The sequence below is a fragment of the Rousettus aegyptiacus genome, unplaced genomic scaffold (assembly GCF_014176215.1).
Source record: "Rousettus aegyptiacus isolate mRouAeg1 unplaced genomic scaffold, mRouAeg1.p scaffold_m13_p_7, whole genome shotgun sequence".
Classification (NCBI taxonomy): Eukaryota; Metazoa; Chordata; class Mammalia; order Chiroptera; family Pteropodidae; genus Rousettus; species Rousettus aegyptiacus.
Window position 1 is genome coordinate 45,299,750 of NW_023416310.1, and position 72,089 is coordinate 45,371,838.

The 72,089-nt window shown below is 35.6% G+C and overlaps 2 protein-coding genes across 23 annotated transcripts in view; both read right to left on the reverse strand.

The window, feature by feature from the left end:
* Window positions 1–7,452: 7,452 nt before the first annotated feature.
* CUNH2orf42 (chromosome unknown C2orf42 homolog) lies at window positions 7,453–34,590 on the reverse strand. 3 transcript variants are annotated; one of them, XM_016161390.2, is made up of 10 exons: window positions 34,514–34,590; window positions 25,363–25,641; window positions 24,151–24,986; window positions 22,610–22,720; window positions 20,815–20,919; window positions 19,254–19,358; window positions 16,809–16,916; window positions 15,453–15,553; window positions 13,913–14,075; window positions 7,453–8,127 (listed from the first exon to the last, which is right to left on the reverse strand). In XM_016161390.2, exons 3-10 carry the CDS (start codon window positions 24,971–24,973, stop codon window positions 7,919–7,921), a joined length of 1,725 nt encoding a protein of 574 aa, XP_016016876.2. In that variant the 5' UTR covers window positions 24,974–24,986; window positions 25,363–25,641; window positions 34,514–34,590; the 3' UTR covers window positions 7,453–7,918. The 3 variants fall into 3 exon arrangements, with proteins under 3 accessions (XP_016016876.2, XP_016016874.2, XP_016016875.2); XM_016161388.2 differs by having other exon boundaries at window positions 34,461–34,564; XM_016161389.2 differs by lacking the exon at window positions 34,514–34,590 and having other exon boundaries at window positions 25,363–29,832.
* A 9,563-nt stretch (window positions 34,591–44,153) lies between these two features.
* TIA1 (TIA1 cytotoxic granule associated RNA binding protein) overlaps window positions 44,154–72,089 on the reverse strand; it is a 29,628-nt gene continuing 1,692 nt past the window's right edge. The window contains exons 2-15 of one of the 20 annotated variants that reach the window (XR_004951823.1): window positions 65,910–66,012; window positions 62,462–62,560; window positions 61,898–61,952; window positions 61,693–61,725; window positions 60,974–61,092; window positions 60,388–60,475; window positions 58,056–58,159; window positions 57,131–57,206; window positions 50,997–51,105; window positions 50,536–50,631; window positions 50,340–50,424; window positions 49,884–50,007; window positions 48,916–49,061; window positions 44,154–47,993 (exon numbers count right to left, since the gene is read on the reverse strand). Coding sequence is in view for 11 of the 20 variants with exons in the window: in XM_016161377.2 (XP_016016863.1) it covers window positions 47,867–47,993; window positions 48,916–49,061; window positions 49,884–50,007; window positions 50,340–50,424; window positions 50,536–50,631; window positions 50,997–51,105; window positions 57,131–57,206; window positions 60,388–60,475; window positions 61,693–61,725; window positions 61,898–61,952; window positions 62,462–62,560; window positions 65,910–66,012 (1,141 nt within the window). In the remaining 9 variants the exon portion in view is untranslated. The other 19 variants (XR_004951822.1, XR_004951827.1, XR_004951820.1 and 16 more) reach the window with 19 other exon arrangements.

Sequence of the window (72,089 nt, forward strand, 5' to 3'; positions counted from 1 at the left end):
CCACAGGTCTTCACTAGGCAGTGCTTTTCTTGCTGAATTTAAACAAGGACCCAGATCTGAGCCTCACACTTTCAGGCTGGCCCACTGTGAGGGGACTCATCTTGCAAACACCTATTAACCAAGTTCACACAGAGGCTGATGGGTACACACACCAAATGCCAATGTACTGATTCATACCAGGCAATAATGGACATTCTAATGGACTAGAGTGATCAAACTGGCCTGACTGGTTGATCTTTTCTTCATGGGCTAAAGACTGCTTGGTAAATATGGACTTAAAACAAAAGTAACCAACCTAAAATCATGTGTCTCATTTATGGCAGGGTCCCTTTTCCCTGCTCCAGGAGCAGTCTGACCAAGGATATTATGGTGCTCAAGTCCTCTTAGTCAAGACCTGCCCTTCCTTAGGTAGGTGCCAGGGTTTACTTCTATATTTGCAAGGATGGTCAAACACCTTCTGCTCAGGTCCACAACCTGCTATATTATAACACAACTGATTAGAGAATCCAAATTACAATCACTTTCCAGCTTTCCTTTCTGAGATTGCTCCTAGAATCTGATCAGTGCTTAGGGTGTCCAAAACTTTTAGGCAACAAATTTATACATAATTTCTAGGTTTACTTTCATGTATAGCTAATCATCCATCACATGTGGGCTTTCTTGGTCTTAAGGCAAACTGATTCCCTGTCACTTAGGTACACAGTCTATAATGACAAAACAGCTTATATATATATATATTTTTTATTTTTGTTTAAAAAAATTTTTCCCCTTAAAAATTTTTTAAAATTTTCTATTTTGTAATGACAAAACAAGATACTTCTCCAATTAGACTATAAGCGCCTGAAGGCCCATGCCTTGTAGGTTTCAATAAATACGTTAGCATGAGTCAGGACTGGAAGGAATGCTTTGGCAGCAAGGAAGAAGGAAAAAAACTCACTCTCCATGGAAAGTGGCCTTGAGTCAACTTGGCTCATCTGTTCTCCTGATCTGAAACGCAAAAGCTACTTGCCTTGTTCAAAACCAAGGAATATTTCTACCTATAAAGCCCCAGGCTTTGAGGAACTACTCCAAACTACCTGGGCCCTTATTAGTTTGCCCTATCCTGGGAATTCCTCTCTTTTGTTCTAGCTAAATTCAAGATAAAAAAAAATAAAAATGATGAAGGAACTTCTGCCTTTGTTGCCTTTCTCTTGTCTCTTTCAGTCCCACATACAACTAAGCAGTGAATATTGGCTGCCAGTCTCACCACATAATACAGAGAATACAGCTTTCTCTGAGGTACATTGAATCCAGATGACACAGGCACATTTTTGCCTTCCGCACTGCTGAGGGCAAATAAGCAATGGTTTGTAGAAGCAGGTGTGAGAGGTGGCTTCTGCCAGATAGTGCTAAAAAAAGGGCCAGATCTAATACACAGGAGTCTTTCCTTTAACCCATCCATGACCAAGGCAAAATGTGTGTGTGGTGGGAGGTGGGGAGGGAGGGGGAGGTTGTCCCTTCTCTGTCTTTGGCATCTTCTCAAGCCACAAATGGTCACTTAAATGGCTGCCTTAAATGGTCACTTAACCTGATTTTGTTAAAAATGTCAGGAGTGGCCAAGAGTGGGGATATTGAGAGGAAGCCCACAGTATAATATGCCTTCACTCATCCCTCTAGGATGGTCCTAAACCTCTCATACCCTTGCGAAGGGATGATTAGATATTGCCTCTTCCTTGCCATATCCCCACAAAAGAACCTTAGTATGGTCTCCAAGAGCACTGGCTCTACCATATCCTTGTGTGTGAGACCCAGTTATTTAACCGGCTGAACCAGTTTCCTCCTCTATATAAAGAAATCATTCCACCTAGCTCACAGGACCGGTGTGAGAATCAAAACAGATAACCTGAGTAAAAAACCTAACACTGTCCCTGACACAGGCCAAATAGGCACTTCAAGATACATTAGTTTTCTTCCTTCCAGGAGAGCCTTGTAATGTTTACTGTTAGACCAATCTCATTTAAGCTACTGGAGGCTAGCTTGTCCCAGGGCTCAGGCCATCCCAGGAAAGATGACTTGGCCATAGCAATGTAATATGAAGAGAAAGATTCTGGTAAGGGGCAGTAAGAAGATAAAGATAACTGAAATGTCCCCCAAGGCAGAGTGTGCCCTAGACAGGGATCTCAGCAGGAAATTCTTTGGTCTCTTAGTTAAGTAGTTTCACAGGTGCTAGGGCTCAAGAGAAAATTTCAGTAACTACATTTCCGTAAATTCTGAGCAGGTCCAGGTTCAATTCATCAGGTCGTGGATGAGCCTTTTATCACCTTTTCTTCCAAAGCCATTAGACAGGTTGTGAAGTTGGTACTAACAAAAGGTAACCCGCTATTAAAAACCAGTATGCAGAACCAAACAAAGCCTTTTGTTCTAAGAACCACCCAGGATTTAATACCCTTGCAAACTGACTCTAAAAACTGGCAGGAGGAAAAGTAATTTTTATATTTTGACTGACCGCCTATCATGTGCTAAGTACAGACTAGGAAGTCCGTGAAGTGAATGGTACTATTTCTATTTTAAAAGAGAAAACACCGAAACACAATGACTTGCTCAAGGAAAACAGTAAGTGCCGCGCCAGGAGTCAAATCCAGGTCTCCTTCCACAACCTCTTTCTCCACGAGGCACTAAGAGCCTGGGTGAGGATTAACCAATACTAGGGTGGCGCGGGAGGAGGGCAACGTGAGCCGTGGCGGGGAGGGGCCTGGGCCTACGAGCGCAGCGACTCCTACGCTGCAGAGCCGCGCGGTCTGGAGCTCGAGGGGGTGGGGGAGTGCGGCCCCGCCCCACGTACCCTGGACTACCAGTTGGTTGGGTTCTAGACTTGGTCCCTGCTGTAGGAGAGCACCTAGCTCGGCCCTAAAGCGGGTCTGAGGCACCTGGGGCAGGCCTGGGGACAGCGGCGTGCTAACCGCCTTAGGAGAGCCTGGGGCACGGCCGCCGACGCCCCTCCCCGCCGAGACCCGCCTCGTCAGCACCTTTCCCGCAGCTCGGCCTGGAGGCCTGGCTCGGCCCCACAGTGGGTCACGAGGCGGGCGCCGGGATGGGCGCGGCCCGGTCAGCCCCGACCGGGCCCAGCGCTCGGCGCCACCCCTCCCCCTCCTCCTTTCTGTCCCCATCCTCCTCGCGCGCGCCACGTCCCTGGCCCCACCCCCACGAGGCACGCGGGGAACCCCGGTGACGTCACCGCCCTTCAGCACTCGCCTTCGCGCGCTCTCCAGAAAAGACGCGAAGGTGGTGACGTGTCTGAGGGGCCAGTGCGGCTGCGCAGAAGGCCTCGGCACCAGAACGTCCTGCGGCGCCGCCTGGTGGAAGAGCAGTCAAACCGGCCGGAAATGGAAGGACGCGCTAGAGAACGTCATCTCGCAGAGGCCAGGGGCGACGGCCTCATGACCGGTCTCCACCGCAGCGTCCCTGCGTCTTTTTCAGTGGAGTATGGAAGCTTAATTTGTATGTCCTTTTTTTTCGTGGTCGTAATCTTGCCTTTCTTTAAACTTTGATCAAAGTAAATGGTTAATTTTAGAAAATCACGAAAAAGATGAAAACGAATGCCAGCACCCCGTCCTTTTATATTTACTTACAGCCTTGTCTCTTACATTAACAAAATTGTGATCTTGTTGTGTAACAGTGGTATTAGGTACAAAAATCTTCAAGGAGGGATAAAGCACCATTCAAGGCTAAGTTAGGAAAACAGTAGGAGAGAAAGTGCAAACAATAGGCGGAAGGGTATGGATAATATTTAATGAGCGTTTTTCACAGTGTCTTATTTACTAGGCACATCATAAAGGTGAAGAAATGGGCTCAGAGCGTTAAATAACTTGCCCAAGTTTGCACCTTTAATAAGCGGGTGGCAGAGTGTGGATTTAAAATCTGAACCTTAAGGTGGTGGGTGTGGGAGGACAATGGAAAAAGTGCTGGGAGAAGGCAGAAAAACCACAGGAAATGAATATGATTACAGACCCACTTTCTACTTCTGGAACTGTCGAGTTGGAACTAAATCCAAGGAGCAAAGCTAGTGAAGCAGCTAGCCCTCATTTGGAGCAACTTATGGGAGTGTGCTATAAAGCAGCTCATACACACTGCCTTGAAATACCCAGCTATGTGCTAGCTCGTGCCCTAACTACATGCAAGGACCACTATATGATGAATGTCACTGACCTACAGCACTGTCCTCCCCCATTAGTGGCAGTGAAAGGTGAGAGTTACCATACCAGGTCAGGCATTATGAGGTTTTGCTACTCAAAGTGCAGTCCGTAGTTCAGCAGCAGCTCTACAGTTCAGCATTTTCTGCATTCAGCTTGATGATACAAATCAAGAATCTTAGACCCATTTTAGAATTTCTGAATCAGAATATGCATTCTAACTAGATCCCTGGGTGATTCCTGTGCACCTTAAAAGCACTGTTGTAAAACAAATCTTCCCGCTTCCTTGGTGAGGCAATGTGAAGGGAGCTTGCAGATAGGGAGCAAGATCTGTGAGGTTTAGTAAGAGAATCAAATAAGGAGTATCAGAAAATACCACAAGATGCAAAGGAAGAAAACCAGGAAATCAGAATCTGGGAGGTAAGAAAAAGGAAAAAATAATAGATTGAAGTTAGCCAGGTAAGCAGGTCCATTTTGGGAAAATTCACACACAAAAATAAACAAAAGGCTGTTCTCTTTGGCTGACTTCTATGCTGTGATTTCTGCTTGAGAGGGTCCTCAAAGGGCTAGAGGTCAGCTCCTACCCATTCCCTCACTTTCAGCACATATACAGTGGCGTTTCCCTGGGTTCTAGTGGAAGACAAGTTCTGGGCTCTGACATGGGAGAACCAGGCACTGACAGAACACTGCCTCCTGAATGACACACAGGCTATACTCTAAGAGGCTGGGGGGCTGGTGTACATGTATATGTATGCGCATGTGGGCTGATGGGAAGGGCACGTTATTGACAGATCAGATATAACAGAAATCAGTGAAAAAGGGGGGAGGATTTGACTAGGAATTACTGGGCCCAGACAGCCACAGGACTGATGACATCTGGTACCCTGAGAGACCCAGGTAGCAGGCCTACAGACCTTTGCTTGGGTGTTTCCTGGAGTCAGATTTTCTGGAGGTCTCTGAGTGGCCTATCACTCCTCTAAATACTAGCAAGCTGTTGAGATGACAGCAGCCTGGTAGAGGCAAGGATGTGATAGGTTAAAACCAAAATGTTCCGGGTAGAGAAGTAGCTAATTGTTCTCATGATGCCCACAATGTTAGGGGTCCAGGCATGTTGCCTGGAGGAGTTAAGGGAGCATCCCTCTCAGACATGTTAATACACTCAGTTTGAGGATGATCTGTCTGCACAGTAGACAGGCAGCTAGCTGTGCAGGCATGGGGGGTTTTGAGGTGTTCACTCTAGAATACAAATGGCGGCTACAGCATGGAAAGGCAGCAGCTGGGCAGCCCATAGAAATGACTAATGGAAGAGGTGTCCAAATGGATAGTACAAACATGTATGGATGAGTACACAGGTAAGTACAGGTGTTGAAGAGCCACGTTCTGGTGGGAGCATCTAGCACCACTCAAGTAGAGTATGGGGTGAATGAGGTCAATGCTAATGGTATTTCAGAGGTGTCTGGACACTGGGAGCAGATGCATAGGTCCTACTGGTACTCCTGGTAGAGTATCAGGTTAGAAGAGTCAATGTAACTTTGAACTCCATTCCAGATTTTGACTGGCTTATGGTGGGCTGGGGTGGTCTTGGCTGAAGACTGTAGCACTTGAATAGAGACCTCTTTGGGTGAATCATTTGCCTCACAATATACTTTATTGCCTCCATGGTTCTCCTGGGGCAGTCAAGAACTGCTAAACCCAGGCATTTGCCTGTCACTCACCAGTTTGTCTTGGTCAAAAAGCTATATGACCAATGTCCTCAAAGGTATCAGGTTGAAAGATTTCTCAGAATGGGCAACCACTCTGTTTTCTTGAGTGTTCTTGCTTTTTCAGACAGGCTCTCTGCCTCATCTATTTTAATTTCTCTTCTCCATACCGATCCGAACCTTTTCTCTCCTTAAAGCCCGGTGAAGGTTGGAGTTTTCTATGGACTTCTCTGGATTCTCAAGGATACCCCGTGCTGTTTGAAGCACTTGGGAGCTCTCCACACAACCTAGCCCCTGATTTGTACATGCTAGACAACAGTTAATTTGCCTCCCTATCCCCCTATTTTGGAGGCACAGCTCCCCCCTTTACAAAAAAATGCTCAATTCCCTCCATTCCCACACACATTACGTCAATTTCCTTTATTGGGAGTTTTTGCCCTTTGGGTCAGGGAAAGTAGAGCAGTTAGTCCTGCTCTAGTGTGAAAGCCATACTTTCAGACATGTTAGGAACCAGGAGAAGCAGAGATAGGTCAGATGGAGCCTGCCGTTATTATACCCTACTCTACCCAAGTTGGTTGTCCAGCCCAATTTTGTGTTCATGAACCAGTCATTCACTCCCATGTCTGCCTCAGCTGGTGAGAGTTGAGTTTTGTTACTTGCAATAAATAGAAAACCAAGAGACTACTTCATATGGATTTTTCTTGTCTTCCCAAGGTCAATGAATTATATGGAATTTATATCAAAGCAAAGTGATCAAGTGTAAAGAAAGTACACTTTGGAGTAAAATGAAACATTATTTTTGACCGGCCAGAGGAGACGAGAATGAGGGTGAAATTGAGCCAAAGCGAAGTTATGAAACAGGCTTTATTGGGGTCTGCGGGCGAGGTTCACTGGTCCCGAGGAAAGGGGCCAGGGAAGTCGCACCTATCTGGAGAATAGGCGCGGTTTTTAAAGGTTTTGATCCAAGATGTCGGTGGGGTTACAGGGCGGGGACGTTTCCGTTTGGCTGGCTGATCTCGCTGCCCAGGAAGCCTCCACTGTAACTTTGGTCGTGAGCCCTGGACCATCTTAGATATTGAGCCACCTTCCCACTGGCGTAATGGCGCCCGTGAACAATGGTGCCAACCGAACAATTTTTAATGCTGTTTCCTGCAAGATGCTTAACCTCAGAGAGGCTGTTTCTTTAACTTTATAAATGAAGGGGTAATGCTTAAAGTCAAAGAATAATAAGTACTAAATGAGGAAAATGAATAAGTAGGTTTGTAAATAAAATGAATAGGTATGTAAATAAAAGTACTTGGCACATAGGAGGCATATAGGAAATATTCCCTTCTTCCCTCCTTGAAAACAGGCTTCCACATCTGTGTCAATGAATTCGTAAGTAGGAATTGAATTTTACCGTATGTTAAACTTTTTGAAGAATAAAGAAGGCAATAAATATCAAGTGAATAAGCAATTATAAGCATTAGTTTCACTTGTAATTATTCCCTTGACACCTGGACTTCTTTTTCCTATTTCACTATCACCTAAATCCAAACAGAAAGTTTATAATTTTATAATCAGGCCAACATGAGATATAATTGGGAGAAACTAGTGACACTGTGCTTTATTTGATAACAATAAAAGGCATGACTGGAACTCTGCCAGGACGGTCCTTAACATTCTGCCCTAACCAGGGGTATTATTAATCTTCCAACATTGTTAGTGTAAGGCAGAGTACTGCTGACAACTTAGAGCATTAGAAGAAGGTTGAAACAAACTCTAATGGGAGTCCTTTAAGAAGGAAAATGAGCTGGTTTTCTTTTTGTTCCTTTAAAAACTCTAGCCAGAAATACCACCCCGTTTATAATGAAGACTACAAAGCAGCACCAAAAAGGCTATTTATAAGAAGAATTTTTTTTTAACAGAATCTACTTGAATACACTGAGAAATTGCATCTTGGCTAAAAGCAGTTCACTAAGGAACAGAGCCATCTAAGTACCTAACTAGTATTTAAAGTTGTCAAGGGGTGGGAATGTGCAAATTTAGCAGCAAAAGACTTGTTTTGCCTCAAGGGAAAGTGATGGTGGTCAGAGGGGCCAGTTCCAAGGACTGGTCCAGAGGGGGCCGCTGGTCTTGGTACTCTGCCACATGTCCATTCCGGTGATGACCGTACTCAAACTTGATCCTGAGCTCACCAATCTTAGATTGGGGAAGGATATCTGGGATCCACTCGATGATGAAAGGTGTTGGTTCCTTTTGATCAGGAGAAGTGTTGCCTGAAGACCGGAAAAAAAAAAAAAGGCAACACTGATTACTATAATTCCAAAATTTGTGTCTAGACAGATTTTACTTGGTTCAGGAATAAAAAAGAAAAAAGCTAAATAAAATAAAATAATAAAATGAAATGAAATGAAATGAAATGAATGAAATAAAATAAAATAAAATAAAATAAAATAAAATAAAATAAAATAAAATAAAATAAAATAAAATAAAATAAAATAAAATAAAAACAGGAAAAACAAGAAGACCCAAGGGAGGGGAAAAGCTATTATTGCTGTATCTATCCCAAAGATGCTGTCTGGCATCCTCGAACAAAATAAGACCCAGACTTTATGAAAACAGGGCCAAAAGAATCCTAAAGAGAGCCCAGAGTGAGAAGAAAGGACAGATGGATAAGATTAAGAGAGACGAGAAAAAGTCAAGTTTCAGCAAAATCAGAAAGAAATAGAATGAAAATTAATGTGGTTCTAAAATATATTACAAATTCTTAATAACCAAAAGAGTGCGGTACTGGATTCTGTCTAGACAGATTAAAAGAACAAAACAGATCTGAAATGGATACAAATAGAATAAAAATTTACCATAAGGTAAAGGCAGTATTTTCAATTAGTAAAAGAAATAATGTTTCTTGTAATAAATGGTATCCGTCAGCCAGATAACTACCTAGAAGGAAATAAATAGTCAAAAGAACCTTACCTCATACCTTACATTCAAAATAAATTTCAGAGGATCAAAGATTTAAACATGAAAATCTCGAGTTAAAGAACGCTACTGAGAAATATAAAACACTAGCAAAATTTTAAACTATATGGTATCATCTTCAAAACTATGGAGATAATTAAGCACAGAAAACACGGTCCATTTAACAAAATGGAATACAAAAGAAAACAGATAACCAACTATATCAATTATAATAAAGGGGATAAATTATTAAAATTGGAGAAAAATCAAAACCAACCATATAATGTTGATAAGAGATTCAAATAAAAGTGTCACAAAAAAATGTTAAAAGGATGGCAAACATCAGAAAAAATGAAAAACAAAGTATCACTGTTGCAATACTGGACAAAGATTTTTTTAGGACAGAAGTTACTTTTACATTAATAAAGTCTTGCTATATAGACAGACTGTATAAACCCCAAATCCATAAATTGAAAACCTAATCCCCAATGTAATGGCAATTGGAGGTGGGGCCTTTTGGAGGTAGCTGGGTCATGAGGGTGGAGCCCTGAAAAAGATGAGTGCCCTTATAAAAAGAGACCTTAGAGAGATACTTTGTCCTTTCTGTCATGTGAGGACACATGTGAAAAGATTGCCATCTATGAACCAGGAAGCCAGCCCTCGCCAGACATCAAATCAGCCAGTGCCTTAATCTTATACTTCCTAGCCTCCAGAACTAGGAGAAATAAATTTATAGTGTTTAAAGCCATCCGGTTTATGATATTCTGTTAAAGCAGCCTGCATGGACGAAGACAAGTATATAACTTATACCAACAATGTAAAGATTAATGAATAGAAACCTCATTTAAATTGGATGGAGTTGAGGGGCCTGTTGGGAGAGCTCCACCACTCATCTCAATTACCCCAGACAAGAAAAGACATACTTTCCATCTCCATCAGGAAGATGTTTTTCTTCTACCTTGCTATTCCATCAGGAATAAGGATCTTCTCGCTTGGCAACCACTCAGCCAATGAAAGACTGTTAAAACTCATCCAAGGAAAAGCTACTACACTTTGAACTCCCAGTTTCCTCCAGTGGATTGATTCATTATTTACAACAGCCCCTCTGAACTTCTTCTTTCCTCTATAAAAGAACGGTTCCTTCTCTTTGCTCTCTGGACTTGTGCATGGTTCCCCATTAGAGCACATGTCCCAAGCTGCAATGCTTTATTGTTTCCAAATAAACCCATTTTTGCAGGAAAAATATCTGGCTGTTTATTTAAGGTCAATACAACATATGTCAGTAACTTTGATGTGCCAAAAACACTGCATTACAATACTTAAAAACTTTTAGAAATATGACTTTTTTTTTTTTTTAGAAATACAAGACATTTAGAGAAGCATAATTATAGTAGGAAATTATATCACAACCCAGTCTTTGGCAGGTCAAAGAAATAATTAATGAAGATAAAAAAGACTTAAATAATAAAATAATGACTCATTTTAAAGCTATATAGGACTTTACATTAGATAAATAACATCTTTGCTAGCGCAAATTCATATATTAAGTTAGTGAGAAAATTTTTGTAAATTCCTAAAAAATAGATATTGAAAACATCTTCTGACCTCAAAATAATAAAATTAGAAATTGATAACTAAGAATATAAAAATCAAAAGCCTCAACCAACTGAAAATCTTAAATACAAAGGTAGTAGAGATACAAATAAACTAAACTGTAATTATAGACTTTAAATATTAACAATAAGAATCTTTTATATTCTTATGCCACTTTAAGAGCTATAAAAATAAAATAATTCTAAGGAAACATTAGATTTAAAGAGATAGGGGACATTATTACAGACAAAAACAAAATAATTTAAAACAAATTTAGAACAATTGATAAATGTAAAAGCCAGTTCTTTGAAAAAGACCATAAAACGGATAAAATTCTGGTAGAGACCACAACTATAGACTTAGAATAGATTTTAAAAGTTATACGATTACCATCTATACCAAAAATTATTAAAATGTACATTGTCGACCTTAAACAAATAGCCAGATATTTCTCCAGTAAAATGGGTTTGTTTGAGAATAACAAAGAACTACAATTTGGGACAGGTGGTCTAATGGTGAACCACGGCAAGTCCAGAGAAACAAAGAAGAGGAATGCTCTTTTATGGACTCAAAAGGGGCTCTTGTACAGTAAGAGTCCATTGGAGGAGACTGAAAGTTTAAAGCCCAGTGACTTTTTATTGGTTAAGTCATGGCAGTCTCCCACTGGCTGTTACTGATTGGGCAAGGAGGAATCTTCTTCCTCCTGCTGAGGTAGCAAAGTAGTAGTATTTCCTGTGGGAGATACAAGGTAGTCTCTTTGTGTTGGGGTCAGTACTGTGCATTGAGTGACACAGCCTGAGAGTTCTTTCTCTAGCCTAATTCATTTTAAATGAAATTTCTGTTTATCAATTTTCACAAAATAATTTAAATTTTGGATGTAAATAGATGAATTTGGGGGGAAATAACATCAAAATTGATTCATGAAAAGATAGAAACCATGAATTCAAATGGAAATCAGAAGAAACTTAACATATTTTAGAGAATTACCTGCAAGAAGAGGTTAGGTCCAGAGAATAAATTCTTTGAAACATTAATGAAACAAGATATTTCCTAAGCTATTTAATTTGATTCGAAGCTCTCCAAAATTATTTTCTATAAATGCGAAGCCCCCAAAAGATAGCCTCCAAAGAAGAAATTTTAGATAGCTAGCCCTATGAATAATCAAAAATCCTAAATAAAACATTAGCAAATAGAACCTATATGCATATTAAAAAAGATCAAGTAGGATTTATTCCTGAAATACAGGATTATGTCAATATTAGAAATTTACTAATACAATTCATTTTAAGTGGGTCAAAAGACAAACATCAAAAGATGGTAAAAAGGCATTCCTAAAATTTAATATTAATTCCTAATCAAAATGCTTAATAAACTCTTAATAAACTATCCCAAATATGATGTTGTTACAACTATAAAAATATTCATATGTAAACAATAACCAACAGCCTACTATTTAATAGTGAAATATAGAGCAACTTTTCCTAGAAAAATATTCTGTGAAATGCTAATGGTATTCCCCTAAAAAGTCTGCCTTGGTCAAGTAAGTTTGTGAAAACATAAAGAAAGTTCAATAGGTGTTTTTATTTCAGGATCTTTTTAATATGCAAATTTATATAATGAATTTATAAGAGAGAGAAATTATATTCTAAAACACTACTCCCTACTGCCTCCCTACTCAAATTGTAACATTTTCTGGGATCTGAGTGTATCTTAAAACCAGGACAGTTTTCATACAGCAAAGTTTCTTTGCCTACCAAAAAAAGTTATTACTAAATTGCCTGAACATCTTACAATCAACAGTCTTGGTATCAAAGAAATATGATATGATATGTAGCATTTCTCAAACTTATTTGACCACAGAATGCTTTTATCACAGAATACTGACCACAATACTTCCATACAAATCTGGAAAATGCTAAACTGGAGGAGTTTTGTGTAGTCTAAAATGATAATCATGGCTGCTAGCTTTACTATTATTTTTGGTTGCCCTTAAAATGCTAATTTAACAAGAAAAAATGATATAGAAACCTTTGATAGAAAACAAAATTATGATTATTTTTCAAGTGATATAACCGATTTCCCAGAAAAAATAGTAAAACATCTGTTATCACTATTAGGTGTTCATTAAGGGGACCAATTTGATAGTAAGTATACTTAATCAAGAGCTTTTTATAAATGGGTGATAATGGGTTAGAAACATGATAAACATGCTACTCATATGAACAGGAAAAAATATGTGTAGGAATATAGTCACAAGAATTTGATGAAATAATTATAAATTCTGAATTTCTCTAAAAAGAATAAATACACAATTAGAGAAATGAAGGAAGATTGCTAGATAGATCACAAAGCTAAGGAAATTAAAATCACGGCTAGCATTCATTCATTCTTCATTTAACATGTCTTTACTGAGTGACTATTTTTGACCAGGCACTATGCTATCTTGGGGTACAGCGATGAACAAGAGTGTCCTAGTTCACTGTCTTGAAAGAGCCTCAGTGGAAAGAGAGGCTAAAAGTGCAGGTTCCTGAGTCTAAAATTGTCTGGGATTGAAGTCCAGCTCCACCACTTACTAGCTTTTTAACTCAGTTTATTCATCTGTAAATAGGGATCACAGAATCTACTTCTTGGTGGGCTGATGAGCATAAAATAAATTAATGCACTGTAAATCACTTAATACCTGGTACAGAGTAGGTGCTCATTAAGTGCTAATTGTTATAGCTGTCATTATTATTATTATTAAATTATTCTATGGCTACTTCAGTATTTGTATAACACTATAAAATATTTTACTTAATATAACTGTAAAAATATTTTATTAAAAGTAGACAAAGAAAAAGCAATTCATCAAATATTAAAGATTAAAATGAAAAGTTTACTCTCAATATTGAGGACTAAGAGGAGGTGGGGTGTTTAATGGGCTATTCTAACGTTTCAGTTGAGAAAGATGAAAATGTTTTAGAGATGGATGGTGGTAATAGTTGTAAAACAATGTGAAAGTGCTTAATGCCAGAGAACTTAAAAACGTTTAAAAGGGTAAACTTTATATTATGTATGTTTTTTAACAATAAAAAAACGTTTAAAAAATTAAGTTGAAGATAGCATGGAAAGCTCTTCATGATGTATTTTTAAGTGAAAAAAGCAGCTGAAGGATAATCCCATGTTTTAGAAATTCTTCATGCACAGAAGAGTCTTAAAGTTTATATACCAAAATGTTAATGGTGATGTGGTCTATTGTGGGTGAGACTACAGGTGGTTTTTATTTTTCTTCTTTATGAAATCTATATTTCATTCTTGATTTTTCTATAATAAACATGTGTAACTGCTATAATTTTACTTTTAGAGCATTGGCTCAAATGAAACAAAACACCTTATCCCTATGAATACCTTTACAAAATGAATAAATGTGCCTTCTTTGTTTAAAGTCAAGATCCAAAGTCTAGGACAATGTATTGCACATGGTTGATAGAACAAGAAGATGCGCTATTGAAACCACCAATCACTTACCAACTTTGAGAAAAGTTTTTAGTTCCAAGGGTCGAAGCACTGGTTGCTTTTCTATACGACCATAGGTTTCTGCTATGCTCTCTACTTCCACTTTAGGGCATTTAAACAGCTCGTAAGTCCCATCCCGGTTCTGGATAAAACTACGGGTAATTTCCAAGGGCATCTGGACATGGAGACAATACCAAGAAAGGTAAGAAAGGAAAAATTTCAAAGTAGACAAACACTTGGGTAATAATAGATCTTTCACGTATTCATTAGTCCTTATTAAGTACATTCAAATTAATTAAAACTTCCCCTTGTATTTTCAAGAAAATTCTGTCAACAAATCTGCCTTTTCTCCCTTACATCATTCATGGCTTTCCATTTTTCTCTATAACTTTAATTTGAATCCCAGCCAAACCATAATGAACTGAACCCCTAACATGGGTTCTTCATGACTACATGACTGCTACTGGCACAAACCTGCTCTAAAATTGGTTTTATTCCTTCCCATACTGCTTTGCTAGAAGCATTCTTCTCCTTAAAACTCTATTGATAGCACCTACAGCTGACCTCACATCCTGTGTGCTTCACACCATCCTTGGGACTGAGCCAGACAGAACTTGAACTGAATTTTGTCTTTGCCACTAAACAGCAGGGTGAGCTTCTCATAGCCTGTTTCTCATCTGCAAAATACAGTTAATACCATTGCATGAATAAGGTGATATAAGTAAATAACACCCAACAGACAGAAGCTCAATGATTATTAGCTTTCTTCTCTCACTGGACTTTACTTTGGGTTGCTCACTACCTCCCTAAACACCATTTGTTCCAAGCTAGAAGCTACCTGTGTGATATTCTGCATTTAAAGAAGTTCCTCAAATGTCTTTAGTGCTAACATAGTCCTTTTTCTAAGGTTCATATATAAGTTCTACGGCTACCAAACAATTTGTTATTTTTATGAACGTAAATGCCTTGAAATTAAACTTAATGCATCAAATCACAAATACTGAATTTTCTATAATATTTCATTCTTGAAAGAAGGGAAAATCCTCAAATTTTCAGGATCTGCTTTAAAAAATGTTTTAAAAATCTAATATTTCCCTTGCAAAAAATACAAACTAAGTAAGGATCATTACTCTAATGAGAACTAAACTGCAGTTTGGGGAGGAGCATCTGATTGTGCTGGGCCCACTAACTTCACAAATAATAGTATATCATCTCAAATTATTTATATACTTTCTAGCTGCCTGCTGGTTAATCTAGGGCTCACAATAATAGCTAGTAGGGGGTCATTACTTACAACAGAAATTATTCCTGCTTTCTGATCCCAAAAGCAAAGAAAAAGGATACTCTAAGATACTTTTTCAAACTAGAGGGAATACCCATTAAAATTGGAGTCAGCACTATAAAGCCATGAATATTTCTGAACAATCTTAATATAAAAAAAGAATTTTCTTTGGTGCCTATAACTAAAATAACTGATGCAAATATAGTTCCCACACTTGCTTTCTTCTATTCCCCTCTCTGCCCTCCCACTATTATAGAAATAGACTCTTACCTCAGGGGTATCTAAGATTTGTTTAACTTGCAGGATATTAGTGATATGCCAGGTATACTTGGAAAAGGTTCCCAGTGGCAAGGCATCTTTTCGAACAAAAGCTTCAATGTAAAAAGGGAACAATATCAGCCTACCAAAAAATAACATTCTCTTTCACTATTTGTTACTGAGATTTTAGAAAGTTCAGTGCAATGCTACTCTTTCCTTATAGAGTCTCAGCACATTTAAAACATAAATTCTAGAGGTGAATAAATAATAGGGTTTGGCAGAAATGTGACAAATCAAGTGATAAGAATTTCTGCTAAGTCTCTGATGCTTGAGATGCTACTTATTTTTAGTATCTTAGAAACTTGTTTGTTTGGTAAAGCTATTCACACAGGACTCCATTATAAAATAGCTTCTCACAACCTCTCACAATTCTAGATATATCAGAGGTCAAATCATAGTCCTTAAAATAATTACACTGAGCTTAAGCCTGCTAACATGGTTGCCAATCCATTGTCCTGCCTGTAGGATTATCAATGGGTTCTATTAAAACTCTGCAAAACTAGCTAAGGGATGGGTTAAAATTAATGTATTAGGCTTAAAGTTTAAACTGGAAGAATCAGCATTGCCTCAAAAGTCATACAGATAAGCTGTGAGAACAAAGATTTTCATGGCCCTAAACACAGTGATTCACAGCTTGTACTAATCAAAAGTAAAATTAAACCTCAAACAGTGTCACAGTCTCTATTATAACATCAAACAACAACTTACTGAAGAAATAGCACTGATTTCTAGCAATCCTTTCTTCCCCCTTTTCTCTCTTATTTCCTTGTAATACCTAATAAGTATCTTGAGATCTCTAGTAGAAAGATGTTATATAAAGATGTTTATCTAAGATGTTATATAAAACCAAGAAATAAATACCAGAATAATGTTATGATACAGTGTTCTGAGCCTAAGAATTACTCTAAAAATAAAATCTTCCTTAATCAAAAATTTAGAATTATGAAAAATGTTTTAGTTTTAGATATATACTGTAATATACTTCCAAGAAGCCAGCCCAAACAATGATTAGAACTGCAATGCTTTTATTGAAATTGGTTCATATCTAGAAAATATGGTGGGGATCTTCATTGTACTTGTTATTCTCTTATTAAATCTGTGCTTTCTGAATCGTTCCATTAACTTGCACTAAAGTAAGTATGGGGCCTTTAGAGAGTATGACCATTATTCTAAGATCTGATTGGCTAACTTCATTCTCTCAGCACGTGACTAGAAGTCCTAATCCTGAAAATGCCACACCATTTTCCCAAACATAATTCTCTAAAGTCAAGACATATATTGCTATTCCTTATGAAAAAATTCTCATACCTGTGGTGGAGTTGGGAAGCCGTTTTTTTGTACTTCCAATAGATATTCTCTGTTGCAAGGCATCAAAAAAAGACTGAGGAATATGGAATACCAGTGGCTCTGGTTTGCCTTTATGAAATAAGAAGAAACACATTTAAAGAAACTCAATGGACTTTCTGATGTGTAGGGAAAGGTGAAAGAAATGGAATTGAGGGGCAGTAATAACTAAAATACCACTGAGATTTCTTCAGAGGCAAAAAGAAAGCTTTGACTGACCTTTATGCATCAAGCACTGTCATCAGCTCTACCCGATTTCTTGAAATCATAAAAAATATAGCAGATCCTTGTCATCCACCAAGGATAACTTTTCAAATCCCCAATTTTATAAACCCCACCACCCCACAGACCTCTCTCTCTTGAAAGGATATATGAAATGAGATGAGAACAATAAGTCTGAGTTGAGAAGGTAAACTTAATTGACTCCTGCTTACTATCCCCAGGGACTTGCTATATGCATTCATGTCTAAGCAAGGAACTGCATGCTCTCTCTCAGACCGTCAGGACCATGAATGCCAGAGACTGCAACATTAGGACACTATTTAGCTAATAAACATCAGCCTTTCTCTCCAAATATGATCTCAAGGCAGGTAAAATGTGTACAAATACTTAAGGACCTCTTAAAGAAACTTAGAAGACACTACGTTAACAAAAAGTCAACAGAAAGAGTTCTGAGTTTTCCTTAAAAAAAAAACTATGCCCAAAGGGCAACCTAGCTCCACCAGAGGGAAAACATCCAGAACCATGTGGATAAACATACAACTTAAAGACTCTTAAAGAAAGACTCTTAAAGATAGCTCACGTGGCTTTTTGAAACAAAGGTCGAGCTGAGAAAAATTAAAATGAAAGGTTTTCTAGAATTATATAGAGACTTTATATTCTTTCAATTGATTTTGCCTACTTTATTGTGTGCAGAATGGCAAGGATAAAATTGTCACTGCTTTTGAGGCACTAAAATATTAATATCTGGACAGTTTAGAGAAGTCACCATACAAAGGAACTTTAAAATCTTTCATTTTAAAATTAGATTATGGGCTACATACAGAGATCATTACAGCTCTAAAATCAATGCTAACTCACCAGAACTCAGCTGAGCTAGAGCTAAAGTTTACAAATTAATCTTGGAAAGCCCTCATAAAAGAGACTGACTCACAGTCCAGGAAAGAGCTGACAGTGACTTGGACAAAGGTGAAGTAATAGAGATAGAGAAGGCGCACAGTATATAGCTTACAATATTGTCAATGTTCTGTTTTCTGTTTTGTGAGGTGAGGTAGTAGGTATTCACTATATTATTTCAAATAATAACTTTTAAAAAAAACACAGATTCTCTCTTTAACTCTCCTTAGTTTATTTTTCTAAAAAGTTCTGAAGTTTTATTTATTCTGAATTAATATAAATAAAACTAAGCATATATCTCAAGACCTCCTTTCTTATCTGTTTCTTCATCTTAAAGTCATAACTGTTCTAATCCTTCAAAACTTTTCTTTTACTGAGTGTCTGCCATCAGGCTACTATTCAGTTTGAGGTACATTATTTTTTAAATGATATTCACAAATTGCAATATATTCAGCAAAGAACATCAAAATGATATGAGATCTGTAAACATGCCATGAGGAATGTTTGAAGACCTGAGATGTACTGCTCTGAAAAGGGGAGACCTATTGGGCAGGGCAACGGGTGTGAGTGCAATGGCAGGGACTGTAATTTTGGAAACCGGAGCAGACCTATTCCAGCAGACCTATTCTGCTACAGTGCAGAACTAGAACCAACAGAAGTATTATATGCAAACATGTCCACTTAATATGAGTGGACCTTCCTCACAGCTATCACTGTTCAACAATGTTATGATCTACATAAAAAGGCAGTGATCTCCTCATTGCTGGTTGAAGCCTGGAAAACCATCTATCGAGGATGCTTTTAAGGCAATGGGCAAGGACTAGCTGGATGGTTCACCTCTGAAATTGCTGAGGTTCCATGAGGCTATCACAATAACACTCAAATCCAGCTATGTTCTCCAATTTTCCTTAGCATGTCTGTGTGATATTATATAACTATTTTAGTCTTACGTGTTTAGATTTTGTCTAAACTTTCTACCCCCTTGCTTCAATTTTAAGTTTGAGAATTAGAATGATCTTCTGAGGTTTTGGTAGTATGCATGCACACACGCACGCATGCACACATGCACACATCAAGATCAAGCTATCTACTTTTACATGTTATTTGCTGTGTTTTTCCTCTTCCATCTCTCAATTCATTTTGCTTATCCTGCATTTAAATTATGTAACTATTCCTTTCTTTCATTTCTAAGTCAAGCCCAGTTACTTTTCTTATCAAAACAGAGAACTACAGTACAATTACTTTAATTTCTCCTACTTTCAGCAACAGCCCAGTTAGGTGACCAATACTTACCATCAAACTGATAGTGCATGGTCTGATGGATGCGTTCTGTGACACTAGCCAGCCAGTCTTGGAAAGATAAGGTCACTTGTGCCTCATCTATCAGCTGACCACAGGCTGAGAAAAACAAAAAACAACTGTTTAGTAACTTTTATCTTTTCTTACAGTATAAAGAGTTAATTGAAGTTTGAAAAAGCTAAGGAGTGTGCGGAGATTAAAAAAAAAACAAAGCTGAAATTCAAACAAATTAAGTAAAATGGAAGAGTTTAGAATTTTTTTTTTTTTTAAAGAATCCATTTAGAAAAAAAGAAATGAAAAGATCTGTGATACTAACAGGTCCAATAATAGTAGTAACTACAAAAAGTTTGCAGTCTTTCAATACTAAACTGCAAATTGAAGAATGGCTGTTTCAAAGATTAATTGGTCTTATTTCTGATTAATATGTCTGCATGAATAGACTTACCATTCTATTCTACTTCTCCTGAAATTCCCTTTTGTTAAGATACAATGCCTTAACTATTATCCATTTGAAATTGAAATTCTCATAGATCAATGTATATAGTGATAATTTAAATTAAAAGCTATTTTTCTTTCTTCTTTGTGGTAAAGGAATTTTTAAATTTTCTACCTGATACAGTTGATCTGTTTACTTCCTGACCTTCCAAAAACATTTATTACTAGAATATATAAGTTCTTAATTAGTTAATTAAGATTTGGTCTTAAGTTATTTTATGTTTATGTATTGCTCTTCAAAATCAGAGTATGAGGACAAGAACCCATCCATATTACATAGCTAACCATACCATAGCTATTCAATAAATACTACCAAAATTGAACTAAACAAATTTATGTGTGTGTGTGTGGGGGGCATTCAAGTTTTTTATTATGGCAAAATACACATAGCGTATAATCATTAAATTAAAACGAATCTCTTTAAATAGGTAAATGTGAACATGGAGCAAAGTCAAAAGGTAGATGGTATACAGTGAAGAGTCTGACTAAATGATTTTTATACAATGTATGAGGAGAGTTAAAAAAAGGTTGATTCCCAAACGTCCAAGCTTAATTATTCTCAGTAGGAAAGTGAGATATATATATATATATAAATATATGTTATGTTCAAATTAAGTTATTCTGTCTCATAAATTCAGAACAATAGCTATGCTATTGCTTTTAGGTATGTATTCAAACTACACTAACTTTGGAGAACAGACTATATTGGTCTTTCTCAACAAACATTTATCACTGAATAATTACAAAACATGTTTCTTCTTCAACTTTAAATCTCCATACCAACTGCATGTGGGTAATACACAAGAGGAAAAAACCTTCAAAATATCTGCTGCCAAAACATGTTGGTAATTTGTTGTATTTGTCATTTAAAAGCACAATTTTATTTTGAGCATGATTTGAGACCAGTGGGACAGGACAGACCTCAGCCTCAGTGCCTACTAGTGTTCATCTTAGTACTCCTTAGGAGACAATATGCAATGTTTCTTTGGATTTATCACTTAAAAGCTTCTTCAGGATGATTTTCCACCTCTTTAGCCTATTCTGGGGCAGGGAAACTTACCCTGCCTTTTTAATGAAGAAGCAACCACAGGCTTTTTCAGGCCACTTTTCCTTAGATTACTGTTCACTGCATCTTGAGGCAACAGTGAACTGTTCGTCTGTGCACCTAAACCACAAATCATTATAGTGTTTAATAACATGTTTGTAGAATATAAATCAATTCGATATTAATTTCTGAAGAGTCTAAAACATACAAAGACTTTGCTAACTTCTAAGTTAGCTTCAGTATCTAGAAGGAATTAGCATTAGCCTTTATATATAACATTTAAGTTTCTTAAGCTTAACAGAAAATTGCGGGGAGGGGGGGGGGACCGCAAGTGAAAGGAAGGAAAAAATTCACCCATTGCTCCCGCCTCTCAGACAATCATTAATTTTCTGGTGAACTATCTTCCATTTTTTCTATGAATATATTGCTTTGCTGATTTTTTGATTTTTAAGTAGCTGTGATTTTTATCAGGATTGCCAGATTTAATGAAATTTTAAAAATTTTCAAATAAATGAATAATTTTTAACATATATATGTACCAAATGTTGCATGGGAGATACTTATACTCAAAAATTATTCATTATTTGAACAGTTTGTACTTCATCTGGCTACTGAGTGATCTAAATATTTCTCCAAATTCTTTGTAATAATTTTTAACAGTTGCCTTATAGTCTATCAGGCGGCTTTAACATGGTTTTTTTAAACTATCCCCAGTGGCTGGTCCTTAGTTGTTTCTAATTTTTCAGTATTATAAAGAACTATAAAATGAGCATCTCTGGACAAAATGCTTTTCCTGTACCAAAGATTATTTCCTTAAAAAAGGATTATTTATAAGTAGACTACTGTGTCCAAGGGCAGGAACTTTATTTTTTGAATTGCAAGTTTTCCCAGGAAAGACCAACAAGTAAACATTTAACAACAATCTCTGCTCTATATTGCTGCCATAATTACCTCTTAAAAACACAAAAATACTCATGCCACTTTGGTCTCTATCTTTTCCAACTCCTGTGCATGACCATCTGACCCACCTCAAGCAATATTCCCTATGGGCAGGAACATTTTTAAGGTTCTTAGCGGATATTGCAAACTACTTTTAAAAAAGACTATAGCAATTTACACTACACTTGCCATGCCAGAGAGCCTGAATTTCACCTATGCCTCTCATCATTTTTTAAATCTTTGCTAATTTGGTAGCAAAAAATATTTTATTCTAATTTTATATTTATAAAACGTATGCATTTCTCTGTTCACTAGTGAGTTTGGAGTTTGCTCCACATTTGTGGTCCAGGTAATATTTTCTTTTTGTTATACAGCCTAGATCTTTTGACACTACTAGGGTTCTGCAGCATTTTCACGTGATGTATATGAGCCCTTAATTGACACTGGTATTATCTGAATTAAAAAAGAAACTATATATATGATGCCACATGTTGAAAATGCAAGTAACAAACTATATTCCTAAAATAGTGTGGAGAATATAATTAACCATTGTCACAAGTTTTTTAAAACACTCTATGGATAAAAACCTCATAAGACTGTCCTAAGGCAGGTTCAGGTATAAGACTAGGCTAAATGTTTAAGGGCTGAACAAATATATTCAGTAATAAGAATGGAATCTGCCTGGATCTTATATTTGGCCAGTAAAACTAATTTTTACCTTGACTGGACAAAGAATCGTTAATGGGAGGTAAAACTTTAAGGAAAAAAAAAAATATATTTCTTGTAATTGCTGAGATTCAGTGAAACATAAAAAACACAGTAAAACAATCTCTAAAGATAACACCATCAAACAAACCAGACAGCTTCTCACCAGATACTTCATCCTTTCTCCTCTTCTTTGCCTTAGAGGCAGTAGACTCACAAGCTGGTACAGTTGATTCTGAATGGCAACCCAACTGGGGCACAATAATCTCTTTAAGACCTAAAATAGAACCAATTTCTGAATTATTAATTCTAAGAAGTATGGGCCCCTACCTAGAAAAAATTTATTTTATAAAAATCCAAATCACCAAACAATGGAGTGATTGCTGGCATTAAAATAATTTACTTTGAAATGCAAATCAAAAACACAACGAGATACCACCTCACACCTGTTAGAATGTCTATTATCAATAAGAAATAACAAGTGTTGGAGATGACTGGAGAAAAAGAAACCCTTATACACTCCTGGTGGGAATGTAAATTGGTATAGCCACTATGGAAAATACTATATAGGTTCCTCAAAAAATTAAGAATAGAGCTACTTTATGATCCAGCAATCCCTCTTCTGGGTACTTACCCAAAAAACTTGAAAACATTTATTCATAAAGATATACATACCCTATGTTCACTGCAATGTTAACCATGGTATCCAAAATATGGAAGCAACCTAAGTGTCCTTTCAATGAATGACTGCATAAAGAAGATGTAGTACATATATACAATGGAATACACTCAGTCATTAGAAAGATTGAAATATTGACATTTGTGACACCATGGATGGATCTTGAGAGTACCATGCTAAGCAAAATAATTCAGACATAAAAGGACAATAATAATATGAATTCACTCATATGTGGGATATAAAACAGAAACCAAAAAATGAACTAATAAAACAAACCTACAAACTCACAGACACAGACAATAGTCTGAAGGTTACCAGAAGGGAAAGGGGGTTCAGGGAGGATAAAAAGGGTAAAGGGGGTCAAATATATGGTGACGGAGGGAGACCAGACTATGGTGGTGAATTGTACACCTGAAACCTATTAATGTTATTAACCAATGTCACCTAAAATAAATTTTATTTAAAAAGAGACTGTGGACCTATATTAAAAAAAAAAAAAAGAACATTAATGTGATAGGAGGCTCTACAGAGAAATGCAAAACTAAAAAGTTGAGAGCTACTACCAACTAAAGATTATTAAGTGAAAATAAAAAGCATCTATAAGATAAAAATGTTAACACTTCTAAAGGTCTTTTTTTGAGCAAGATACTTGTTTCCCCCAATTTCAAAGATAAGAAACAAGCAAACAAAGCCAAATAAAAGGGATTTTTTGTTGTTGTTTTTTATTAATATAGGGTATCTGCGGAAGAGTAAAAAAAATTAAAAGCAAAGCTAACTTTGCTAGATTCACTGTCTCAATAAAAATGTCTGATTCTTTTGATCATTAATTTCAACCAACCAACCAACCAACCAATCAACCAACCAACCAACCTTTATGCAAGTGCTGACTGGGATTAAAAGAAGGAATGCTTTTCATTTGAATTATCTAGCAACTGCTTCTGAAGGTTGCTAGGACAATCTCCAAATGCCATCAGTGGAACTCTTTCATTGCCATTTTAGAAAAACACTGTGTCAACCATACCACCTACCGCTGGAATCAAAATTTAGGAAGTCTGAGAATTCCTGAGCCAATGTCTCGTCACTGGCAAAGGCACAGATGCAAGCAAAGAAATGAATGCATCTCTGGGCTGCCTCATCCTTGGAGGCATTCGACTTGGGCGATTTCAAAGTCTGGCAGGAGCAGAAGAAACGGCGCTCGGGCAAACTTTTGGCACTGATTTTCTGCACAAAGGATGTATGCAAATACCCCAAACTATGCTTCTGGCTTGCCTTGCATTTCACCACCAAAATGTTTTTAGTAATTCTCTGTACAAGGGGACCTGTGGGTTCTGTAGCCAACTGCCAGATAGTTTGCTTGGTTTCTGGGGAGGCCTGCATTGCATTCAGGACTGAGCTCTTTAGAGTCAGAGGGGTGGCCTCTGCCTGGCAGTTCACTGCCAGCTTGATGTGCTGGCACTGGTTTTCCACAACGCCCTGGGTGGCAGCTTTCAGGCATGAGGGAACATAACACCGTCCAGAGCTCAGCTGAGTGATGATTGTCCCATCCACTGTCTGGATTGTTGTCTCTGAAACACCGAGCTCCACAAAGCATCGGTAATCAGGCCCCCGGTCTCTTTGCCGCACTGAGTAAACTTGCAGATCAGAGCCTGTTATGATTTTGACAGCTTCAATACTAGGCTGCTTCCGTGCACCATAGCGGAATATGGTTCCACATGTCTTGTTCTTACAGCTCAGTCCCCGAGTTCCATTGTACGTGCCGCATCGAGGACACTTTCTGATTCCCCTCAATGTAGCCTTCCCCAAATCAGATAAGAAAGCTGGGACGTTAGTCCTCAGAGAGTTTGGTTCCATTTTTCACAGGCCCCTAGAAAAGGCAATAAGCCCATCAATATGGGTATGTATTCATATACACACAAAGTTAAAATCACTTATGATTTAGTACAGAAAGTGAAATGTAAAGAAGCTATCCACTATTTTCAAATCATACCCTTAAAAAACAGAACATCAATTTAAATCCTCAAAATAAAAGTAAAACATTGCCTTTCATCTCTCTATATTTTGAAATATCCTAACGTAACAACTAAAGTATTTCTTTAGGTTTAATTCTGTTCTATACAACAACCTAGATTAATTAACCTAATCTCTATATGCACAATGTTTAACTTGAGCAAGGACTGGAGAATGTGAACAATTAGTTCTTCCCCTTCCACCATTCTTCACAAAACCCGGCCCAATCCTACCTGTATGAGCTGCCAGAGCATCCAGAAAACAGTGTGACCTAAATTCATAAGACCTAAAAGGTGTTTCATTAGTTTGTGATGATCACAGAGGACAGGTGGAGACATAATCATTTACAGAGTAAATGTTACTGCTTAATCCAAAGCCTTCTGAAGTTTGAACTCCATGGTGTAAGAATGTAGACATTCTATGTCCTCCTTGGCCAGCCAATGGCAAAGCTCCTGCCCAACGTTTCACAATCAAAGAAGATTCCAATTGCCCTAAGCGGAGATTTTGGCAGTCTATAAGTAAAACAAGAAAAAATATTAAAGTTATACAAAAACATAATGATTCTTTCCTCAGAAGAGGAATCTAAGTCTTTCATAAATATTTGAGAAATATTTGACAGAAATTGGCATGGAAATGGTTGTTTTGTACTTACAATTGCAAGAAGGTAAAATAGTGCTAATGTCATTACATACGGAGTTGTCAAGAGAGCTATAGTATATAATTGGTCAAACACTCATTCTCCTAATAGTATTACATTAGTTTTAGAGCACATTATGCTATTCCAAGTGCTTTCACATTATTTCATTTGAACCTCACAATATTAGTATCTTATTTGAGCCAAAAAAAACCCATTCTTCAGATAAAAATTAAAAAGTAACTTGCAAAAAAAAAAAAAAATACCTTGCCTGAGGTCACCCAGCAAAATTAGCAATGCAGTTTCCACTAACCCAATGCCTGCTAAGAGTGTGAATGAAACCCTGCTTTTAATTTTCCAATATTATGAAAAATTTCAAACATATAAAAAAATAAGACTTATACACTGATCTCCATATACTCACCCACTAGATTCTACAAGTAACATTTCATTGTATTTGGTTTATTACATTTCTATCCATCCTTCTCCATCAACCCTGCTTATACTTAGATGTACTTAAAAGTTCAGTTGCAGACATCAGTTCAGCATGCATATTATTAACTAAAGTTCAGTATTTTTTAATACTTTTTTAAAAAGGTAATCTGCTTGTGATTCTGAAATAGGCTGTTAGCATTGATTTTCCCCCTTGACCCCCAAAATTTTTCCTCCACATATTTTATAGTCCACTAATTAACAAACTGAAAAGTACAAAAGTCTAAGAATGAACTAATCCCCCAACTGAATATTTGCTGAGTATCACTGAGTGCATAAAGCTTTGTGAAATATGATCTATAGCAGGGTTTCTCTACCTTAGCACTACTGACATTTAGGGCACGGTAATTCCTGGTTGTAGAAGGGTATCCTATGCATTGCAGGATATTCAGTAGTAGCCTTGGTCTAAATGCCAGTTGCAATCCCCACCCGCCTTCTCCACGAGTTGTAAAAAAACCAAAAATGTCTCTAGATAATAGAGATTATTATGTATTCTCATTCGGCCAAACATGAGTTCTTCGGAGGGAATGTTATTCCAAAGCCAAAAGATGGAGGATTTAGTTTGCCCTTTATCACCAATTATCTCTGTAAATAAGACTTTTAACTTTTGAGCTTCAGGTTGTTTTTCATTTGCAAAATAGAAAAAAATTTATATATACATATGTGAAAGAGCTTAGCTAAAAATTACATTGATAATGATGACTTACCATATCATTAAAGTGGAAAAAAGAACACTTTGCTCATTATGGGAGAAACTGGTTTGCCAATTATGTGTGGTGAAGCCTTAAGGTGCTGTGGTTTTTAGCATTATCATGGGAATTTCACTTTTTCCTCTAATTTTTTTTCTTTTATTTTTTCAGTTATGCTCTGCAGAGGGCAATTTGTTAGTACCTTTCAAAATTGCAAATGCACATTTATTTTTTAAAAATTTTTAATTTTGGAATATTTTAGATTTCCAGAAAAGGTACAAAGATAGTACACAGAGTTCCTGTATCCTCTTTACCTAGTTTCTCAAATGTTCACATCTTAATAACCACGGGAATTTGTCAAAACAAAGGTTTAAACATTGGTACAATACATAACTACAGACTTTATTTGGATTTCAGCAGTTTTTCCACTAATGTCCTTTTTTCTAAAAATAAACTTTTTGTTTTAGAATAATTTCACACTTTCCGAAAAGTTACAAAGATAGAATACATCATGTACTACCATGAGACATTTGTCAAAACTAAGAAGCCAACATTGGCACATTATTATTAACTAAACTCTAGACTTTGTTCTTTTCACTGTTCCAAGATCCAGTTCAAAACACCACATTGCACTTAGTTGTCATGTCTCCTTAGTCTTCTCTGATCTATGAGTTTGTCTTTTCTTGTTTTCCATATCGTGGCAATTGAAGAGTCAGATATTTTATCAAATACTCTTCAATCTGGGCTTATACTTTCTCTGCATATTACTTTTGACCCAGTAATTCCACTAATAAGAATTTATTTACAGATATACTCCCACATGTGAAATGTGGGACTTATAAGGTTACTCACCAAAGCATTTCTGTAACAGGAGAACATCAGAAGTAGCGTAATGTCCTCAAAAAGGAATTAAATTAATTATGGTATATCCATATAATGGAATACCTTTTTAAAAAATAAAATACTTTCACAGCTGTTTAAAAAAAGACTGAGAAAGTGTTTTATGTGTTGATCTTTCAGACCTTTAAGAAATTTTAAGTAGAAAAGGAAGATGCGACACAGCATTTATAATATACTGTCAACTGTGTATAAAAGGCTGGGGGAAACAAATTTGTATTAGCTCGTAAATGAAATACAAATGTTTAAAACTCTCTAAAAGGATAAACTAATAACAGTTACTTTATTGGTGAATATGGGACAAGAGTGGGAGGGAAACTTTTTACTGCATACCCTTATATTTTATTTTTGTGACCTTAAACAAATAGCCAGCTATTTCTCCAGCAAAATGGGTTCATTTGGGAACAATAAAGAATTGCAATTTGGGGCATGTAATCTAATGGCGAACCACATGCAAGTCTAGAGAAATAAAGGACGGGAACACTTTTATAAACCTGGGAGCCACTATTTGTTAAAAAAAGAGTCCATTGGAGGAAAGTTCAAAGTACAGTGACTTTTCATTAGCTGAGTTGTGGCAGTCTCCCATTGGCTGTTACTGGGCCAAGAGGAATCTTCTTTCCTCCTACCGAGGTAGTAAAGTAATATCATTTCTTCTGGGAGATGCAAGGTAGTATCTTCCTGTTGGGTTCAGTAGTATGTTGAGTGACACCTGCAGGAGCGTTCTCCCTTCTAGCTTCCTGACTTCATTTTAAAAGAGGTTTGTTTATTAATTTTCACATGTTGAATCATGTAAATATATAATCTTTTAAAAAATGTAAATTAAAAAATTTAGAGATTAAAATAGTCATCTTACAAAATTATAATATATGACCTCTTTATGCCCTATTCCTAGCACTACCACTATCCCCACATGGCCCCCGCAAAAACCCCTACCACTAAAGTGTAACTACAGTTAACAGGCTGGCATATATCCACCAGATTATTTTCTTTACATTATAAATAAATATACATATAAATGTAGGTTATTTGTTTTTAGAAAAATGGAATTACATTATACATATTGCTCTGAAGTTTTTCTTAACATTTTATCATAGCTTTCTTTCCATGTCACCAGAAAAAGCTCTAAACACCATTTTTAACGACTATACAGTCATCTAGAGAGTGCATATACCATTGTTTAACTAGCTCTACCCTGGGATTTTAGTTCTAGACAATACTGCAATGAATATCCTAAACATTATTCGTAGTACATAGATGAACATATTTCGGAATAGATTCTGAACATTCTTTCTAGTTTCCTTAGAAATGTGTTAGGGTACGGAATAAGATTTTATTGGGAGAAAAAGGTTCTACTTCTAAAAATGTCTGAAAACTGCATCAGTGATTTTAAACGTGAATAAGGCGAGGGGATCCACATAACCTTGACCAATAAACTAATTTACTAAATTTCAAAAATTATATAAAAGGAAAGTTAAGAGCAAACATTATCATTAAAAATATCTTATTCCCCCATCTCACTTTCTATACTCAAATAAATTCCAGGCAGATAAGCACAAAAGTGGAATTGCTAAGATAGTAGAATAAAAAAAGGGGTAGACTTTTAAAAGTATATTTTAAAGATATCAGAATGATGGCCTAAATGACACAAAATCCAGAAAACACAAAATATGGATTAAATTTTTTCCTGATTGTACCAGTGTTTTTTAAAAAAACACTTATTTATCGAAGTGTATTTTACATACCATAAAATTCACCCATTTTAAGTGTACAATTCAATGAGATTTACTAAATTTATAGAGTTGGACATCTATCACTATCATCTAATTTTAGAATCTTTCCATCACCCACAAAAGATCCCTCTTGCTGTTTTCAGTCAATCACTATTCCTACCCCTAGACAATTACTAATCTGCTTTCTGTCTTTATAGATTTATTTTTTGGGGACATTCATTTAGATTGAATCATACAATATGTGGCCTTCTGTGTCTGGCTTTCACTCAATATAATGTTTTCAAAGTTTGACCACATTGTAGTATATATCAGTACTTCATTCCTTTATATTGCTGAATAGTATTCCATTATATGGATATATCATTTTGTTTATCCATTCACCAGCAGACAGATATTTGGATCATTTCCAATTTTTGGCTAGTATGAACACTGCTGTTGAGAACATTAACATACAACTCTTTGTGTAGACAAATGTCTTCATTTCTCTTGAGCAGACACCTACAAATGGAATCACTGGGTCGTGAAAGTTTCTGTTTAACTATTTAGGAAGCTGTGAAACTGGCTGTACTATTTTACATTTACACCACCAACATAAGAGAGTTCCTGTTTCTCTACTTTCTGGCCAACACGATATTATTGTCTTCTCGATTATAGCCATTTGATTAGTGAGTGTGAAGTGGTATCTCATTGTGGTTTTAACTTGTATTTCTCTAATGAATAATGATATTGAGCAACATTTCTCACGTTTATTTAGCCATGTGTCTATCTCTTTGGGGAAAGAATTATTTATATATTTTGCCCATTTTAAAATTAAAACTGATATCTGATGACACAGAAAAATTTTCTACATGAAAAGAGTATCATAAACTAAGTCCAAAGACAAAAACAAACTGAGCAACAAAAGTAATGCAAGATGTACACTAAAAACTATAAAACATCATTGAAAGAAATTAAAGACCTAAAAAATGGAAAGACATCTCATTTTAATGGACCAAAAGACTTAATACTGTTAAGATGGCACTACTCCCCAGATTGATGTACAGATAGAATGTAATCCCTATCAAAATCCCAGATACTTTTTTCTGCAGAAATTAACAAGATGATCCTAAATTTCACATGGAAATGCAAGGAACCTGGAAAAGCCAGAACAATCTTAAAAAGAACAAAGTAGAAATCATACTTCCTGATTTCAAAACTTACTACAAAGCAAATTAAGACAAAGAAGGATAAATACTGTATGATATCACTTCTACATAGAACCTAAAACAGCCAAACTCACAGAAAAAGAATAGAATCATGGTTGCCAGGGGCTGGTGGGTGGGAGAAATGGGGAGATGATGGTCAAAGGATGCAAACTTCCAGCTACAAGATGAATAGGTACTGGGGATCAAATGATACTGTGTTATATACTTGAAAATTGCTGAGAGTGTATCTTATATATTCTCACCACAAAAAAGAAATTGTAATTATGTGACATGGAGGTGTTAGCTAAGGCTATGGTGGTAATCATTCTCCAACATATAAGTGTATCAAATCAACATGTTTGTACACCTTAAAATTATACAATATTATATGTTGATTATATCTCAATAAACCTGGGAAAAATAATGTGGTACTGGCATAAGCAAAGATATACAGATCACTGGAATAGAATTAAGAGTTCAGAAATAATTCCTCACATTTATGATTATTTGATTTTTGACAAGGATGCCAAGATCATTTAATGGGGGAAAATATAGTCCAATTAACAAATGGTGATGAGAGAACTGGGTATACTCTCCAAAAGAATGAAGCTGGAGCCTCACTTCACACTGTATACAAAAATTAACTCAGAATGGATCACAGATATAAATATAAAAGCTAAAACTATAAAACTCTTAGAAGGAAATGTAGGAGCAAACATTCATTATCTTGAATTAAGCAATGGTCTCTTAGATATGACACAAAAAGCCTATGTGACAAAATTAAAAAGAGAAATTTGACTTTATCAAAATTTAAAAATATTTGTGCTTCAAAGGACACCATCAAGAAAGTGAAAAGACAATCCACAGAAGGGGAGAAAATATTTACAAGTCAAATATATGATAAGGGACTTGTATCCAGAATATGTAAAGAATACATTAACAATAAAAAGACAAATAATCAGGGGTGGCTCCATAGTGTAGTGGTTAGCACGCATATGTCTACTTTACATGCAGAAGGTTCTGGGTTCACGCCCAGGTGGAGCCATGAACCATACCCCAGGTGAGCCAGGCCCTCACTCCCACCCTAAGTGCACCAGAGGTGCCAGGCCCCCTGAGTGCACAGTGTGTGGCAGGGGGAAAGGTGCTTGGTCCCAGGGGCACCTGGCCCCGAGTGCATGCTTCAAGTGTGTGGGAGGAGATGCCCCACCTTTACAGATCCAGTTCTTAAGGGGAAACAGCAATATCCATAGGTCAGGGGTGGAAGTGGGAGAGGAGAGGATTAAAAGAGGTGTCGGGCGGGGGTGGGGAGGTACATATAATCCAATTTAAAAATGGGCAAAGGATCCAAATCAATATTTCTCCAAAGATATACAAATTGCCAATAAACACATGAAAAGATGTTCAACATCATGTCATTAGGGAAATGCAAATCAAAAGCACAATGAGATGCCACTTTATAGGCACTAAGATGATTAAAAAAGACAGACAATAATGAGTGTTAACACGGATATAGAAAAACTGGAATTCTCACTTATTGATGATGATATTGTAAAATGGCATAGCCACTCTGGGAAATTGATGGTTCCTCAAAATATTAAAGAGAGTTGCCATGTAACTCCCAAGAGAATATTTGCCCAAGAGAATTGAAATACAAAAATTTGTACATGTGTTCATAGTGGTCTCATTCATAATAGCCAGAAAGTAGAATTAATCCAAATGTCCATCAACTGATGAATAAACAAAATGTGGTATATCCATACAATGGAATATTATTTGGCCAATAAAGAGAATAAAGTTCTGATACATGCTAAAAAATGGATGAATGAACCTTGAAATATTATGCTAACTGAAAGAAGCCAGACAAAAGGCCATACTTGTATGATTTCATTTAAATGTAATAATATACAGAAGAGGCAAACGCATACAGTCAGAAAGTAGATTAGGGTCTAGAGGTAAAGGGGGAATTGCGACTGACTGCTAATGAGTATGAAGTTTCTTTTTGTGGTGATGAGAGATTACACAACTCTGTGAATATACTAAAATCATTGAATTGTAACACTTTGAAAGTGTGAATTCTATGTTATGTGAATTACATTTCGATAAAGTCATCATTAAAAATAGAAGGAAAATATTTGGAATGCAAATGCCAAACAGCTGATATCCTAAAATAAGAGTTTTTGCAAATCAATAAAAAAAGAAACAAGCCCATTAGAAAAATGAGCAAAGGATATGAAAAGACAGCTTATAAAATAAAAAAATAATTTTAAAGGTCCAAAATTCAACCTTAAAATAAGAGGCAAATTAAAACAATATTTTGGCAAAATTACAAAAAAAGATGTTACCATTGTGTTCATGATTCTGTACATTGTTGGTGAGTGTAGAGAGCAACATCCTCTTTAAAGGGATGTAAATTAAAAAAACGCAAAGCACATACTTTGACTTAGCAATTCCACTTTTCATGAGTTACATTTCCACATGTACACAAAGTATGTATAGGGGTACTCCATGACGGGTTACCCATAACTGCACAAGAATAGAAACAGTCTAAGAGCTGACTAAATTATGGTGTAACCATACAATATGCCGGTATAAAACCACTAAAAAGAATCGGACAGATCTACATGTATTGATAAGGAACAAGTATCAAGACAGACTGTAGAGTGAAAAATGTTGTAGTACTTCGTGTATGTTACTCTTGATTTTAAAAAGATGGGGTGATACACACATACAGAATATCTATTGCTTCAGAAGTGACTTGGGACTTAGGAAACAGAAAGTGGGAGGAGGAATTACATTTCACTGTTTTCAAATATTTGAATTTTAAACATGTACTAGTATCACTTATCAGAGTCTATACTGAAAGCATATACAAACAAGTAACATAACTTGTAAAGAACCTGTTTTTGAATCCTGCCTGTAAAAGGGTGTCCCTCGGAACAATGGTGAATGGACTGGTGCTGGCGGGGCTAACACATGAATGCTCCCTGGAAGTGGTGGGTTTTCACCCAGGTACTATTGGGCTGTAAGCTATACAGTTTAGTGGATGCGGTTTAATGCCTGTGAAGCAGTCAGTGAAGAAATCGAATGATCATTATGAATAAAAACAAAAAACAAAAAACACCCCTGCTAACACGTTTACTGAGTACAAGTAAGCCCTTCCAGGTATTCACTCAAGCAATGTTCACCGTGATCCAGAAACAGAAGTACTGTTTTACTCATTTTTAGAAATGAGGAAATTTGCTCAGAGAAAGTAATGATATGATGAATGTCTCATAGCCAGCTACCAGATAATCTACCGTAAATTTGGAATCTGCTGGATTCCTTGTCAAACCACAAGTGAGACGAAGGGGGAGGACGAGAAGCCAGAACTCTCGACTCCTGGTCCAGGGGTTCCATTAACCTGCACGGCCACAGAAAATCGCAGAAAGCCAGCCGGGACAATGGGGAAATGCGTATGGGAAAAGGGACAGCGGAACGCGCACCTAGCGCCAGGCTTCCGCGACCCGGCCAGCCCCTAGACACACCACCCGGGACCTGTTTCCCGGCGTCCTCTCCGCGGGACGGCTCACTTCCGGTCCTAAGCAGGCCTGAGCAGAAGCATCACCTGGCTGGCAGCCTGCTCCATGGACAAGCTTTCCATTGGGATTCCAGGCTCTACACCCTTGTCCCCCGCGCCCCCGCCTTCTGTCAACACAACCCCCTTACCTGCTCTGCTCCCCCCCGCGGTCCCAGGGCCCCACGCTGATGACCGCCCTCACCTCCTCTCTCTTCGCCTGCCGCGGTCTTTTACAAACGCGGCCAAACCGTTCTCTGTAACGACAGTCGTTATTGGTCAGTGCCGCCCACGCGCGGCGAGTCCCCGCCCACATCAGTTCGCGTTGCCTAAAGGGAGTTGTAGTTTCGACCTCCATGAGGCTGCTGAGAATTGCTGCGAAATCCGCGTTTACCCCAGGGCTGGAATGCTTAGGTTCTTCACTGGGCTTTGAGCACTTCTGGCCAATGTTTCTGGTACAGAAGGCGCCAGCACAGCTCTAGAGCTGGTCATGACTGTTTCAGCCGTGAGAGAACCGTATTTAGAATTCCTTTGGTAACTGATACAAAAATCGCCTTAATTTTTTTCTACATTATTAGCAGATGATGGCTGTGACTTAACGTTTTGTGCACGGAGGTCTTGTTCACTAAAGGATGCGCTGTTTCTATCACTTTTGTGTTTATAGCGTAATCTTTTTCTCCTTTTACTCTGACACATTAGTTTAACATTTTTCCCCTTATAATGAGTTGAAATCGGCTTCCTGTACGTCTTAGTTCTAGTCCTTGGAATTAACACAGAATAAATCGAAATGCTCTTTGTTCTTTTTTGAGGATAGCTGCTGAGTGCATTGTATTAAGGGTGAGGCATGTGTGTGTGTTGGAGATTTTGCGCACCTTTGGCCCTGGTCCGGCTACGTACTAGTGGTGGCGCTGTAGGCAGGTTGCCTGGGAAAATGGACCTTTCCAGTACTAAGGTTTGTTGTTTTCTCTTATACTGGCGGTAGGGGGAGAAGAGCACATATTTTCCAGATTTTTCCATTTTTTTCCTTCCCGTTTAGTTATAAATTTTTGAAATGACCAAGGGAGGGGTGGGGGTGAAGGAAATTTTTTTTTAAATTATCATCAGCTATCCTGGATCATCTGGATGATCACCTTCGAACAATACTGTGGGATTTCAATGCCTGGTTGTGTTTACGATTGTATTGGTGCCAAGTGATTATCTAAAGCAGTTCTCAAATTTGGGAGCGCTGCTGCTAGGATCGAATGAGTAGACGCCATCGTTGTTAAAGATCCTACAATGCAAAGGACAGCCTTCACAACAAAGGATTATCTAGCTTAAATGTCGGTAGTGCCCAAGTTGAGAGATTCTGTTGTAAAAAAAGAGCTTTGAGCTTTTTTCCAATGGAATTACCCAAATTCGTCCTAAGAGATCTGTGGGTTTTCAGTTGAGACACATTATATGTTCCAGTCAGGAAGGCAGCTATGAAGCTATCCCGTTCAAAAAAAACTTTCTTTTCTTCCAAGTGAAACACTCAGGGTTCTTCTAAAACTTCTGCAAAAAAAGGGCCTTTGAAAAAGCATTACCATTATAGAAGTCCTTTCTGAGGCCTCTTCTTATAAATAGAACCCTCAGAATTTAATAATACACTCAAGTAATGGTTTGACATAGCCTTCTTTCTCTACTCTCTGAACATCATTGTTTCAATCTTGAGGTAGATTTTTGTTGTGTCACCTGATTCAAGTTATTAATTCACAGTGAGCCTCCCTGGCATAAAGACGTATTGTAATACTATGATTATTATACTACTTCAAGGAAATGTAACTTTCAGAGAAGTAATATTTTAAAAGTTCCAACTATGTGGCAAACCAGAATATGAAAAATAACAGCAGTGACTACTTTTCAAGCACTTAGCAATGTTGCATGCTCTGTACTAAATGCCTTCCATCTTTATCCATTTAAGCCTCACAACCACTAGCATTTCTATGAACCTCCCAAAAAGATAGAATATGTTTTCTGACCATAAAGAAATTAAATAAGAAATCAGTAACAAAAATTATGGGAATTCCAAAACACATACAAGTAATTTATGGTATGTTAATTTTCAGTTTATTAATATTTTTTACCCAGCCACTTTACTGAATTCTCTCATTGTTTTTAGAGTTTTTCCTAATTGTCAAAGGTTCAGAATATTAATTAATATGTAATAATGGATAATCTTGTCATACTGACCTGAAGGAGAATGTTTCTAGGGTTTTCTCATTTGCATAAGGCTAACTTTTATTCTAATTACATGTAGAAGAAAGATGTCTATGTTCAGAATTAATGTTTTTTAACTTTATTAATTTTGAAGATAAATGCTACATTTTTTTCTGCAACTTGCTTTTTTCACTTAATATAATATACTATGGTCATATTTCTAAGTCAGTACACCACATGATCCTGTACCTCATTCTGGTCAATGAGTGCAAAGTATTCCATTGCACGGCTATATGAATCAACATAGGCTAGACCCTAGCAGTGGCAAAAAACCCTCAAATCTATGTTTCTTGAAACAACATGCCTCATTGTTTTGAGTCAACAACCTTAGATCAGCTGGGAACTCTGTCCTTCATTGTTATCTTCTTCACTCCAGCACCCAGGCTGACAGAATGCCCATTATCTGAAATAGTTTTGGCAACCATGGCAAAGATTAATGGGCTCTTAGAGCTTCTGTCCAGAAATATTCCAGGTCACTTTCACTATTTTTTTTTTTTTTTTTTTTAGACAAAGCAAGTCATATGGTCATTCCTAAGTTTATCGGTCTGGAGAAATAAAATCTTCCCACAATGGGTACTCTATCTAAATGTATAACCTATCCGAATTTGTATAAAATATTCATATTTCTGTGAATCAGACTCCCAACAGTTGCTATCATGTTACTCATTAGTGAAGTTGGCTTGTGATATTTCCATTCTCTTACTTTTCTTGTCTGTTTTGGTTTCAAGGCATTTAGGCCTCATAAAATAAGTTTAAGATTATTCTGTCCTATTCTCAGGAAAGTTTGTATGGTTTTATTGGTAGAATGTTCGATAGACCTCACCTGTAAATTTGTTTCTGCCTGTTTTGGGGGCATTGTTAGTGTTGGCTGCCTCCCGTGCTGGGCTTGGAGGTGCCTTAAAATGCCAAGCCATGAACCAAGGCCAGCTGCTACTAGTGCTGGACTTGGGGCTGCTCAGCAAGAGGTACAGGGCTGGACTCACCAAGGTTAGATGATGCTTGTTTGGGTTTTGTGGACCTTTCAGAGATTTTAGAAAATTCTGCAGCATTAGCCAAGACAGGTTGTTTGTATGGAAAAGCCACTGAAAGTGGCTTGCATAGGTCCACAAATTGAGTGGGTAGGGGTCTCAGGGAATCATCAGGGCAGGCCGAACAGTGTTAGCCAGGCTGATGACGACTCAGACATGCTACCTGTCTGCATCTGCACACTGGGAGCAGGGAGAGCTCAATGAAGAAACAATGGATTCTGCCAGTACTTCTGTCTGAGAGAAAGCTGCCTCTCCAGCTGTCTCCTTGAAGCCAGACAATTCATTTCCTCCCACTGTGTCCCCATTGGCTTTAAAGCTGCTGCCCAGAGCTGGAGCTCAGAACAAGTGAGTCTGTCAATCAGTAAGTCCATGCACAGGCCCTTTAAGAGGGATGCCTGGAACTCCAGCCGCTCTTTATCTCACTCAGCCACCATCTGCACAGCCATAAGTTGTGGAGACTTCTCTTCCCAGCACTGGAACCCTGGTGCTGGGACCTCTTGCTTTTACAGGGGGACCTCTACAGTCAAGATATCCCTCCCAATTTTAACTGTCACATGTGGGTATGGGACCAGCCCATTCTGCATCTCCACTCTTCCTACCAGTCTCAAGGTGGCTTCTTTTGTATGTCCTGAGTTGTAGGACTTCTGTTTAGCTAGACTTTAGGTGATTCTAAATGGTTGTTCTGCGGTTTAGTTGTAATTTCGATGGGGTTGTGAGAGGAGGCGACCATAGCATTTATCTACTCTGTCATCTTGACTGAAGCCTCTCCTTTACATTTTAACTCAAGACCAAAGCTATTCAATATCTCTGCCATTCTCTTGAGAAATAGTGATCTTAGAACATTAATCATTCCTCCTGTCATATTATTATTGTCCAGTAAGTATTTAGTTCCCTTAGAAAAAGGCACTATTTTTAAAAAGGCACTATTTAAATATTGACTTTTTTATACAGTCAATATTTAAATTATGTATGTACAATTCTCTTTGCTTATTTCTTTTTGTAGCTCAGATGTTTGTTCTGGGATTTTTTTCTTCCTGAAATATAAACTTTGAAGGTTTATTTACTATCCAATGCATTGTTGGAAAATTCTCTTGGCTTTTCTTATTCTATTTCATCCTCATTCTTTAATGATTGTTTTAGGTGGGTTGGTTCTACAGACTGAATTCCTCTGAATTCTGGACTATCAGCTTGCTGTTGACATATTTGATGTCAATCCAACTGTCATATCATTGTAGCAGTCTTTTTTCCTCTGCTGATTTTGCAGTCTTTTTATTGTGACCATCTGCAATTTAACTCTGTATCTAAGTATGAACTTCATTTTATTTATCCTTCATGAGATTCATTGTGGTTTTTAAATCAGAGAATGCCTACCTTTCAACAAATCTGGAAAATTCTCATCCATTAGCTCCTGGAATATTTTCCATCCCAAATTTTCTCTTTTTGGAACTCGTTTACATGCATTTTAGACTTCTCATTCTATTTTCCATGCTGTCTTCATATTCCCTACCCCTTTTTCTTTGTACTATTCCAATTTATAGATTTCTTCAGTTGTATCTAATTTGGTTTAGTCAGCCCACTGAATTTTTAATTTTAGCTACATTTTTAATTTCCATAGGTTCTGTTAGCATCTTTTCAAATCCTGCCTAATCACTCAATAGTCACTTCTTCCTTGCCCATATTGTTATTTCATCTTTTAAAGACATATGGAATTTAGTTATTACATATTCAGTATATGTCTAAGGTCCTTGGAGGTCAAATTCTGCTCTTCTTTGTTTTTGCTGAATCCCTTCTAGGTTGTTGTTTCTCATGTGTTTAATAGGTTTTGATTGTGTGCTCCCAGTTGATGATTTCAATCTATGGTAATCCTGAGTGACCTGGATGGAGGATACAGTCTTCTAGAGAGGATCTGTGAGTATCCAAACTACATATGGGATTCCTACAATCAGTAAAAATCATTAAACAATTTAATCAAGAAATGGACAAAAGATAAAAGCAAGACATGTCAGAAAATAAATACAAATAGCCAATCATGGAAAAATGATTAATTTTACTCAAAATTAGGGAAATACAATTAAAGAGATAATTTTATACACATCATATTGACAAAAATAAAAATTAATGACAACATTGGTAAAGTTAAGGGGAAATGAGTACTGACATTATTGGTTGGACTATAAAAGGGTACAGCCTTTTAAGATAGCAATATGACAATATATAATACAATTTTTACAATTCACATTTCTTTAACCCATCACTCAATTTCTAAGTATCCTAGAGAAATGGTATACATATGTATTCTTTAACTGTAATTCCGTTTTTTAAAAAAATATATGTACATAAGGAAGTGACAGCTCTTTGTATTTCTGAATGGTTGAACTGTGGGTTTTTTGGGCGGTTATTTACTATTGTGATTTATTCATAGTTTGTTGTATTGTGACTTAAAAAATTATGGCTATCTTAAACTCATCTCTATTTTTTCTCTTATTTCATCTCTCAACAGCCAAATGACAGCAACCAAGAAGGCAGTCTGGACTAGTTAACCATCCTCACCACCCACTCCTTAATCCACTGCAGTTCACATTCTGCTCCCACTATTTCACTGAAAATGCTGACATTAAAGTCACCAGCTTCTTCCTTATTGCTAAATCCAGTAAACTCCCTCCACCCCCACAACCTCTGTTTTTCTGCTGTGCAGTATTTGACAATCTTGACTATTTCTGTTTCCTTGAACTTTTCCTCCTTGATTTCTGCAACATCACAGATCTTCTGTATTTCTCCCACCTGTATTTCTCTGACAGGTCTTTTCTCATTCTCCTTTGCAAGCCTCTGTGTCTCTGCCCCTTTAAACACTGATGCACCTAAAAGTTGTCTTCAATCTGCTTCTCACTCTAGCCCCTCTCTGGGTGATTTCAACTCCATGGGTTGAAATATCACCTAAATGTTGATCACTCTCATCTCTATATCCAGCCTAGATTTTCCTTCTGAATTTCCAATCATTATCTACTATACATTTCTACCTGAAATGTCACACACGTTCAAGCTCCACATTATGAATGATGGAATTCATTAGCTCTCATCTTTCCTATAATTATCGTCTATCCTTATTCACCCTTATAAACTGCTCCTTTTCCTTTTCCCACCCCAGTCACTAGCCTCACCATCCACCTAATTGTTCAAGCCAGGAACCCTGAAGACACCTTGACTAAACACAAATTAGATCAATGGCTACCTAGGACCTAGAATAAAAAAAAAAAAAAATTCAAGTTACTTGTCATGGCATAAAGCATTGGCCCTGATTTGGTCCTTTAGTTTTAGCTCTTATCACCTCATATCCAGTACTCTAGCCAGTGGTACTATCGGCACATGGTAGAAAGCCATTTGGTTAATGCCAGACTATTTGAGATAACAATTTAATTGACTCAACAAACATGTATGATGTATTGAGAGCACCTATTATTTGCCATGTACTTGATATATACAGCATTGAAGAAAACAATCACCAGCTTTTGGTTTACTGGGGGACATAGGCCATGAAGATATAATCAATAAATATGTAATTAAACACTAAGACATGCTATAAAGGAACGTTTAAGATGGTTTGATAGGCTACCAATTTAGATTATGGGTAAAGAAAGAAAGTCCTTTTAGAGGAAGAGGAGCATTTAAGACAAAGGGCAGACAAAAGGCCTTTAGGTAGCAAAACCATGCAATGGGAGTCTCAGTCCCCAGTCCACCCTCCTTTGCCAGTTGGCTCAATGTTAGGCTTTGTCAATAGAGGGCACTCAGGGAACTCAAGGTGATAGTGATGGGAAGGCACTTCCCTTACAGATTCTGATTCTTTTATTCAATGTGGGAGTCAGAGGATCAGTGTACTGAAGACTCAGTGGTGCTCCCCTCAGTGGTCCTCAGGACCTGCCCTGGCTGCACCCTCAGGCCACTCTCCCTTGAACTGCAGCTGCTTCCATGGCAGCTTTGCCTGCATCAGCCTGCAACTGTCCCTAGGACTGACATAAAATACAGGGTACCCTATTAAATCTGAATTTCAGTTAAATAATAATTTTTAGTCAATATTCCCTGCAACACTTGAAATTTTTTATTGGCTAAATCTGGGAACCCTAGCAATTTCCCCACCTGTTGGACCACTTCTATAGACCAGCTCTGGTCCACAGACTCTGGCATGCTTCCTGACAGGCTGTGCAATCCTGTGGTAATCGAGCCATCTTTGAAAAGGTCAATCTCAGGGCTCTCCTAAACCCTTACTTCCTTTGTTGTCCACTGTCTGTAAGTAGTAGTTGCTTTTCTCTGAACCTGCAACTTGTGTCCCTTTGAGTCCTCGTTTTACCCTTTTTAGAAGTTAACCAACTTAGTTACTGTTTCACAACCATTTACAATGATATTTTCCTTTTCAAATTTTAGTGTTGGTCTCTGTCTCCTGACTGGACCGTGACATTACTGTTTCCTTATTCAGGAAACTGAAAGATAAGTGTGGAGCAGAAGAGCTTCAGGGAGAGTCAAGAATCGTTTGCTCTGAAGTTAAGTACAGATTTCACTTTAAAGATTTTAGATTACATCCTAAATGGAATTTGAAGCAAAAATTTTCAAGCAGGGTAGCGTCATGATGAGATTTACATATTTAAAAGATTCCTTTGGACTTCTGATTCTGGTAGAAAGTTGTTAGCAGCTTAGTTCTGGATCTTTCCTTCTTCTGGAAACCATAGAGAGCAACAAGGAAAACATGACCAGTAACCCGCATAAACATGTTTAGTGAAAACTAGAGAGGCAGAGAAAAACCTAACCAATTCCATGTTGGGAGGAAGTGTGATACTGGATGGGAGGCCAAGACCGCAGTGCAGGAACAACAGGGAATAAGGAGAGGACTGACGGTGTCAAATCTCAGAAATCATTAGCAAATATTCGCTCTGGGAAGAGCGCCAAACCAAGTAGGCCTACCTTGAGGGCTGAACAAGTGTGTGAGAGCTGGGAGGAAGGGAATTTGTGAAGTACCTTCAGAAATGCTTTCAGAAAGCACATTAGGGGATCTCCTTGAAAGGTAGGAGTTAGGTCCCTTAATTGAAGGAAGCAGGGAGCTCAGATCTGGCACAGAACCCCTCTGAACAAGGTCACAGCCCAAGATAGGGCACATGGCTACACTTTTAGAGATAAGCACTGTAGCCAGAGGACAAAGATTAGAAACCTCGATAGGGTCCCTTCATTCTCCTGCTGGTACTCAAGTCTAGGAAAATTCAAGTGTTTCAAATGTAAATAGAAAGGAATAGTACAGCATTTGTACAAAGATACTCTAACTAAAAGTATGAAAAAGCAGCAAAACTTGTTTCCTTGGTGAGATATCCAAGAAAAATATTCCCACAAAGCAGTTGAAAATAATATACCAACATTCCAATGTGAGTTTTTAAAAACCTAATGAAGCAAATATAGCTAAGAAATACAAGAATTCATGGAAGAGATGTCCCTAAAGTAAGACAAAACTGGTAGCACTTAGGAAACAAAAAGACAAAACCATTTCAATAATGATGACTAAATTCAAAGGACCACAGGCAAGTCTGGATACCATACGAAGCATATTAAGGAACAAATTAGAAATGAGAAAAAGACAATAAAAAAAGAATTAAGAACAAATGATAGGCAGAGGAGTTCCCCCAACATATAATTGGAGTTGCCAAAGGAAACCAAAGCAGTGGAAATAGTATAAGTATTTACAATTCAGGAAAGCTTCTGAAATATTATCTTAGCGCATGTGCTCATATCAAGGGAATGTTTCTTCTCCTGTACAGTATTTTTTCCTGACAATTTCCTCTTTTGCCTGATTTTCTTCCAGTACTTGTCTTCTCCCATCCTCTATACTATAGTTATCTGCATAGCCCAACCTGTCAGATAATCAAGTTTAGCTCTTTGATCATCAATCTGGACTGGGTGCCATCACTTTAAAGCTGTTATCCTGGGGCTTATTTCACTCCTGTGTTAGATATTGTTTCTAGACACATCATATTTTTTTTTTCTTGATTTTGATGTAATGTATCCAATAGATGAGAACCAGTGAATGGAAGAAAATCCTTTGATAATTTGTATGTCTAAAAATACCTTCATTTTGTTGTCACAATACTGTAATTGGATAATTCAAAGTTTTAGACAGTATCCCACTGATCTCTAGTTTCCTATGTTTCTGTTGAGTATTATTCTCAACCCTTTGCTACATGGTAAATTTTAGAATGTTCTAGGTCTGGCTGGTGTTCTAAAATTGTATATAATGGTATGCCTTCCTATGGGTCTTTTATATTTATTGTGCTAGTTCAATAATAGCCTTTTTAAAATCTTGAAAATCATTTCGTTTGGGAAATTTTTTTTCTAATAAATCCCACCCATTCTTTTGTTCTTTTCCTGGAACTGTTATTGGTTGTATATTAAACATCCTGAGCTGATCTATATTTATTTTTTTCCCTCTACTTTTTACTTCTGTTCTAGAACATTTAGTCTTTTAATATTCTCATGGAATTTATTCCTACTTTAGCTTTTTCTTCAGACATTTTACTAGTATCCTGTTCTAATTTCTTGAACACAGTTATCTTTTTTTTTTTTTTTTAATCCCAGGATTTCACAGTTCTTAGAAGTTTTCTAATATTTGAGTTTTTTGTTTAGATGTACCTTTTACAATTAAAGTTGTTCTCAATTTCTGATGATCTTTGACTGTTTTTATTTAAAAGTGAAATGCCAAAAACCTGTTTGGAAGATTTGTGTACATGGGCTTACTGACTGGCACAATCCACTCTAGGAGAATTGGTGGCCAGTTGATCTTCAAATATCAGCATCTGTCTTTTCTCTCAAGAGTAAATTTTTTCCCAGAAGGACCTTCCAAATCCTGTCTGGTCTGTAAAGTGAGGTTATTCGTATTATGGAGATGAACAAAGAGAAGGAGCTGAGAACCTCATTTATTCAATATGCAAAATTGTGCTTAATCCCTATTTTCTGTACAGCATCTCACTCTAGCTTAGTAACCCTGAGTCAGATGGCTACTTTCCCCTTTTTCAGTTGAACTATCAGAATAAATAACTTCAGCCTCCAACTTTAGAGGCCATAATGTAGCATCCTATTCAGATGACACATTCACATACATTTTATTAAGGCTTAGATTAAAATTTGTTTTGGAGGTATATTCTTTAAGTTCTGGACACAAAAGTAAGATGCAGTGATGAAAAACTGTAATAAATAACCCCTACCAAAAAAAAAAAAGGATTTTGTTTTTAGGAACCATCATTCTTTCATTGAAGGGTTTGCTTTTTATTTCCTATAAATACATTTTATTTTTCCAACTCAACTGTGACCACAAAAGCACCCTATAGCACTTAGTAAACCTCTCTTTGTATATGCAATCTAGTCCTATCAACTGCCTTCTCAAATGTAACAGAACTCTAACACACATACAAAAGGAAGATTTTTCAGGCAAAGGGACAAAACTAGAATAAAACTACAATGTGAATCTCATTTTCAATAGACATAATATCAACAAGGAAAATGAAATCCTGGTTTCATAATGAGTTGAATCTAGAGAATTCTAATTTTTTTTGTGGTATTAAATAGTAACCCAATGTAAACTATGGTTTCTGGAATAAGATTTTAAAAAATCTAACAAATACCTAAATGAATATAACAATATGGCTAGATCAAAAAGAAAAAAAATCTCTCACACAATAATCACTGCAAGAAGATCCCACAGGTTATAGAAAACATAAAGGAACTTTAATATCCAAACAGTCAGGGCAAAGAATACTGGATTAATGACCCATTAAGTGTGAATCACTTCAGGTTCTTTACAGTACCAGATGTATTTTAAAGTAAAATCTGAATGCATATTGCAGAGAATAAAACCATTTTAAAAACTTTTAATTTCCTTACCTGATACTAATGCCAGTATGTTTAGACTGACAAATCTTTTAAATGAATTGTTTTAACACTAAGAGTAAGATTTAAACCAAAGTTAGTAATGTTCCTGAAATATGAATTTGTTTAGTAGTAACTCTCATCTTGAATAATACCACTTTCTTTTCAAAAAGTAGTCAATGTACATTTTAAGATGTGTGCAAGAAAATATACTGCCTAATAAAAAGTGTTATTTGAGAGTCAAGATGAAAAACTCTACTTTCGCTTCAATTATTTATGCCCAAATAAGTTACCCTGTAGTCCACAGATGTATAGTAAATAGAATATTTCTGAATCAGAGAAAATGAGGGTTCTAAAATAGAAACATAAGCCAGAGAATCTAAAAATAGCTTCCTGGTATTTTATTTTTTGAGTATTTCATTTAAGCTGCTTTTGGTTGCATGCCCTGATCTGTAGAAGTTAACAAGGAAATAAAATTCCCATGTATTTAGAAAATTTAATCATCTTCCATAAAGCAATGTTTAACGTATCAACACTTAAAAGTACACAGTGACTTAATGCAACATCAGTACAACTGCATAGAATTGAGCTCCAGAGAATTATATACTAATGAGCTGTCTTTCCTGGGCTCTGGTTTATAAGAGTATTGGCTTAGAGACCAGCACAGAGTCATTTGCTCCTACTTGGAAGATCAGGCCAGGAAACTCTAAGATTTCATAGGCCTTTTCTGTTTCTAAATAAAATGTTAGGAGCTCTCTGAAGGTCTTAAAAACAACTGACCATCCAAATATGTATACTGGGGACTCTTCCCTTTTGAGAGTTAAGGAAGAAGGGAGTTTGTGACTTTTACTGAAAACAAAACAAAATCTCCCATAACTCTCCTAAGAGACTCTGAAATGTACTAGAAATTTCAAAACTAGCACACTGCCATCAAAGATTAAACTTCTTCATGCTTGGAGCCACCCCAAAATAATAAAATTGGGAACTCCAGAAAAATAGGTACCAAAAAAAAAATCAAAATAATGATTGCACTGAGGAGTCTCCTCTTTGAAGGCTGTTTAAGGAGGTAGGATTTTAAGGTTTTTGTTTGTTTGTTTATCTTTTGGCCTCTGAACATTTAAAAAATGCTTTGCCCGGCTGGTCCTTCGGGCTAATTTTGGAGTTCACAACAAACCCCAAACCCAAAATAAGGATATTCTACAGTTTCACAGCTATCATTTGTACTTATTAAGTTGACTTACTCTTTTTGAGTAAATATAAACTAGAAAATGGAAAATTAGTATTCCTTTACATACAACTTTGTCTCAAAATTCTTGAAGAACAAGAGCCAATAACTTTATATTCAAAGACTACCAAAGTGTGTATTTGATTTTCACATGCAAACAAATTGAAACCTTCTAAATCTCCTGTCAACTCTGCATACCTTTAAGAAGGAAATGACATACAAAGTTTGTTAACTGTGCAAAATATTAAATTTCTAAAACATTTTACATAAAGAAATAATACATGTAAATGTAGGAATTGACAATGAAATTAGCACAGGTTCATAAGAACTTATCACATTTCAGAGAATTTCTTTAGTAACAAGTTTCTGTTTTTATATTTCCTGGCATACAGCAAAATTTATCACAGAAGATAAAAATCCATTTAAACAAAGTCAACAGGGAATTCTTGAGGCACCTTCTTATATAAAACACAAGATGAATGCAATTATCAATCCATCTGAGAGAAGTTTTCAATCTAAGTGAACATCATTTTTTTCCATTTAAGTATATTTTACAGAACTTTAATAAGGCAAGACAAATTTGTGAAAAATATGTAGATACAAAAATGATGTAAACTAATAATTTATATTTAAAAATCCCAAGGGGAAACAGTGGAGATGGGATAGTTTAAACAACACCTAAAAAAAAAAAAAAAAAAAAAAACCTAAAACAGAATTGTGCACAAGCTGAAGATTACAAAGAACTTCTAGACTCTGCACAGTTTTGGTTTTTTGTTGTTGTTGTTTTTACATTTTTATATTACATGTTTGAAATTATATCAGGAATGCAAACTAGACTGCACACTACTTTAGTGGAAAAAAGTTCAACATTGTGCAATTTTCTGCCTCTTAATTTTAAAAAAGTGGCAGCAATCCCTGCATTTGTATTTGAAACAAGGATCTGAGAAACTTTATCAAAAAAGGTAATGAAGGCAAAAATTGGCAGACATCCAGCATCTTGTTTCTTTTTAAAACAATGTGGATGATAAGTAATTTCATGATTAAAAAATGAATCTTTTAAATAAATACATTGTATCTGACATTTGCACTGACTGATTTGATAAATCTTTAAGTAAACAACGGCTTTACTACACTCCATGTAGCCTCAAGCCACTGGCTTAGATTCTGGAGTCCTTTTTCACTGGGTTTCATACCCTGCCACACGATACCCTGCAGGCTGATTAGGCAACATGCTGCCATTCTGTCCTGGAGGCGGCTGTACTCCATAATTTGGTCCCATCCATGGTGCAGAAGACTGTGTCTGACTGGTAGAGAATGTGAAAGAAGGAGAGGGGAGGGGAAATCCACTGATTAAATAAAATGTAATGTCAAGAACAAATAACATGTGGGAAATATACTTTTTCTTAAGCCCAAATATAAGAATAATTGTTATGCTAAGGAGAGCAAATACAAAGTTATTTCTCTTAAAAACAATCCTCATAGATTTAATTTGTGCAGTTTAATTTCAGTTTAATAACAGCTAAGATAACCTTAACCTATAAACATTTAAACTCTTTGACCTCAAAAAAACTCATTTTTCATCTCTGGAAGGAATACTGTCCCTCTCAGTTGGACATACATTGAACAAGCTACTACCTGAAATTACCTTGACCATTTGGTATGATAAAGACAAGCATTTATATTGCTCAAAAAAAAAAAAAAAAAAAATTAGCATATGTAAGCTCATAAATTTTTCAACATCAAGATTTTTAAAATAAAAACTGCAAAGTATTTTAATTTGTTTTTCAGACATTTAAGTAAAATTGTATAATTCGAGGTGTATAAAAAGCTTTCATGTAAAAATGTATGAATAAACCTTTCTGCACAGAAAAAAAAGCAGAATGAATAAAACAACTAGCAACAAAATAACTATATTCATGAATTGCCAAGTGACTATTAGTCACATAAAGGCTTAACAACTACTAAGCTCGTATTTTCTTAACTTAGATGCTTCATTACCAAAATTCTTATAATGCTGTTTATATCTCAAAGCAACATATTTCTAGGCAAAATTTTAAAGAGATACACTTAACTATAAATTAAAAACTACTTTAAACTAAGTCCTTCAAAGGCTAAAGTTATGCTTTAGAAAGAGGGCCACAGTTACTTACTAATTACTTAAAATCTCTTCCTAAATTCTTGACATTTCAAAGGGTAACAATAAAGGAAAATAACAAATATGCTTACTTAAATCCCTGCTGGTTCCATGCCTGGCCATACATTCCATATGCAGGTACTTGCCAACCATTAGGCATATACTGGCCAATTTGTTGTGCATTTCCATACCACTGTCCCCACTGGCCATAAGCTTGCGGATATCCAATTTGATTTTGCTATTAAGTAAAATTATAAAAGATAATTTAGTATTATTTGAAGTTATATGTCTTAATATACCACAAATACATAGCCATAACACATAGAACCATCATTATAATTAAAAGGATAAACAAGACTTTAGAAAGTGACTGCTTTAAAAAAGTGGGGTTATACCGCTTATAACTCTATGTGATGTTCTGAACAGTATATTCTTTGTAAGGTAGCAGGTAATGCCCTAGTAATATATATTAAACTCAATATGTTGTTTTATAAACTATCCATATAACTACTTCCTTTAGATAACAAAGATATAAAGATTATTTATTCCTAAATTCAGTTTACTTAAGAAACTTACAGTGTGGGATTTTCTTACTCCTACCTTGGTGCTCCATTTACAATTTTCTCATAGAAATCTTTGTGGGATCAAGTTAACCACTAAAGCTGCCTGGAAAAACAAAAGCAGCAAAATCTGGAAAAAAATCCCAAGGCTCTAAACATAGCTTTATTTTTGTTTCAAATGAGTCAACCATGCTTCTAAATTCTCCAAATAATATATGAATAAATCTACTAAGTATTAAGAAAAAATTTAATACCCTGTTAGGTTTGTTGGAGCACTTTTAAAATCCACTGTGTGTGAGTCAATTGAGCCAGTCACAATCATCATGTCACCACTGCAATCCATGAACCATCACTCTGGAACTATAATACATGCAGGAAGAGCCCTTATATACTATCCTTTCAGAATGAACTAGAAACTTGTTAACAAGGATTATCAGAAATATCACTTTAAAATAACTTTATTATTAGGATTAGCCCAGCAAAGTCAAGAACTCTCTCACCTGTTGCACAGGATTTATCATATCAAGAGTTTCTTTGCCCCAATAGCACTTCACGACATGACCTTCAATGGTAGTTCCATTAACAGAAACAATTGCATGTGCCGCACTTTCATGGGAATTGAACCTATTGAAAACAATATTAAGAATCACCAATATATATTTTAAAATACTTAAAAATAAAACTTATTTTAAAAAATCAAGTCGAGCTAGGCAGTTCATATAAAGCTATAAAGAAAATGATGTTTTATTTGCTTTTTTCCCAAAGACCTTGTAATTCTGGAGAAACTTGTTTCAATAGAGATGTTTTAATGGCTTTGTGTTGGAAGGAGGGAGCTATTTTAAAAAGTGGCAAATATGCTAAATGCTGGAGAAACTTCTATTTCTTTATAACCAAGGTAAATTTTTAAGAAAATAACTTTTGGGGAAAGAGTTTAAAAAAAAAAAAATCATCTTTACCGAACAAATGAATATCCTTTATCTGGAAAGACTCGAATTTCCATTATTTGTCCAAATGGTGAAAAAGTCTGACGCATTAGTTGTTCTGTTAGACAAAAAATAAAGATCACATTAAGCTATATTAAAATCCTACAAATATTAAGCTTTTCAGTTGAAAAATTAATCCCAAGATGTTACACAGGTAAAGCTCCCATACCTGTTAGCCCAGAGGTGACACCTCCACAGTACACAGTACAGTTGCTTGGACTAGACTGATTTACAACCTCATCATATGATAGCTGTTTGGTGTTTGCTGAGGATGGAAAGTTTGATATTTTTAATTCATTAAATAAAATTTTCATAAAGAAAAATGTAGCATTAATTATGCTACTGGAATGCTTACAAAATACATATTACATTTGATTGAAGATTAAACCTCCCCGGCCAAGAATGTCTTAATAATTACTTGGTACTCTCTAATAGGAGACTTGACATAAAGATAATATAATTTATTATTTATAATTACAAAAATGAAAACTAAGTACATTTTTGAACAGTAGTCTTGATTTGCTTCTCATCTATTTCTGCAATAAGTCTCCGGGAACAGCTCTAACATTTAAAATCTAGTGTATTTTCCTCCAAAATTCCACATTTCCTTTTCTTCTCCAATACACCTACACTCATATGTACTCTTTGGAGCTGGAGGCTTTCGGGTTGCCCAGTTAGTTCTGATTTGTCTTCCACCAAGCCACTGGCCACCCATCTGTTGAATGGCGTTTTCTGCATCCTGTTCCGCACATTAGAAATGACAAAGAAGCCACTATTAGTTGATATTAAACAACTATTAGCAGTAGAGAAAACTCATCGTTGCTTTTCACAAATGTTTTTTGAATGAACATGCTTTATGAAATACAATATATGACAACTCACCTAAAATGGAATGGTGCTTTTAAATTATCTTTCTTTTATTTGGATATCAGACTTTGACAATGTTAATTGCCTAAAAATGTCCAGAGTTTCTGAAAGTAGCTATTAGAAAGTTCATGTAACAACTCAAGACTATTATCAATGAAAATCTCACTTTATACAATCCAATAGTATTTTGTTTTTCATTTCATCCAACAAGTAAATACTGACCAGCTATCATGTTCTAGATAGCAGGTTAAGTGCTAAGGATATGCTGGTGAATGAGGCAGACATATAGTCTCCACTGCCATGGAGCTTACATTCTTCTTTGGCGACAAATAATTACAAATTGTGATATATGCCATGATAGAAACAAAAGGCTGAAACAGGTTATGAACATAGGGATCTACTTTAGATAGCATGATTAGGGAAGGCCCTTTTGAAATGACATTTAAGCTGAAATTGCCTAGGTCAAAAACACCAGGGAAGAAAGCCCCGGCAAGAGAAAAGCACTGTAAAGTGTGTTAAGGCAACAAAGAGATTGGTCTGCATCTGAAAGAACGTTAAGATGACCAAGTTTTAGTGGAACCTAGTGAGCGAAAAGGAAGAGGGCCAGAAGAAAAAAAGATTTTAAGAAAGAAAGTATCATGATTTGATTTATGCTTTAAGAAGACCATTCTTAGTGCTAGGAGGAGAGTGGTTTAGGGAGATGGGTAGTAAGGGTAGAAAGACATTTTATGAGACTAACATAATATCCAGATTTAAAAACTGTTAGTGGTCAGGATTAGTACAGGAGCAGTGAATGTAATCTAAAGGGTGTCAACAGAATCACAGGTGGGGGGTGCACAGTAAGTAATCAGAGATAACTCCTAGATTCTTGCTTGGGCAGCAGGTAGGATAGTGCTAGCATTTACTGAAATAAGAAGCCTGGGAGGGAGGAGTGAAATAAGTTTGAAGAAGAAACAAAGAGTTCCATTTAAGACACATTAAGTTTGAGATGTCTATAAGACATCTAAATATAAAGACCGTTTATAAGTGTGGAGCACAAAGAAGTAAGCTGACCTGGAGATATAAAATTAGAGTCATCGAGAAAAACGAGAAGAAAGAAAACATTCTGGGACAAAGCCTTGAAAAACATTAAATCTGAAAACCTGGTAAAGGAAAGTTGCCAGCTAAGGTGAATAAGAAGGAATAGCCAGTGATGACGGAAGAAACCCACAAAAGTATTCTGTCACAGAACCAAGGAAGCAAAAGGTTAAGCGGTAAGCTGAAAAAAATAGTGCTGGAAGACAGTGGTAGAGTTGGTAGAGAATGAAAGTCAGCTTAGAGTGAAGTGAAAAAGTAAATGGGGTGCAGCTTTGGTTGGTATGTGTCAAATGTGGGCTTAACCTAGCACAAAAGAACCAACAAATTCAAGGATAAAGGCCATTCTTGAAACACATAAAAAGGAAATACATTTAGTAGTCCCCTCTTATCCATAGGGATATGTGCCAGGACCCCCAGTTGATGCCTTATAATGTAGATAGTACCAAACCCTGTAAGTACAATGTTTCTTCCTATACATACATATCTATGATAAAGCTTAATTTATAAATGAGACACAGAAAGAGATTAATAAGAATAAAATAGAATTGTAACAATATACAATAAAAGTTATGTGAACGTGGTTTCTCTCAAAATAGCTTATTGTACTGTATTCACTTTTCACTCAAAGAAGGCACTTCATGGCTTCTCTTTGAAATACCGAATTACTAGCATCACTACTTTTGTGCCTCGAGGCCATTATTAAGTAAAATAAGGGTGACTTGAACATAAGCACTGTGATATCACTACAGTTGCTCTAATAACTGAGATGGGTGCTAACAGGCAAGCAGTGTACATATAGTGTGGATACACTGGACAAAAGGATGATTCGTGTCCTAGGTAGGACAGAGTGAGATTTCATCACACTACCCAGAATGGCATGCAAGTTAAAATTTATGAATTGTTTATTTCTGGAATTTTCCATTTAATATTTTTGGACCACAGCTGACCATGGATAGCTGAAGCAAAGGAAAGTGAAACTGCAGATAAGGGAGAACTACTGTATTCTTTAAAAAAACAAAAAACAAATATCGTTTACCACACTAACCAGTTTGAACTCCATGAGATGTTTAACTACTATTATGGGTTGAACTGTCCCTTAAAAATTGATAAAAAGTCCTAACTCACCCTCTACCTCTATAACTATGAATGTGACCTTACTTGGAAATAGGGTCTTTGCAGATGGATTAGTTAAGATGAGGTCATACTAGGTTAGGGTGGGCCCTAACTCCAATATGACTGATGTCCTTATAAGCAGGAAAAGCCAATTAGGACACACACACAGGGAAGAGGACCATGTGAAAGTGAAGCCAAAGAATAGACTGATGCACCTAAAAGGCAAGTAAGGATACCAAGGACTGCTGACAACCTAAGAGGGAAGGAAGAATTCTTCCACAGAGCCTTCAAAGGAAGCATGACCATGATGACACCTTGATTCTGGAGTTCCATCTTCCAGAACTTTGAGAGAATAAATTGTGTTGTTTTAAGCCATTCGACTTATGGTACTCTGATACAGCAGCCCTAGGAAATATATACAACTATTTGCTCATCAAGGAGGGAAAAAAAGTTTTTATAGTGTGTGTATGGTTGTGGATGGGAGATGAAGTGGAAGCATATGCAAATAACTCTTTCGAGAAGCTTAATTCTAAATTACAGCAGAGAAGTGGGGGATATACGGGATACAGGGACAAGTGTGGTTTTGATTAAGAACATGCTTTTGAGTTGATAGGAATGATCCAGTGGAGAAGGAAAGACTAACACAGGATGAAAGAACGAGTAGAGCACATATTATACAATTCCATTTATAGAAAAATGCTGGGAATAGGGAAATCTATATAGGTAGAAAGTAAACAAATAGTTGCTCAGGGCTGGGAGGGGAGAAGGTACAAAAGGAAAAGGATAGTGCTAATGAGAACATAGTTTCTTCGTGGGGTGATGAAAATATTCTAATATTGTGATATGTGACAGTTATATAACTTTATGAATATTCTTTGAAAATCTATTGAATTGTACACCTAAAATGAGTGGATTTTATGGTATGTAAGCTATATATCTCAATGAAGTTGTATTAGAAAAAAAAAAAAGCACAGAATCAAAGTACTTGAAAAGGCAAGAGAGGTGGGATTCCAACTGTAAGTGATTTGGCCTTTTACAGAAAGTCTCTTTCTTCCACGTAATGAGAGAAGGGGAAGATGGGTGAATTTTATGTAGGTTTGGTGATTGAAAGCTAAGGGATTCCTGTATGATAGCTTCTATTTTCTCAGGGAAGCGTAAGGTTGGCAGCTTGGAGTGATGATGGAGAAAAGAGTGAGGAATATTTGAATGGATAGGAGGGAGAATGAAACTTATCAAAGAATGGGGAATCAAACTTACTAGAGAAATAATTTTGCAAAAATAGCACCATGTACTCATCTAATGTGTGTGACCATTAATTAGAAGAGAAACCAGTTGACTCAGTTTTTGTCTAGCAACAGTCAGTTACTTACTTCAGAGTAGGCTGAAAAGCTAGCTATGTTCAATCAGTACTGGGGTTTGCCTAGCATGTACAACACAGGTAGAGAGGCAAAGGGAGTGGGGGTAATTACAATCATGGCTGTGAAACTTCATAACACCCAAGAGTGCCTACCAATCACATACCACAAATTTTACAGAAGCTGAGGTGTAAACTTGGGCAGATTAAATTAAATCACTTACTCAAAGTGGCACATATCATATGACGGTTATCAAGATTCAAATTCATCTCTGGCTAACTCCAGAGGCCCTTTGCTATGTGACTCTATTTCATCTTTAGTATGCATTTAATGTTTATATAGCAGGGATCTATATTCCATAATCTCAAATGAAAAACATGAATTTCAAGCCCACGCAAAGCCTGAACCTATTTTCCCAAATAGCACAAAACACTAAAATCCTATATATAAATTCTCCAAGGAACTCAACTAATTGTGGCTTTTCAGCCCATTATATGAGGTGTTTTTCTATCTCTCCTAAATATTTTACTATGATTAACAGTAAAGCTTTCGGAACCAACTATACACTCCAAGTTTTTATTTTCTCATCTCACAGGGAAAAAATCTTGTAATTGGTATATGAGACATATACATGGCAGAGGTTTTATCTTTTTGCCTCTCAACATACTTTACCATTTCCGGCTTTTCTTCTAATATGTGGGATCTTTTCCCTGATCTCTTAGGTTTATCCATTCTCTTCATAGGTTTTTCTACTTACTTGGAAGACATTTTCACTTAATGAGGAGGATAACACCTATACTGCTTAACACATTTAAATAATCTGACCACAAGATACAATGTTACTGTGTGAACACTGAGATCCAATTGCATTCTACGTTTTCTTGCCTGAACTTGTAGCCATGTAAACATTTTCAGGACAGATTTTTTATTTGGAAGTAAATTTTGGGCAAAATGGTTACAGTAGTTATGGCAAATATCTGGATAGAAAGAGTTCATGGTGAGGAAAAAATCAGACATTAGCTCCAATGTAAGTAGACACAGGTACTAGAAATAACAAAACAGTTTGACACTATTTGGCACAACTGCAAACAGATTTTTCAAAAACCCCAGCAGAAAATGGCACAATAACTGATGCTCATACATTTGACCTGAAGCCATCAAGAAATAATATAATATCTATTTCAAATACTCCATCTACTAAAGTAAGAAAAGCCTTTCTAAAATACATTTCATACTATCAAAAACTTTTAATGGCTCACTCTAAGGTACTCTTACACAAAGAAGTACAGTGTTTCTGTATTTATCATTGGCAAATAATAGTTACAACATAGAGGCAATACAATAAAATCCAAGGTAAATGGATACTCCAAGTGAATAGTCTAAGATTAGTGTGCTCACCATTCACCCCTACATTTTTGGAAGTGTGATATCTCTGAATTTAATTATTTTGAACCTTGAGTTAGTACACTACTTGAATTTGTAATATATTCACAAGGTTCAAACAATACAGTGCCGTGAGAAGCTTCCCACTCTGTCCCCAATCTGCCTAACTCTCAGTACCTACCCTCAAAAAAGAAACCCTGCAACAAGTTTTTTGTTTATGAGCAAAAGAAAACACACACACATGCGTGTGTGCGCATGTCACCCAAATATATGCTCCCTTTTTATACAAATAAGCTTTTTCACTCAATAATATATCATGGAAATCATCCCATAATCCATACTTACTGGGCTTCCTCATTCTTTTTTAAAAAACAATGGCACAGTATTACATAGGATGGAGGACACACCAAAGATTTTAACTAGCTGTCACATGAAATATAAGCTTTTCTTTCTTTGTATACCCTACTCTCATCTCTCATTTGACAAACTGCAGTCCTTTCTTTTCTCTGCAAAAACCAGAAATTTCAAGTTCATGCAAATTGGTGTTCAGTAAATATTTGTTGAATGAAAGAACTGATGAGACAGTTTTGAATACATTAATAATTTTAAAAGTCCCCATCCATTGGAGCATTTTATTAGCTACATTAAATTATCATGGGAATATAAAACAGGGAGATAATGAATTAAATATATAAATGAGATTTTCAATATCTATCTTTGGCTGACAATTTAAACATTTTCCCTTTGTATATTCTGAAAACACTTTATGAGTACTTTGCATGCATAAATGCTACATAAAAGTTGAATAAATGACCAAACAAGAACAAGAACATATCCTTTAGTAAGGGTGTTATTTATCAGTGAAAGGAATAAATGGCAGATGAAAGGAAAGATTTACAATGAAAACAAAACGAATATTTTTATTCTTTACTCTTAAAGTAGTGCACATGCACTTTTTATTGAGCTCACCCATTTGTTGAAAAAGGAGACAAAGCCATATCCCTTAGACTTTCCTGTTGCCATGTCTTTTACCACTCTGGCATCTCTGAAATCAGAAACAATCAGAAGTTTAGGTTTGTAAACTCTCCTCTGGATATCAAGTGAGAATTTCATACACAACTCATTTTCATGTTTCATCTTCATTAAAATAAACCTTTAACGCAAATTCACCTTTTATGCTATAAAACTTATGTATTAGCAAATGAGGCTTAATTTTATGAACATGCAAATCAGTAACTTCTTAAATATGTATATATATATATCATACAGAAATTGCCTCCCACTTCAAAAAGTTTTAAGCTTTTAAATATTAAGCATGGTGAAGGCAGCTATTCACATGAATTACTTAACCACTTATAGGGTTCACAGGCACATAAGATGAATGGCTTTCTTTAACCATGCAATTTATAATTTGCTATTTAATACCATATACTACCTAATCATTAAAAAATTAAAATAGAAAACTGGAAAGTAAGAGAATAAAAATGTTGTATATTCCCTAAATTAATTAAATTATTTTTATTTTCTCAGATCAATTCATACCCCCCTTTTGGACTATGGGCAAATTTTGAGAACTTGACAATTTCAGAAATGTTAAATCATTGAAGAAAAATACTAGACACACACTTTAGTTTTAAACTATAAATGAAAGGATTTTATACTAAATTTTAAAACAGCAATCATATAAGATTGATTGGAAACTACAAGATATAAAAGCAAAATTTTAAAAAGTCAGAAAGTAAAAAAGCACGCCAACATTTATCCATTGTGAACCGTAGCTTGTAGTTAGCCAGGGCAATTCTGTCCATTCTTCAGAGATACTCTGCAAAATAACCAGAGCCCTATTATTTGAGATTGAGTAAAAAACCCAGCCATGATAGCTAAAACTCCATACCTCAAAAAATTGGACTCATATTGTGCTTCACAGGCAATCTGCTTTTAAGTTAGCCAGGTATGTCACAATGCTTGTTCTCTCAGGACACATGAACAAAACAGGCACTTTCACAACAAAAACCCAAGTCAGAAAGCCATGCAATATAATTTTATATTAAAGTATACATAAGCATATTTTGATTAATTTAGGAGTGATTTATTAATTGTTTAGAGTCAAAATGGCAAAGAGGTAGTGGTGAAAAGGGAAAACTAATGCAAGTCACTTCGTAATATGTAAAAATACTTATTAAATTATCTGTATGGTACACATGCATTTAATTTGGTAGCTGATTTACTTATATACCAATATTTGTTAGACTCCCCTAAACTCAAGGAATAGGAAGTGTTTACTATATTAATTTGGGAAAGAAAATACTACATTTTTATACTAAATATTTTAATAGATCACCATTTACTGCACATCTTCTATAAGTCAAAACCACTGATGTAGGATCTCTACTGAGAAAATCTGACTATCATGAGAACCTTTCAATATATGGTTATCAACTTATTTCCTTTAACAAAAAAAAATTAGGAAATGATGCTACCCAACTGAAAACAGTTCTTTTAAATTTAGGAAAACTAACTCCTTGGGTAGCCTAAAGCTTAGACATTATACATTACCTCAACTGAAAATTATAAAACTTAAGGAAAGGCCTTACCCAAGAAAAACTAATATGTACATCAATAATCATGGTTGACCACAATGAAATCTACAGACTAAAATTATGATACCAACATATTTAACAAAAAGAAATTATTGATCCATGATTAAAGTCACGAAATTATTAAAATTTGAATATTATTTAACTTAAACTCACTGATTGTTAAATAACTTTTTACTAATCCCAAACCAAAATTCTGATGTTTTCAGAAAAGTTACTTTAATTAAATTTAGAGCATTTAATAAAATAGCTACTTAATCTGTTAAAGTGTTAGAAAAATTTCTTCCTAAAGTTGTTTCAGAAAATGTTAGCTTTAAAATATGTTTAATTCTTACTTATTCCTGAAAGGATTCTCTAAGGAAGAAGCAGCAAATATCTAGATCAGTGTTCTTTAATCCTTCTTTAATCCTTTTATGAACCTGTGACTACTCTGAAAACAGGATAAACTCACAAAAGTACTTCCTACCAAAAGGAAAACAAAATTTTGCATACAGAGATTTTATAGAGCCTTTGGGAGGCTAAAGGTTAAGACCTTCCAGTCTAGATATTTGAAAGCAAGCTAACCAACAACAAAACCCTAAAACAGATTAAAAGGAACAATCAAGAAGTTAGAACTTTACTTATTTTCCTTATCCGTTCTCACAAAGAAAAATGTTACCTGGCAGAAGAATCCATTTATAAAACCCTAATCTCACAATTGCCTTTAAAGTTGGCCCGTTACTATGCTTACTTATCCTCCTACCGATGAACTACAACTTGTCAAATGAAAACTCTGCCAAAATTCATCACCAACACCACTGGCATTTACTTTGCAGTCTTTTTACCTCATCTCTACACCTGGTTTGTTCATCAAACCAAATGAAAGCTAGTGTTTCCTTTTTACTACTCTTCTAGCTGAAACAAAAATAATAAAGCAACGAGAAATCCTAAAAAAATCCTGTTTTCTAAATTCAATGATTACTTCTAAGAGAGTACTATAATCGAATTATTATCCTTATTTTCTTATTGCATGTTTTTCAAAATATTAAAGTTTTTTTATGATGAGTACTATCTTGAGTGAGTTCTTTCCAAAGGCCTAAATTGTATGATTAATAGCAAATGCAAGCAAGACGGAGCTTCACAAAATACTAGAAGGCATTATTATTCTTATTATTCTTAATGTTGCTGTTGTTAACAGTAACAACAAAAGGGTAGATACCTTGGGATTAACATTTAATAACTGCTTTTAAGTTAATTTGTTAAGGTTTCTTTTTGTTAAAATAGATTAATACAAAATGCATGGTATCATAGAAGTGCCCAAAGAGTCTAAATTCCTTAGTCATAGCACAAACCTACTAAAGATTATGACCAAGCTAGTAAGACACTTATATAGCAATATGTGTAATAGTAAATTTATCTCTTAACAGCTAAGGCTTATTGAAAAAGGATTTTAAGGTAACTGAAGACCAAAGATTTATCAATAGGAAAACAATTTTTGGCTCTTAACTGTTTCAATAGTGTCTAAATAATGTAATCCATTATATTCAAATGTTAAAATTAATGTCCAAAATTCACAATAGGTTTTTGAAGTATTTCTAAATAAGATTGTTTCTAATTAAAAGCATTTTACATTTATTTTCTGTTACTTACGATATTCTTCCAAAAGGCGCAAAAGCAGCTTTTATATCTTCAGTTGTAATTTCTGGACTGAGATCACCAACAAAGACATGGAAATGATCTTATAAGGGGAAGGAAGGGGAAGTGAAAAGAAAAACAAAATTTTAGAATTTAAAAAATACTAAAATCTATTCAATAAAGTATTCTTAAAATAATTAATGGATTATAGTAACATAAGCAAAACACTATCCTATATCTATATAAATCCTATCAATTTTAAATGTAATGAATCAAGGTGACAATACAGGAAAGATTCTCCTAAAGACTGTGATATATCTAACTGGAAACTGACAATTATAGTTCTACTTACAGCCATGTACTGGTCTAAGAAAATAAACTAATATATAACAAGTTTTGCAAAAAAACATCGACTTAATTACCATCCTAATAATAATTATTACATTTATTCAGTTTACCACTATATTAAAGCTTTACGAATTGAATAGTGGTATTTTGAGTTATGTAGACTAGATTTGCCTCAGTTAAGATGATTTACTGAAGCTAGCTACATGATATACTTGGTTTAACCATATTTTGTGAAGAACAATCAAAGAAATACCTTGCATTGCAACAGTTTGATGTTAAAGTATTTGACAGTTTTCTCAAAAGCCAACAGTTTTGGTTGCCCAGACATTACACCATTCAGTTTATGTGAATCCATGTGCAAGTGAACTAAGACTGAAGGCAACAGAATGAAAACAGTAATCCCTTCACTTTATATTAGAGCTATTAAAAAAAGCATTGGAGAGAAATAACGATCCCATATGTGAAGTTAAAAAAAAAAAAAAGACAATGCTCAAGAAAGAAACACTTAAAATATACAAAATAGTTGGATCAACACTTTAAAATAGACATATATCAATTTGACAAAATATATTTGGAAAGAAGTTACCCCTACTTGGCAGGCCTTAAGCAACACATTGGGTTGCCATTTGGGAAACACAGTTTCAGGAGCAACTCAAGCAATCAGAAGATCTGGATATGAAGCACAGATCGTGACCTCAAGGAAGCAGGGTATCTTGCCCTTTAGTTGGTGAAAGTATTTCTAAGGCATCAGCTGCTACCAAGAGGGTCAGAGAGCTTGAAATAGCACCAAAGTAGTGGACAAGCCACACTTAGTCAACACTGGGAAGAAGGGGGAAAAATATTGCCAGAGAGACAAACAGAAATACAACCTCCTCCCTCCCCACTCCCTCCAATATCAAACAAAAAAAGTTCAGGTGGTTAGTGAATACCCTTTCAAGAGATTTCATTTTATGTTTAAGAAGATACAATTACCTTGTGAACGCTGTGTGCTGACAACGGTACTACCTGATGACAAAGATTAGATTTGTTCTTAAATTTATTAACACAAACACATTCAATCATATCTTAGGATAACGATCAAAACATTACTGCAAACACGTATGATGTTTATATGCTTTACAATAAAACTACTGAGTACAATACAAATAAATGTTCGAAGAGTATAAAATATACTTACTGCTTGTATCTTTCTTTTGACTGCTGGGGGTTGTTGCCCAATTCACTTTGACTTCCTAAAAAAATGTTTCTACATTTATATTCCATAAAAATAAAGCACGAAATCAGACATTACAAGATTTGCATCTATAAACACATAGGAATGTGTATGTTTGAGATGAAACATTCAAGGGGCTACCAATCCTGGTCAAGGTTTCAATACTTATTTTTAACTATACTTACACAAATAATATTAACAAATCCTAATCTTACATAATTCTCTGGTAACATTTAACTAATCTTTCTTATCTAAAGTACCAATGAATTGTTTCTTTTATTCTTCCCCATTAGTATCCAAGGTTCCTAGATGTTTTATCCAAGCTTGAGTAATTCAACAAATGTTTTCATATTTACCATGTGCAAGACACCATGAAGAAAACTGACATAAACATGCCCTCTGAAAGATTTATCCCACCTTTTAAATATTAAAATTTGCTGTAAAGTGAGTATGCTTCTAAAAAGGAAACAAAACTATACAACTTAAATTTTCCAGCGCAAGTCACCTTCTTTAATTATGACAGCTTACCTTACCCATTATCTTCCGCCCATTCATAGCAGCTAGTGCTGCAGCGGCATGACGATGCTCATAAAACTCCACAAAACAATATGGATCATTTCCGGCTGTCTGTTGAAGAAAAAACACAACAGCCGTTTTTTTTTTTTTTTTTTTTTTTTTTTGCGACTGTTGGGAAACATTTAATTGGCTACAGAAATCTGTGAAAACCAAAGATAAGAGCCAACTTTAAGTTTTATACCCCTATTACCTTAAAATTATAATATCTCCATGGAGAATGGAGAGTACATTCCATGAGTAAATCTTCGGATAAGGAACTATACACTTAAAAATGAACTATTTTTAAAGAAAACTATCTTCTTCAACAAGTTAGACTATACTACCATATATAATTTATTAATGACTAAGTATCCTAATTATGGATAAATGGATATATAGCTATATTCTCCCTATCAGCACATATTTTTTTCTTTAAGCTACAGAGGTTAAATTTGACTAGACTCCTATATCTTCAAGTCTTGGTGTTGGCTTTTAATGATTTTTCAATCCCTTCTCTGTTATATTACTTTTTATCGCTATAAATGTACACATATCCTTGCTGCTTTTAGCATGCTGAGTAGCAGAAAATCTCAGCCAACATTCTCAAACCTATTTCTAAAATATAAGTAAATAGGCTCTGAAAACTGAAGAGGTTGGCTGGTAAGTAAAGTTTCAGAATTTGGATTTCCTGACATCAGTTTTTTAGCTGCTTAGTAGTCTTTTAAAAATTCCCTCCTCTTTTCTGCTGGTGTTCCAAGTTGTTGAGGTTTGAAGCCTGGATGTTTTATTGTAAATTAAAACAAAAAATATCCAATATTTTACACCTATCAATGCAAAATACCAAATGACTTCACAGTCCATTTTTAAATTCTTCCTATAATTTCTAAGCAGTATTGTTAAAATCAGAAGTTTAAAAGTCTAGAATGATACAATAAAAAAATAAATCATTTTGTTTCAAGCACAATTAATAGTTTTAAAAAGTCACTGCCAATGATTTTTTAAAATTTTGAAACTATTATTTTATTTTAAAAACATTAGCAAATACAAAACTATCTGTAAAATTGTATTTCAAACTAACACTGCAGATACTACATTGATCAATTGATCTACTACAAAGATCAATTTTGACAGGCATCAGAAAGTGGTTAGAAAAAGTAGCTTAAATTTAAGAGTAAGCAATCAAATGAAAAAGAATGTTCATTTTAGTTAATTGGTACCCATAAAAAACATACTTTTTAGATAAAAAGAATCTAAATATACACATTATTAGCCTTTATACTCTAGGAAGTATAAAATTCATAAATATAGACATCAGTCCAATAGTATAAACAGATTGGAATTTAGACTCTAATAATAAAAATAGTAAGATGTTAATCCAAGCCTTGGAGTGATCAAAATCCAAAATTTATACAACATGGCAAAGACTAAACTAACCTAGTCTTTTCTATAGGTCAGGCAGCCATTAACGATTTGCCTAGTGACCTTTACCAGGCAAATATCTGGAATAACCTAGACAGGCAGAAGAAAATGGCAGCCTACAAACCAATGGAGAGGATTTATATTCAAATAGTTCAAACGGGGTTAATATCTCTGCTTTGCCTCATTTCTGTATATATAAAATGGGAATAAACGTGCTTTTACAATGTTTCTGTTGAACATTTATGATAATATATCAGAATTAAAATAACTAAATAACTAACAGGTAAGCATTCCATAAATGCTATACTGGGATAAAGATAGAGACCCGCATCAAGGAAAAATTGTTTAAGTTCTCCATCATTTTCCCAGTTCTCTTAACTTTCTCTATGGGTACAGGATCTTCTTTATCCAAATTAAATGTGATAAGAAAACACTCAAGAAGAGTATAAAGGACAAAAACATTTGTTGAATCCATCTATATTATATGCAGATGACAGTGTCACGTTAGGAGAAAGGTTTGACATTTTAAAATCTAAGACAACAATCCAAAGCCAATTGGCTAAACAATTACTTTTGAAATACCGAGTTAAAAAAGAATTTAACTAAAATACAACAGAAAAGAAAGTAGCAAATACAAAAATATATGATTATCTTTCCTGGGGAAAAGAAAAGTAAAAGTTTACAGGAAGGAAAGACAATGGGATAAAAGGATTTCTCTTTAGCACTGTCACTCCAACCAAAAAAAGTTTTAAGGTCTTTTTATACATATTATGATTCAGGGTTAACACCAATTAAATGATGAATTCAATGTTTTTTTTTCCTAAAGGTTTGAATGGGAATTGCCACAATGCAAGAAAAACTTGAATCAAGTTAAAAACGTTTTCACAGTTTCAAATGTCTGTTATTTTTGACCCAATTTCCCAATCTAATTGCAATAACTGAATTTCTAAATTAGCCAATCAACTGATACCACATGTAAATTTTTTTTTAATTTTTAAAAATTAAAAAAAAAAATTTGTATTCTAATATAGAGGGAAGTGGAACAGGTCTAAAACACCCACACCCGGCTGGGAAAATGAGGCAAGCCATGGCTGTGCCTGTTTGATATAGACACATGAAGACCTCCGAAATCAATGAGGCCTCCCAGCTGGGCTCTCAGGGCCTACAAAGGCCTTTCACTTCTGCGCCCTGCACGCCTGGGCCTAGCTCGGTCTCCTCAGCCCTCAGACTTCTCGGCCTCAGGAGGAAAGGGACTGTGCTTGGCAGCATGGCTGGTGCAAGGGATGTGGGTTCTTGCCTTCTGAGGTGCTGGCCAGGTCTAAGAAAATATTACCTGACCCTCTGCCCCGAGGACCCAGTCCCTGGCTGCCCCAGCCTGGCTCGGCAGTGGACCTGACAGCAGCCAAGGTCCCAAGAGCAATGCATTTGCTGGTGGTCAGACAAACTGTCCAGGGTGAGGGTTGGAGAAGGGGAGAATGGGCCGCCTGTGTTGGATCAGGCAGGTGAGTTTCATGGCTGTGTAGAAGGGGTAAGGATGATGGTCAAAAGGGAGAAAGGAGGGCAGTAGAATTGGCTGCAAGGGAGTACAGAAACGTGGAGGCGGAAGGGAATGGGCTACCTGGAAGTTGAAGAAGGTGGAAGGGTTCTGGGAGTGGACTTGGAAGCTGAGAGTAGAAGAAAAAAAAAATGGGACGTCTAGAAGGAGTGGGGCTGCTGTGTCATGGGAAGACACAGCAGAAAAAAGGAGGAAAGTCACATGTAAAATTCTGATGCCTCAATGCACCTTAAAATAAGAGCCTATGTATAGTTCTCATCTGCTCTAGAAATGATTAGTTCTATTTGCTTCTTCCTTTATTTAGTAAAACAAATTAAACTCAGTGGCCAAACTGATTCACTACAAATTCACTAAATTCAGACTGTGTAAACTAATATAAGAGTTCCTGGAAGTAATGGATTTAAATAATTTATATAAAAAAGAAGAAAGTTAACTTAAGTAAAATACCCTTACATCCATAATCATTTTGCAGTTTTTACAAGGTCCAATCTGGCTAAAAAGCTGGAGAATTAGAGCTTCTGTCACATCCCTGGAAAGGTTACCAACATATCTGAAACACAAAGGAAAACAATTTATCATTTTAAATTTGCTTCTTTTGCATCTAAAGTTGCTTATACTGAAAAACAAATTTTGGAAATAGGCAGATCTTTGCCTTAAACTACACTACTTGGGAATAACTTATAAAAGGTCCTCAAAAACTCCAAAATCTCTTTCAAAACAGATATAAAATATGTAACTTTCAAGTCTATTAGACACTGCTAGTAGAAGGGAAGCTAATGTGTGTGTGCGCAAATTAAAACCTGCTGTTTATTTCCAAGTTCCTAGGCTTATCTTAGAAAGATATACTTTAAAATCTCCCAAATAATCATGGGGGTGTGTGTGTGTGTGTGTATCACTTTATAAAATCAATCATGGGAAGCTTTGCAATTATTTCTACTTCTACAGTATTGCTGAGACCATTAAAATTTCCTCAATTTTTAATTTACACGATTCCCCTAATACTGTTCAATTTAGGTATACTTAGTTTTACACAATAAACATATTTTTGAAAAATAAAGGGTAAATCACTTATAAGATGTTGTACATGCTCACAAAGGGATAGAAAATCTTTTAATGAATATCAATGATCAGTGGATGTGAAGAGGGAGTAGAAAGATTCCAGGATATACTTTTAACAGATGATATGAATTGGTGACTAACAAACTTAATGAGTGTAGTGTATTATAAAACCATATGACTGGGATCATTTTTATCTAAAGGGTTTATAAATAAATTTTCAAAATGGAATTTTGAAACAAGATTACTTCTAGATCAGTTTTTCATTCTTCTGCCAAGATTCCTTCAAAAAATGTATGATGAAAGCTATAGACTCTTTCCCCAGAAAAATAAACATCTATACATGTCAGAAAGCATGGATCTAATTTCTTCCTCCCATTTACCCATTCACCAAACATACACTGATTACTATGAAGGCACTCGGATAGGTTAAGATGGCAAAGGGAAAAGTGCTGAACAATGAACAACATTTAAAGATCAGGTAGAATAATGATACTCAAAAAAGCAACAGCAACATCTACCCCAAAGCAATTTTTCCAGTATTGGAGGTTATTACTACACCAAGTCCTTATTCTGAAAATCAGTAATTAAAGGGAAAGAATTAAGTATTTTGCTTTTTTGAGTAGAACTCCAGTATAGTAAAATCTAATAGCTACGGTTGATGTGGGAAGTGCTCTCCTTTACAGAAAATGCTAGTTAATAAATGTAGACAGACAATATTAAATAAACTATGTGTAAGCTTTATGGGTATTATACTGTGAGTATCTGCAGGATGCTAGTTATCACAAAGATTACTTAACTGGAAAGGGAAAACCCTTTGACCCAGTGATCATACTTTAAGTTACTGTACAGATGGACAATGAGACATGGTGTATACAATGTGAACTATCAAATTTCACCTATGAAGTGGTCTAATCAAAAAGGTCTAACTTGACCTTAGTCAATCTTAAATTTAGATAACAGAATATAAGACAATTATATAAATCTAGATGTGGGATATTGTATAAGGCCACTTGTTTGATATTTTCAAAATATTACTGTTTTAAAAAAAGTTTAAAAAGGGAGGGCTGTTCTTGATTAAAAGAAACCTAAAAGACACTAACAAAAAATACAATAAATAATCCAAGACTGGATCTTGGATTGAAGCGGGGAACTGCTTTTTCTTATAAAACTTATAGAAGGAATAATATTTGCCACTGGCAAAATCCACCCATGGATGTTTTATCATTGATAAAACTTTAAGGAGAAATAGGATATGTGTAGAGCCTCAAAGAATCTCCTGGAGAGTTTTTATGGGTTATTAATTATTGATTTTAACCAACAAATTGGTTGTTTTATCATATGTCCACAAAATCTTTAACACACTTCCTTCTATGAAGTGGAGTTTAATTTCCCTCTCCTTGAGTGTGGGCTAGTTTTGGTGATTTAATTCTAATAGACTATACTGAGAAAAAAGTAGTCACCGTACAATGGAGAAACAATATCCTTCAAAAGTGCCATGGTCATGAAAGGTATCTCCTCATATGTAAAGAGAGTAAAGAGACATGACTAAATACAGTGGTATCTTAGAATAGATCCTGGAACAGAAAAAAGACATTAGTGGAAAAACTGGAGAAACTAGAATAAAGCTTGTAGTCAATAGTATTGTACTGTGCTAATTTCTTAGTTTTGATTAGTATACCATGGTTATGTAGGATGTTAAAAATTAAGGGAAACTGGATGAAGGTTATGTGAGAACTTTGTACTATATAATTTTGTGTTCTCACCTGACTCTTGTATCTATAAGAAATTCTCAGGATTGCAATGTCTAAATGAAAAAAAAGCTCATCTGAAAATTTAATTCTAATATCTAGGTCTGTGTTAAAGCTAGATAACCTAGTGACAAGTAGACAGTATATAGTAAACCTGAATTCCATCATTTACTCTTTGTGAAATCATCTAAGATTTTCTGAGAAATATTTTCTGAGTGATATTACCTAGTTTGAAGGCAGGCAATTAAAAAAAGTAATAAACTACTTTAAAAAGCATTATAGTTTGTATTGCCTTTACATTTATTTATTTGATGTGGCCTGTTGCACACTGTAAGCTCCAGGAGCCTTTATCAATTAACTCTACACACAGCTGTTTAGAGAAATGCTCTTCAGGGGAAGTTATACAAACTACTTGCTCTCAGCGTTAGACACCATTACAAGTAACATATATATAACATTTCCATAACAAAGAAATGCAAGGACAAAGATCTCCTTTTCTTCCTTGTGCAAATAAGAATAATCCATTACATCAGTCTTTTTACCAATAAGTTAATCACCAATACCTATCTCAAATTTTTAGAAACTTAATGGTATTACTTTTCAAGTCTACTTGCTAAATACTAGTTTCAGACAGAAAGCTCGAATTTGAAATCTGTAACTCCTTTTTATATATACTCCAGATATTTTCAATGAAAAAAAAAAAAAAAACCAAGCTTGTATAATGCTATATATTTTATAAATTCTCATTTTTATGTTTCTTTAGTTGTTTCATTATTTTGTCACATAATATTGTTTCTGAAGCCAAAAGATTTCCTATTAACTGTATGAATTTAAGTTACATGGGTAGAGGACTATTTTTTTCTTTTTGGCTGCCAAATATCTTCCTATTTTTAAAGAAATCCTCATCCTAAGGCAGAGCTTGACTCCTCTACAGAAGCTGAAAAGCCTAGATAAGGTTGTGTAGTCTACCCTGCATGTGATCTAGGCTAAGTCAACTAGAGATACCAGTCCTGAATCTAGAAGACAAAGATAGGGCTTAAAGAAGCAGAAATTAAAGAGAATCTATTTTGGCAGCAAGTGGGAACAGAGTCCCATGTCCAGTGAAAGCTGTGGTCTTTGGTCCTTAGTGGATGTGGTAGTATCCTTTCTGGGATTGTCTGCAGCTTAATTAGGACTGTGGCCTGACTTCTCTTTCCTGAACATTTTCTAAGCCAGGTTTCATAACTTTCCTGCAAATTCTGAGAGTGTCCAATATCTTTTTAACAATTCCTTTTATGGTCAGTTTATTTTGCTGCTTACATTAAAGAAAAATCCTGATTGGTACAAAAGTTGATACTTGGAACAGCTGTAAGCCAAGGTTCCCTGTCATAATGTCTGTTGGACTACTAACAAAAACATAATTTTCTTACATTTTTATAGGTTTTATTAAAAAAATTTTTTTTTTGGAATAACATTAAAATATCCCCTTTTAGCTGTCTCATTGACTTCTTAACAGCATAGATTGAAGTATCCATGTTATATCACCTCTAAGATCAGGTATCAATCTTGTGCAGAACAGAAAATGACAGAAGTAGAAGAGAATTAACTGTTAAAGCAAACAGATGTCAATGAACTAAAGAATGTCTTCCTCAGGCAACTGGATAAATGAATAGGAACTGTAAAAACATTGTATCGATGTAATCTCTTTAATATAAAAATTATGTCATGGTTATATAAGAGAATGCCCTTGTTCTTGGGAAATATATGGTAATTAGGTCTGAAGTATCCTATACTGTTTTTGCAAACAGTTCAGCCAAAAAAAAAAAAAAAACCAAAAAACCCCGAAAAACCATCAAAAACAAAAGAACCTCACACATACATGCACACAAATAAGGCAAATCTGGCTATTAGCAATTGGTAAATTCACATGAAAATTACCTAAATCTTCAATGTACTACTTTTGTTACTTTCCTGTAGGTTTTTAATCTTTCTAAATAAAAAGCTACTTGAGAATATTTAATGGAAAAATTCACCAATGTCACTAATAAAAACTTGACAGTTCTGTCTGGGATAGGATTTTTTAAAAATTTAGTACACATTTTTGAAGCTGATAACTAAGTTCAAACAGTTATAAAGTTGGAATCAAAAATATTTGAAATATCCATTTATATTAGTACAGCTCCAGAAAATTTAACCTAAAGAAAACATTGACAAAGCAGAATGCTATACTAGGTTGTACTGAGCCACAATCATTATATAAAAATGCAGAATTTGATGAGGTCTCTGTGAAAATCTGAATAAAAAACATGAATAGGTTTTAATCTAATGATAAATCTGAGATTTTAAATTTTATTCATACTATATATCTACTGTCTAGACCCCTGCCTAGAACACTGTAGGTGCTTTATAAATATTTGTTAAAGAGATACTTTTGAATATTTGCAATTTGCTAGGAAATTATCCCATTTTGCCTGAGTTATTCTAATTCAGGGGGAAATGATGCATGTCTTTTACTAATTATGAAATTATGAAGAATAGTAAATGCTTATATGTGTATATGTGTGTACAGGCATACACACACACATACATACTATACATTAGCATCATAATTTTAATATTAAATTGTCTACTCTTCACAAAGGATAGTCTGTTGCACAATAGCTGAGAAACCCTCTTATGTTATTTCTTATGTGATTAACTAACAACACCTTCATTTGGAGATCTGACCATACACATACATCAGCTAAACAAACATACCTAATATCAAGCATTAAGAAATCCTAAACGATTCATGCTCTCAAGAATGTTGTGATTTTTACTTATATTTTGCAAAACACACATTTTAAGTGACTGGTATTACACCCTGTTAATAAACCTACTTAATTTCATTCTCACATCCCATATCCTTCCAATTCACTGGTAGTTGCTGTTGCTCTATTTTTGAAATATCTCCAGAATCAAACCACTTTTCACAATATATTTCCAAAGTATTCCTGACAAGAAACTGAATGCCAGCAATCTCTAACTTAACAAGGTGATGTTGAACACTAATTTGTGGCAAATGAAGGCATTTTCTCTGAGCCATTTAGGTATTCAGGTGATACTGAGATTCAGACTCTATCTTACCCTCAGTAGAATCTTGATTCACTGCTTGAAATTGTACCAGTTTTTAAAACAAATTTATTGGTCACTTGCTGAGAACCAGACACTGTGCTAAGAATGTGTTAAAAGTTTCTGACTTCCAGGGTAATTAAAACGTTTTATATTAAAAGTAAAAACACTGCTAGAAAAACTTATGGATTAGCATCTACTCATTTAATCAAGACTGATCTGATTGGAAGAATGGGAGTTTTGGCTGAAGGAGGTAAAGCAAAAGAGGAGCTAACAGGACATGTTAGAGCTTGGACTACTTTGGGAAAGCGGTTCTTGGATGAGGTGTTCTAGTGAAGGATACAAGACAAAATTAGTCATAAGTGTAAGAGTTGAGGGCAGTGGAGTTGCAGGAAGGTGAACAAAAAGGTGTATGACCTTGGGTGAATTATTAAACTCTAAGCTTAGAGCTTTTTCTCAGCTGCAAAATGCACCCATTTACCACAGAGGTCTGATGAGGATTAAATAAGCACATAAAGCATTTAACACAACCTGGCAAATCGTAAGCACTCAGAAAGTTATCTGTTGAACAAAACTTCCTTCGTTATTTCTCTTGCATTGGTTGGTGTCCTGTCCCCAAGCTAGTACTATTAACTACCTGCTTTTGTAGACTGGTCTGAGAAAGCTGAAGTTGTCTTCATTATTTGATATTCCTAAACCAACATGCTAAAAAGGTTAAGTTCCCAGATAT

What these genes read in the sequence shown, in the direction of transcription:
- CUNH2orf42 (XM_016161390.2), bottom strand. Translation starts at nt 24,973, where the DNA reads ATGGAACCAAACTCTCTGAGGACTAACGTCCCAGCTTTCTTATCTGAT. An exon ending in GAGAAAGGATGAAGTATCTG is followed by an intron (nt 20,920 to 22,609) that starts GTGAGAAGCTGT and finishes TTTGTGGTTTAG; the next exon opens with GTGCACAGACGAACAGTTCA. An exon ending in AAAAACTTTTCTCAAAGTTG is followed by an intron (nt 8,128 to 13,912) that starts GTAAGTGATTGG and finishes TCCGGTCTTCAG; the next exon opens with GCAACACTTCTCCTGATCAA.